At 42.6% G+C, this 72,089-nt stretch overlaps 1 protein-coding gene and 1 pseudogene across 1 annotated transcript; both read right to left on the bottom strand.

Moving 5' to 3' along the window:
* Window positions 1–783: 783 nt before the first annotated feature.
* LOC132421885 (inner centromere protein pseudogene) lies at window positions 784–3,462 on the bottom strand (annotated as a pseudogene).
* Window positions 3,463–38,724: 35,262 nt separating this feature from the next.
* Window positions 38,725–58,619, bottom strand: SLC1A6 (solute carrier family 1 member 6). The gene is made up of 10 exons (XM_060006723.1): window positions 58,333–58,619; window positions 53,511–53,722; window positions 52,573–52,710; window positions 50,852–51,056; window positions 50,055–50,097; window positions 49,290–49,633; window positions 45,663–45,896; window positions 44,145–44,339; window positions 40,140–40,274; window positions 38,725–39,281 (listed from the first exon to the last, which is right to left on the bottom strand). The coding sequence occupies exons 2-10, from the start codon at window positions 53,713–53,715 to the stop codon at window positions 39,086–39,088; spliced, it is 1,695 nt and encodes a 564-aa protein (XP_059862706.1). The 5' UTR covers window positions 53,716–53,722; window positions 58,333–58,619; the 3' UTR covers window positions 38,725–39,085.
* Between the last annotated feature and the right edge of the window lie 13,470 nt (window positions 58,620–72,089).

The raw sequence follows: 72,089 nt of genomic DNA, 5'->3' as shown, positions 1-72,089 counted from the left end.
CCTGGATTTGTTGGAGAAACATCTCAACTACTTGCACGTACTGGTCCTGAGGGAGTTTCAAGAGATGTTCCCTTCCTAACCCAGATCTCCTGCTTCAGCAGCACGTCCACGTTCTTAAGTCCTTTCACCATCCGTGCAGCAAGGGTGGGTGGAGCCTGAGGCGTGGAGGGGCTGAGGGCCTCTCTTAAGTGGCAGAGCTGTGTCAAGAGCCCAATTCTCCTGACCTCAACTCCAGGTCTTACCACTGGAATGAGGCCCCCTTTACAGGCAGGGCGCTCCCCAGAAAAACAGGAAGTATCGTCACCTGCCCCAACATGAAAGTAACTGAAGTGTTTCTCAGGGTTGTCCAGGGCTGGCATCAGAATCACCCACTCCATCGGCATCTCTGGGGGTGGGACCCAGGAGACCTTGACGCACACCCCAGGAGTATAAGCAGTTCCTATTCCTCTAGCCCATCCAGCGGCCCGAGACGGGGCCAGGGTCCAGGGCTTTCTGAAGAGAAGCCCAGTCTTCATGATACTCACAGCAGGCTTGAAGGAATAGACTTTATTACTCTAGCTCTCAAACACTAGAGGCTAAAATTCAGCTGAACTCTAACAACCTATTTACAGAGTGCTGTCAGCAGACCAGGCAAGGCTGGGCCTGGGTCTTCCCCGAACACCCAACAAGCTCAGCCTCCCAGCAGGCCCGAGCCGCCTTCCCCCTGTAGCACACAGAGGACGTTTATATACACTTGACCGAACCCTCAGCGACAGGATACCAGGCAGGATGGCACCAGAGACACAGACGTATAGACACAGATGAAGGCTGAGGCTGCCGAGCAGGCCCGAGGACCTGGCTCAGTGCTTCTTCAGGCTGTAGGCCAGGCTGCCAGGGACCCTGGTGCCCTGCAGGGGCGGCGAGTTCCACACGGCAGAGCTGGTGCGCTTATGGTAGCGGGGCTTGCTCTTCTTGAAGATGTCCTCCAAGTCCAGTGGGAGAATGGTTCCGAAGAGCTGCAGGAGGTTCCGGGGGTGGTAGTACTGCCGGATGGTGGCCTGGCTAAGCTGGGTGCCTCTGGCCCAGCTGGGGATGGGCTTCCGGGGATGGGCCTCGTCATCAGGGGAGTCATCGCTGTTCAGATCCATCCCGTAGTTATCTGGGTTGATCTTGGGGGGGGGCGGTGCCCTGTGGAGTCATTTGATGCGAGGTACAAGCTGGAGACTGCACGTCCACGGTCACGTTCAGGCTTTTGCTGGCCACCGCGGCCTCCTTGGCTTTTCTCCTGCTCCTCCTGCAGCCGCTGCTCAGCCAGGCGCTGCTGTTCTTCCTTCTTCTTCTCCTCCAGCTCCCTCTGCAGCCGCTCCTTCTGTAGCCGCAGGGCCTTCTCCCTCTCCTGCAGCTCCCTCTGGGCCTGGAGCCTCTCCCGCTCCGCCGCCGCTCCCGCTCCCGCTCGCGCCGCCGCTCCCGCCGCCGCTCCCGCTCCCGCCGCCGCTCCCGCCTCCGCTCCCGCTCCCGCCGCCGCTCCCGCTCCTCCTCCTTCCTCTTCGGCAGCAGCTCCTGGGGGCGCCTCTCCTCCTCCTCCTCCTCCTGCTGTAGCCACCTGAGCCTCCGCGCCTCCTCCTCCTGCTGCCTCTTGAACGCCTCCACCCCCTCCATCTTCTTGGCCTTCTCCTCGGCTAGACGCTCCTCTTTGGCCTTCTCCGTCTTCTCGTCGATTTGAGCAAACTGCCGCTCGATCTGTTCCTTCTCCTGCTTCATCCTTTTCACCCGTTCCCGGGCCTGCAGCGCCTTAGGGAGGCGCTCCTCACGCTTCAGCTTCACCTCCTCCAGCCGCCGCCGCTTGTCCTCCACCTTCTGCCCGCGGAGCTGCTCGGCCTCCTCCTAACGCCGCAGGTTCTCCAGCCGCTGCAGCTCCTCCTTGGGGTCCACGCGCAGGGGAGCGTTGCGCTTCAATGAAGGATTTCATGATGCTGCTGTTGGGGGTCGAGGTCGGGGTCATGAGCAGCTCGTTCCTCTGCACGGTCTACAGGAGGGGCCGGAGGGGCCGCACCACCTTGCTGGCGGGACAGGGCGGGGAAGGGGTCTTGCTGCTGGGGGGCTGCAGCTCCTCACCCCCCAGCTGCTGCTCCTCGTCCAGCTCACTCACTGCCTGCTTGTAGCTGCGCTTCCTCCTGACACTCGGAGGCGGCTCCTTGGGGGCCATCTGCTTGGTCAGTCTCGGCCTCCCGCCACCCTTTAGAGGGCGTTCCCTGGCCGCCGGCTGCAGGCTGCGAGCCGGGCATGCTAATGGCGATCTTGGTGGCACTGCGGAGCCGCAAGGCACTGCCATTGCTTTGGGGACCTCCGGCTCGGCCGTCCTCTCCGGCTCAGCTTCCTTGCTGGGCTCCTCCGCCTTGGGGCTCGCTTTCTGGGGCACCTCGACATGCAGGAGCCTCTCCAGGTAACTGTGGCAGATGAGGCGGCCGGCTCTTTGGTGGCCTTCCTGGCAATCCTTCTGCTTGATCTTCGGACGGTGCTCTCCTCTTTGGAAACCAGGGAGTAATTCTGGGCCAGCGAGACCTGGGGCCCCGGGGAGGACGGGGCGATCAGGCTGCGCCGCACCGATCCGCGGCCCACATGGGAGCGCGTGGGCGTGGAGAAGTTATCTGTCAGGATGGGAGCCAGCACCCGCTCCCGCCACGGGGAGGCCAGAGAGCTGGGTGAGTCCTGCGGGCCTGGGGAGGTCGCGGCAATTCTGAGCTTGGAGGCGGACCTTTCTGCCCCGCCCCCTCGGCTCTTGGGGTCCTGGGGTGTAGTTATCAGGGAGCTCACGGGGACAGACTCCAGTCTCTCAGCCTCTGACTTCTGGGGTGTTGAGTCGTCCTCCGAGGTCAAGGTGATATGGGAGGCCGAAGCCGTGGCCGGAGCCGGGGTGGGGGACGGAGCCTGGGCAGACTGGAGCTGGCTGAGGTGCTGCTCAGCGCTCCGGCGCTCGCTGATGCCAGTCTCCACCACGGGTACCAGCTGGCACAGGGCCAGGCTGTCCTTGGGCTTCTTGGTCAGCACCGTGGGAGATTCAGGGGTGGGCGAAGGAGCGGCTGCCGCGGAGGTCGCTGCAGCTGCGGCCGCCGCACGGGTCACCCGCCGCAGGACGGAGCCGTTCTCCCCCACCACTGTGGCCAGCTTGTCCTTGTTACGGAGGCGCCGGGAGCTCTGACGGCTGCTCCGCGTCTTTCTGTGGGACAGCGTTCTCCGGATGGGGTCTCTCTTTTCATCCTGAACATAAGAAATCCGTCTCTTTTTCCGTCGGTTCTTCTGAGAAGGTGTTTTGGGCATCAGCTCGGGCTCTTTGCTGAATTCTCTGGTGAACGTGCGCTCGGCCTCCTCCTCGATCTCCTCCAGCCACACTATGTCCTTATTGTCCACGTTGTAGACAAGCCCCATGAGCTTCTGGTCACAGAGCTCCAGCAAGTGAATGGGCCCTAGGGCTGTCGTCCTCATGATGGCTCTGTTCAACTGCACCGTGTCTCCTAAGTGCTGCTCCGATACAAGTCCGGCGCCCTTCCCAGCACAGATCTCAGCCCGCCCGAGTTCCACCGCTCCTGGCCTCCAAAGCTCACGGCTGCAAGGAAGCAACCTACCATATCTTCTTTATCCATTCATCTGTCGATGGCCATTTAGGTTGCTTCCTTGGCCGGGCTATTGTAAATAGTGCTACAATGAACGTTGGGGTGCATGTCTTTTTGAATTATGGTTTCTCCAGATATATGCCCAGGAGTGGGATTGCTGGATCATAAGGTAGCTCTATTTTTAGTTTTTTAAAGGAACCTCCATACTGTTCTCCATAGTGGCTGTACAAATTTACATTTCCACCAACATTGTAGGAGGATTCCTTTTCCTCCACACACTCTCCAGCATTTATTATTTGTAGACTTTTTTTTTTTTTTTTTTTTTTTTTTTGCGGTACGCGGGCCTCTCACTGCTGTGCTCTCTCCCGTTGCGGAGCACAGGCTCCGGACACGCAGGCTCAGCGGTCATGGCTCACGGACCCAGCTGCTCCGCGGCATGTGGGATCTTCCCGGACCGGGACACGAACCCGTGTCCCCTGCATCGGCAGGCGGACTCTCAACCACTGCGCCACGAGGGAAGCCCTGCCCATTTCTTGATTGCGTTGTTTGTTTCTTTGATACAGAGTTGTATGAGCTTTTTGTGTATTTTGGATACCAACCCCTTATTGGACATATCATTTGCAAATATTATCTCCCATTCAGTAGGTTGTCTTTTTGTTTTGTCTATGGTTTCCTTCACTGTACAAAAGTTTTTAAGTTTAATTTGGTCCCATTTGTTTATTTTTGCTTTTGTTTCCCTTGCCTGAGAAGACAGATCCCCCAAAATATTGCTAAGACTTATGTCATAGAGTGTACTGCGTATGTTTTCTTCTAGGAGTTTTATGGTTTCTGGTCTTACATTTTCAGGTCTTTAATCCATTTTGAGTTTGTTTTTTTTATACAGTTTGAAAAAATGTTCTAATTTTATTCTTTTACATGTAGCTGTCCAGTTTCCCCAACACCACATATGGAAGAGACTCTCTTTTCCCCATTGTATATTTTTGTCTCCTTTGTCGTAGATTAATTGACCATAGGTGCATGGGTTAATTTCTGAGCTTTCTATTCTGTTCCATTAATCTATGTGTCTCTCTTTGTGCCAGTACTCTTTTGACTACTATAGCTTTATGGTATAGTATAAAGTCAGGGAGCATGATACCTCTAACTGTGTTCATTTTTCTCAAGATTGCTTTGGCTATTTGGGGTCTTTTGTAATTCCGTATAAATTTTAGGATTATTTGTTATAGTGGAAAATGTTATGGGTATTTTGATAGGGATTGCCCTCAATTCTTAGATTGCTTTGAGGAGTATGGACATTTTAACAATATTAATTCTTTCAATTCATGAACAAGGGATATCTTTCCATCTCTTTGTATTGTCTCCAGTTTCCTTCATCAGCATTTTATAGTTTTCAGAGTATACATCCTTCACCTCCTTGGTTAAGTTTATTCTTTGGTATTTCATTCTTTTTGCGAATGGGATTGTTTCCTTGCTTCCTTTTTCTGATAGTTTATTATTAGTGTATAGAAAAGCAATAGATTTATGTATATTAATCTTGTCTCCTGCAACTGTACGGAATTCATTTATTAGTTCTAATAATGTTTTGATGCAGACTTTAGGGTTTTCCATATAAAATATCATGTAATCTATAAATAGTGACAGTTATACATCTTTCCTTCCAATTTGTATGCCTTTTATTTCTTTCTTTCTTTTTTTTTTTTTTTGGTCTGATTGCAACATTAAATAGAAATGGTAAGAATGGGCATCCTTGTCTTGTTCCTGATTTTAGAGGAAAAGCTTTAGCTTTTCACCATTGAATATGATATTATCTATAGGTTTGTCAAAAATGGCCTTTATTATGTTGAGATATGTTCCCTCTATAGCAACTTTGTTGAGAGTTTTTATCATGAATGGATGTTGAATTTTGTCAGATACTTTTCCTACATCTATTGAGGCAATCATGTGATTCTTATCCTTTCTATTGTTAATGTGGTGTACTGCATTGATTGATTTGGGAATATTTAATAAATCCCATTTGATTATAGCATATGATTGAATTTACTTTGCTAATGTGTTGTTGAGGAATTTTGCATCTATAAACATCAGATATATTGACCTGTAATATTACTTTTTTTCATGTCTTTGTCTGGTTTTGGTATCAGGGTAATGATGACCTCACAGAATGAAGTTGGTATTTCATGGAAACAGAAATGACAAGAAAGCAGCGTTAGCAATACTCATATAAGACAAAATAGACTTTAAAACAAAGTCAATAATGAAAGACAAAGAAGGGCATTATGTAATGATAATAGGATCAATACAAGAAGAGTATATTACACTTGTTAACATATAAACACCCAGTACAGGAGCACCTAAATATGTAAAGCAAATACTAAGAGACATAAAGGGAGAAATTGATGATAATATAATAATTGTAGGGGACTTTAACACCCCCACTGACATCAACAGACAGATCATCCAGACAGAAAAGCAATAAGGCTACAGTGGTCTTAAATGACACAATAGATCAGTTGGACTTAATTAATAGCTACAGGACTTTACATCAAAAACCAGCAGAATACACATTCTCTCCAAGTGTACATGGAAGCTTCTTCAGGATAGATCTCATGCTTAGTCACAAAAGAGGCCTCAACAAATTTAAGAGGATAGAAATTATATCAAGCATTTTTTGTGACCCAAATGGTATGAAACTAGAAATCAACTAGGGAAAGAAAAATGGGGAAAGAACAAGCATGTAGAGACTAAACAACATGCTACTAAAAAAATCGATGAGTCAATGAAGAAATCAGAAAATACCTTGAGATGAATGAAAATGAAAACACAACTTTCCAAAATCTATGAGAGTTCTAAGAGGGAAGTTCATAGTGATACAGGCCACCCTCAAGAAAGAAGAAAAATCTAAAATAAACAACCTAATCTACCACCTAAAATAATTAGAAAAAGAAGGACAAACAAAACCCAAAGTCAGCAGAAGGAAGGAAATTATAAAGATCAGAGCAGAAATAAATAAAATAGAGATAAAAAACAATAGAAAAGATATATGAAACCAAGAGTTTTTTTTTTTTAAAGGCAGACAAAAATTGATAAACCTTTAGCCAGGCTCACCAAGAGAAAAAGAGAGAGGACCCAAATAAAATAAAAAATCATACAGGAGAAATAACAACTGATACCACAGAAATACAAAAAATCGTAAGAGAATACTATGAACAGCTATATGCCAACAAATTGGACAACCTAGAAGAGATGGACAAATTTCTAGAAACATAAAGTTCTGCCAAGACCGATTCAAGAAGAAACAGACAATTTGAACAGACTGATCACTAGAAGTGAAATTGAATTTGAAATTTAAAAAACTCTTAGAAAACAAAAGTCCAGGATCAGACAGATAACAGGGGAATTCTACCAAACATATAAAGAAGAACTAATACCTAATCCTTCTCAAACTTTTCAAAAAATCAAAGATGACGGAACACTCCCAAATTAATTTTATGAGGCCACCATTACCCTGATACCAAAACCAGACAAAGACACTACAAAAAAAAGGAAAATTACAGGCCAATATCTGATGAATATAGATGCAAAAAACCCCAACAAAATATTAGCAAAACAAATACAACAATACATAAAAAGGATCATACAGCATGATCAAGTTGGATTTATTCCAGGGATACAAGCGTGGTTCAGCATTCACAAATCAATCAATGTGATATACCACATTAACAAAAGCAAGGATGAAAATCACACAATCATCTCAATAGACACAGAAAAAGCATCTGACAAAATTCAACATCCATTCATGATAAAAACTTTCATCAAAGTGGGTACAGAGAAACATATCTCAACATAATAAAGGCCATTTACAACAAACTCACAGCCAATATAATGCTTAATGATGAAAAGTTGAAAGTTTTCTCACTAAACTCAGGAACAAGGCAAGGATGCTCACTCTAACCACTTCTACTTAACATAGATTTGGAAGTTCTAGCCACAGCAATCAGACAAGATAAGAAGTAAAAGGCACCCAAATAAGAAGGGAAGAGGTTAAACTGCTGCTATTTGCAGATGACATTATATTTTATATAGACAATCTTAAAGTCTCCACCCCAAAACTATTAGAAATAATAAATTAATTCAGCAACGTTGCAGGACACAAGATCAATATACATAAATCTATTGCTTTTCTATACACTAATAATGAGCTATCAGGAAAAGGAAGCAGAAAAAAATCCCATTTAAAGTCACATCAGGGGCTTCCCTGGTGGCGCAGTGGTTGAGAGTCCGCCTGCCGTTGCAGGGGAAACAGGTTCGTGCCCCAGTCCGGGAAGATCTCACATGCCACGGAGCGGCTAGGCCCGTGAGCCATGGCCACTGAGCCCGTGTGTCCGGAGCCTGTGCTCCACAACTGGAGAGGCCACAACAGTGAGAGGCCCACATACCGCAAAAAAAAAAAAAAAAGTCACATCAAAAAGAATGAAATACCTAGTAATAAACTTAACCAAGGAGGTGAAAGATCTGTATGCTGAAAACTATAAAATGTTGATGAAGGAAAGTGAAGATGGTACAAAGAAATGGAAATGTGTTCATGAATTGGAGGAATTAATACTGTTAAAATGTCCATACTCCCCAAAGCAATCTAAGGATTAAGTGCAATCCTTATCAAAATACCCATGACTTTTTCACAGAACTATAACTAATAATCCTAAAATTCTTTTTTTTTTTTTTTTTTTGCGGTACGCGGGCCTCTGGGAAACTGGGAAAACTGGACAGCCATATGTAAAACAATGAGATTAGAATCTTCCCTCACATCATATACAAAAACAAACTCACAATGCTTTAAAGACTTAAATGTAAGAACAGAACCATAAAAGTCCTAGAAGAGTACATAGGCAGAAAACTTTTTGACATAAATCATAGCAATATTTTCTTGGATCTGTCTACTAAGGCAAATGAAATAAAGACAAAAATAAACAAATGGGACCTAATTAAACTTAAACATTTTTGCACAACAAAGGAAATCATTGACAAAATGAAAAGACAACCTACTGAATGGGAGAATTTATTTGCAAATAATATGGCCAACAAGGGGTTAATATCCAAAATATACAAACAACTCAATATCAAAAAAACCCAAGCAACCCAATGAAAAAATGGGCTGAAGATCTGAATAGACATTTTTCTATAGAAGATATACAGATAGCTAACAAGTACATGAAAAGACACTGAACACTGCTAGTTATTAGAGAAATGCAAATCAAAACCACAATGAAATATCACCTCAGAATTGCTATCATCAAATGTCTACAAACAACAAATGTTGGATAGGATGTGGAGAAAAGGGAATCTTTGTACATTGTTGGTGGGAATGAAATTGTGCAGCCACTATGGAAACAGTATGGAGGGTCCTCAAAAAAATAAAAATAGAACTTTCATATGATCCAGTAATTCCACTCCTGGTTACATATCCAGAGAAAATGAAAACACTAATTTGAAAAGATACATACACCTCAATGATCATAGCAGCACTATTTACAATTGCCAAGACATGGAATCAACCCAAGTGCCCATCAAGAGATGACTGGCTTAAGAAGATGTGGTATATATCAGCAGTCCCCAACCTTTTTGGCACCAGGGACTGGTTTCATGAAAGACAAGTTTTCCACAGACTGTGGGGCAGCGGATGGTGCAGGTGATAATGAGAGCGATGGAGAGCAATGGGGAGCAGCAGATGAAGCTTTGGTCGCTCACCTGCTGTGCACCTCACTCACCTCCTGCTGTGTAGTCTGGTTCCTAACAGGTAGCTGTCTGTGGCCCCGGGGGTTGGGGACCCCTGACATATATAAACAATGGAATTTTACTCAGCTGTAGAAAAGAATTAAATGTTGCCACTTATGGCAACATGGATTTCCTACTAGTTATCTATTTTACATTTGGTAGTGTATATATGTCAATGCCACTATCTCACTTCGTCTCAGCTTACCCTTCCCCCTCCCCATGTCCTCAAGTTCATTCTCTATGTCTGTGTCTTTATTCATGTCCTGCCTCTAGGTTCTTCATAACCTTTTTTTTTTAAAGATTTTTAAACTTAGATTCATATGTGTTAGCATATGATATTTGTTTTTCTCTTTCTGACTTACTTCACTCTGTATGACAGACTCTAGGTCCATCCACCTCACTACAAATAACTCAATTTCGTTTCTTTTTATGGCTGAGTAATATTCCATTGTATATATGTGCCACATCTTTTTTACCCATTCATCTGTATCTGTCAATGGACACTTAGGTTGCTTCCATGTCCTGGCTGTTGTAAATAGTGCTGCAGTGAACATTGTGGTACATGACTCTTTTTGAATTATGGTTTTCTCAGGGTGTGTGCCCAGTAGTGGGATTGCTGGGTCATATGGTAGTTCTATTTTTAGTTTTTTAAGGAACTTCCATACTGTTCTCCATGGTGGCTGTATCAATTTACATTACCACCAACAGTGCAAGAGGGTTCCTTTTCTCCACACCCTCTCCGGTATTTATTGTTTGTAGATTTTTTGATGATGGCCATTCTGACTGGTGTGAGGTGATACCTCATTGTAGTTTTGATTTGTATTTCTCTAATGATTAATGATATTGAGCAGTCTTTCATGTGCTTGTTGGCCATCTGTATGTCTTCTTTGGAGAAATGTCTATTTAGGTCTTCTGCCCATTTTTGGATTGGGTTGTTTGTTTTTTGGATATTGAGCTGCATGAGCAGCTACATGTAAAAGAATGAAATTAGAACAGTCCTTAACACCATACACAAAAATAGACTCAAAATGATTAAAGACCTAAATGTAAGGCCAGACACTATCAAACTCTTAGAGGAAAACATAGGCAGAACACTCTATGACATAAATCACAGCAAGATCCTTTTTGACCCACCTCCCAGAGAAATGTAAATAAAAACAAAAATAAACAAATGGGACCTAATGAAACTTAAAAGCTTTTGCTTTTAAGCAAAGGAAACCATAAACAAGACGAGAAGACAACCCTCAGAATAGGAGAAAATATTTGCAAATGAAGCAACTGGCAAAGAATTAATCTCTGAAATTTACAAGCAGCTCATGCAGTTCAATATCAAAAAAACAAACAACCCAATCCAAAAATGGGCAGAAGACCGAAATAGACATTTCTCCAAAGGAGACACACAGATGGCCAAGAGGCACTTGAAAACATGCTCAACATCACAAATTATTAGAGAAATGCAGATCTAAACTACAATGAGGTATCACCTCACACCAGTCAGAATGGCCATCATCAAAAAATCTACAAACAATAAATACTGGAGAGGAAGTGGAGAAAAGCGAACTCTCTTACACTGTTGGTGGGAATGTAAATTGATACAGCCACTATGGAGAACAGTATGGAGGTTCCTGGAAAAACTAAAAATAGAACTACCATATGACCCATCAATCTCAATTCTGAATGTATACCCAGGGAAAACCATAATTCCAAAAGATACATGCACCACAATGTTCATTGCAGCACTATTTACAGTAGTCAGAACATGGAAGCAACCTAAATGTCCATCAACAGAGGAATGAATAAAGAAGATGTGGTACATATATACAATGGAATATACGCAGCCATAAGAACGAATGAAATTGTGCCATTTGCAGAAATGTGGATGGACCTAGAGACTGTTATACATAGTGATGTAAGAAAGAGAAAAACAAATATCGTATATTAATGCATATATGTTGACTCTAGAAAAATGGTACAGATGAACCTATTTGCAAGGCAGAAATAGAGACAGATGTAGAGAACAAATGTATTGACACAAAGGGGGAGGGGGGTGGGATGAACTGGGAGATTGAGATTGACATGTATATGCTAGTATGTATAAAAGAGAAAACTAATGAGAAAAAAATAGCGTTCAAGTTAGATACCAAAATAATTCTCTCTTTCAGGACTATTTTTGTCCACTGAGGTGTTTTAGTTTAATGGAGAACTTTAAGTATAAGACTGCTGTACTTCTCTCTGCAGGGAGTGTTGCCTGGCTTGTACAGTATGGACTGAATGACTTTTGAAGGTCTCTGAAATCCCTTGATGATGAAAGTAGAATATGCGGTTGAAAACACCTAGATGAGAGACTGGGGAGGACCAAAGTTACCCTTATTTCATCATTTGTTGATTTCTTACTCCAAGCCAGAGTAAGAACAGGTGATGAGAATGTACCCCCACTATTTCTGTTTTGGAGATTTTGCTGATGTCCTTGCTGGCAGTGGAAGGCACCTTGTACTTGCTTGCTGAATAGGCAACAGGCTGGTTGGACATCAGTGGTGTGATAAGCAGGTAAGAGGGTTGCTACATAATGCCACCTGCAGATGGGTAAATGCAACTTTGGAATAAAAAGTAGTCAATGTAGAGTAATCCACCAAAGGAAAAAGAAAAAAAAAAAAAGAAAAAGAAATGAGGGCAGTTTAAGATACCTCTGGGACAACATCAAGTATACTAAAATTCACATTACAGTAAGTCTCCTACATACGAAGTTTCAAGGTGTGAAATTTCAAGGATGTGAATGTGTGTTCCATCAACGTCAGGCATGAGTGAAATTGCAGCTTGCCCTCCATCTCCTATTGCTGATGATCCTTCAGCTCTACCATCTCCCACCTCCTCTCTCTCCTGCAGTCAGTAACTCTTCTTACCTCTTCACTTGATGCCAGCCCCTGTATGCCAGCTGTTTTACTGTACTAATGTACTTTTCAAGGTACTATACTGCGAGATTAAAAATTTTCTTTTTATTTTTTGGTTTATTTGCTTTTTATGTATTATTTGTGTGAAAATTATTATAAACCTATTACAGTACAGCACTATATAGCTGATTGTGTTAATTGGGTACCTAGGTTAACTCTGTTGGACTTATGAAAAAATAGGACTTATGAACACACTCTTGGAACAAAACTTGTTCATATGTAGGGTCCCAGAAGGAGAACAGAGAAATAGAAAAGGCAGAGAACATATTTGAAGATATAGTAGCTGAAAACTTCTCTAACCTGGGAAAAGAAAAGAATCCAGGTCCAAGAATCACAGAGAGTCCCAAACAGGATCAACCCAAAACAGACCACACCAAGACACATTGTAACTAAAATGGGATAAATTAAAGATAAAGAGAGAATATTAAAAGCAACAAAGAAAAAAGGATGAGCTATGTACAAGGGAACTCCCATAAGGCTGTGAGCTGAATTTTCAGCAGAAACCTTGCAGGCCTGAATAGAGTGGCATGATATATTTAAAGTGATGAAAGGGAAAAGCCTACAACCAAGAATACTTTACCTAAGGCTTTCATTCAGATTTGATGGAGAGATTGAAAGTTTTACAGGCAAGCAAAAAATGAAGAATTCAGCACCACCAAACAAGCTTTACAAGAAATGATAAATGGACTTCTATTAAGTGGAAAAAGAAAAGACCACAACTAGAAACATGAAATCTCTGAAAGGAAAAATCTCATCAGAAAAGGTAAATATAGAGTAAAGGTAGTAAATCAACCACTTATAAAGCTAGTAGGAATGTTAAAAGAGAAAAGTAATAAAGTCATCTATATCCACAATAAGTAGTTATGGGATACACAAAACAAAAAAGATGTAAAATATCATGTCAAAACAGTAAACATGGCAGTATGGGGGTTCCTTAAAAAACTACAAATAGAACTACCATATAACCCAGCAACCTCACTACTGGGCATATACCCTGAGAAAACCATAATTCAAAAAAGTCATGTACCAAAATGTTCATTGCAACTCTATTTACAATAGTCAGGACATGAAAGCCACCTAAGTGTCCATGGACAGATGAATGGATAAGGATGTGGCACATATATACAATGGAATATTACTCAGCCATAAAAAGAAACGAAATTGAGCTATTTGTAATGAGGTGGTTGGACCTAGAGTCTGTCATACAGAGTGAAGTAAGTCAGAAAGAGAAAGACAAATACCGTATGCTAACACATATATATGGAATTTAAGGAAAAAAATGTCATGAAGAACCTAGGGGTAAGACAGGAATAAAAACACAGACCTACTAGAGAATGGACTTGAGGATATGGGGAGGGGGAAGGGTAAGCTGTGACAAAGTGAGAGAGTGGCATGGACGTATATACACTACCAAACGTAAAATAGATAGCTAGTTGGAAGCAGCTGCATAGCACAGGGAGATCAGCTCAGTGCTTTGTGACCACCTAGAGGGGTGGGATATGCAGGGTGGGAGGGAGGGAGATGCAAGAGGGAAGAGATATGGGAACATATGTATATGTATAACTGATTCACTTTGTTATAAAGCAGAAATTAACACACCAGTATAAACAGTTATACTCCAATAAAGATGTAAAAAAAAAAAATCTGAAAACTAAAAAAAAAAAAAGAAAGAAAGAAAACCCAGTAAACATGGAGAAGAAGAGTAAACATGCAGGGTTATTAAAGTGCACTTGAACTGAATAGATCAGCAACTTAAAATAATTACTTATTTAAATAGATTGCTGTGTATAAACCTCATGGTAACCACAAAACAAGAATCTATAATAGACGCACACACAAAAAAGAGAAAGTAATCCAAACATAACATAACACTGAAGATCGTCACCAAATCACAAGGGAAGAGAGCAAAAGAAGAAGAAAGGAACAAAAAGGAAGTACAAAAAAAAAAAAAAAACCACATCCAAAGCAATTAAAATGTCAATAAGTACATGCCTATCAATAATTACTTTAAATGTATATGGACTAAATGCTCCAATCAAAAGACAAAGATTGGCTGAATAGATGTAAAAACAAGACCAATATGTGTGCTGCTTACAAGAAATTCACTTCAGATCTAAAGACACACATAGACTGAAAGTGAGGTGATGTAAAAAGGCATTCCATGTAAATGGAAATTAAAAGAAAGCTGGGTGGCAATACTTATATCAGGCAAAATAGACTTTAAAACAAAGACTGTAACAAGAAAAAAAGGACATTACAGAATGATCAAGGGATCAATCCAAGAAGATACAACAATTGTAGAGATATATGCACCCAACATGGGATCAGCTAAATACATAAACCAAATATTAACAAACATAATGGAAGAAATTTAGAGTAACACAATAATAGTAGAGAACTTTAACACCCTACTTACTTCAATGAACAGATCATTCACATGGAGGAAACACGGGCCTTAAAACAACACATTAGACCAAATGGGCTTAATAGATAGATATAGAACATTCCATCCCAAAGAAACAGAATACACATTCTTTTAAATTTGACATGGAACATTCTCCAGAATAAATCTCATGCTAGGCCATGAAACAAGTCACAGTAAATTTAGAAAATTGAAATCATATCAAGCCTCTTTTCTGACCACATGCTATGAGACTAGAAATCAACTACAAGAAAAAAACTGCAGAAAACACAAACACGTGGAGGCTAAACAATATACTACTAAACAAACAATGGATCACTGAAGAAATCAAGGAGGAAATAAAAAATACCTAAAGGAACTAAAAAAGAAGAACAAACAAAACCCAAAGTTAGTAGAAGAAAATAAATTATGAGGTTCAGAGCAGAGATAAATGAAACAGAGACTGAAAGAAATAGAAAAGATCAATGAAACTAAGAGCTGATTCTTTCAAAAGATAAACAAAATTGATAATTCTTTAACCAGATTCATCAAGAAAAAAAGGAAGAGGGCCCAAATCAATAAAATTAGAAATGAAAAAGGAGAAGTTACAATGGATACCACAGTAATACATAGGATCATAAGAGATTACTATGAACAATTATATGGCAATAAAATGGACAACCTAGTAGAAGTGGAAAAATTCGTAGATACATACAGTCTTCCATGACTGAACCAGGAAGAAATAGACAATATGAACAGACCAATTACCAATTATGAAATTGAATCAGTAACAAAAATACTCCCAACAAACAAAAGTCCAGGACCAGATGGTTTCACAGGGGATTTCTACCAAACATTTAAGGAAGAGTTAACATCTATTTTCCTTAAAATATTCCAAAAACTGCCAAAAAAAGGAATGCTTCTAAACTCGTTTTATGAGGCCAGAATCACCCTGATACCAAAACTAGACAAATATATTTTAAAAAAGGAAAATTACAGGCCAATATCACTGATAAACACAAATGAAAATATCCTCAACAAAATACTAACAAACTGAATTCAACAATACATTAAAAGGATCATACACCATGATTAAGTGGGATTTATCCCAGGCATACCAGGATGTTTGAATATCCTCAAATCAATCAATGTGGTACACCACATTAACAAATAGAAGTATAAAAATCATAAGATCACCTTAACAAATGAAGAAAAAGCTTTTGACAAAATTCAACACCTATTTATGATAAAAACTCTCCAGAAAGTGAGAATAGAGGGAAATTACCTCAACATAATAAAGGCCATAAATGACAAACCCACACAGCTAACATCATTCTCAATGGTGAAAAGCTGAAAGCATTCCCTGTAAGATCAGGAACAAGACAAGGATGTCCATTGTCACCACGTTTATTCAACATAGTTTTGGCAGTCCTAGCCACAGCAATCAGAGAAGAAAAAGAAATAAAAGAATTCCAATTCAGAAAGGAAAAACTAAAACTGTCACTTTTCAGGTGACATGACACTATACATAGAAAATCCTAAAGATGCTACGAGAAAACTACTATAGCTCATCAATGAATTCAATAAATTTACAGGATACAAAATTAATACAAAGAAATCTCTTGCATTTCTATACAATAACAATGAAAGATCAGAAAGAGAAATCAAGGAGACAATCCTATTTACCATCACATCAAAAAGAATAAAATAGCTAGGAATAAACCTACCTAAGGAGGCGAAAGACCTTCACTTGGAAAAGTGTAAGACATTAATGAAAGAAAGTTGATGATGATACAAACAGATGGAAAGGTACACTATGTTCATGGATTAGAAAATTTAATTGTCTTAAAATACCATATCACCCTAGGCAAACTACAGATTCAATGCAATCCCTATCAAAATACCAAAGACCTTTTTCACAGAACTATAACAAAGGATTCTAAAATTTTTGTGGAACCACAGAAGAACGCAAATAACCAAAGCAATCTTGAGTAAAAAGAACAAGGCTGGAGGTATCATGCTCCCAGACTTCAGATTATATTACAGAGCTACAATAATCAAAACAGCATGGTACTGGCACAAAAACAGACACAGAAATCAATAGAAAAGAATAGAAAACCCAGAAGTAAACCTACACTTATATAGACAATTCATATGCAACAAAGGAGGCAAGAATATACAATGGAGAAAAGACAGTTTTTCAACAAGTGGTACTGGGAAAACTGAACAACTCCATGCAAAAGAATCAAGCTGGACTTCTCTCTCACACCATGTAGAAAAATAAATTCAAAATGGCTTAAAGACCTAAATGTAAGACCAGAAACCATAAAACTTGTAGAAGACAACCTAGGCAGTAAGCTCTTTGATGTTGGTCTTAGTAATATTTTTCTGGATAGATCTCCTCAGGGAAGGGAAATAAATTAAAAATAAACAACTGGGACTACAGGGACTACAAATCATTGGCACAGTGAAGGAACCAATCAACAAAACAAAAATGCAACATACTGAACGGAGGAAAATATTTGTAAATGTTATATCTGATAAAGAGTAATATCCAAAATGTGCAAAGAATTCATAAACTCAATATCAACAAAACAAGAAACCTGATTTAAAAATAGGCAGAGGATCTGAATAGACATTTTTCCAAAGAAGACACAAAGATGACCAGCAGGCACGTAAAAAGATACTCAACATCAATAATCATCAGGGAATTTGTCCATTTCTTTCAGGCTGTCCATTTTATTGACAAATAGAAAATATGAACAGACCAATCACAAGCACTGAAATTGAGACTGTGATTAAAAATCTTCCAACAAACAAAAGCCCAGGACCAGATGGCTTCACAGCAAATTCTATCAAACATTTAGAGAAACACCTATCCTTCTCAAACTATTCCAAAATATAGCATAGGGAGGAACACTCCCAATCTCATTCTATGAGGCCATCATCACCCTGATACAAAAACCAGACAAAGATGTCACAAAGGAAGAAAACTACAGGCCAATATCACTGATGAACATAGATGCAAAAATCCTCAACAAAATACTAGCAAACAGAATCCAACAGCACATTAAAAGGATCATACACCATGATCAGCTGGGGTTTATTCCAGGAATGCAAGGATTCTTCAATATACACAAATCAATGTGATAAACCATATTAACAAACTGAAGGAGAAAAACCATATGATCATCTCAATAGATGCAGAAAAAGCTTTCAACAAAATTCAATACCCATTTATGATAAAAACCCTCCAGAAAGTAGGCATAGAGGACACTTACCTCAACATGATAAAAGCCATATATGACAAACCCACAGCCAACATCGTTCTCAATGGTGAAAAACTGAAACCATTTCCTCTAAAATCAGGAACAAGACAAGGATGTCCATGATCACCAGTATTATTCAACATAGTTTTGGAAGTTTTAGTCACAGCAATCAGAGAACAAAAAGGGATAAAAGGAATCCAAATCAGAAAAGAAGAAGTAAAGCTGTCACTGTTTGCAGATAACATGACACTATACATAGAGAATCCTAAAGATTCTACCAGAACACTAGTAGAACTAATCAATGAATTTGGTAAAGTAGCAGGATATAAAATTAATGCACAGAAATCTCTTGCATTCCTATACACTAACAATGAAAAATCTGAAAGAGAAATTAAGGAAACACTCCCATTTACCACTGCAACAAAAAGAATAAAATACCTAGGAATAAACCTACCTAAGGAGACAAAAGACCTGCATGCAGAAAACTATAAGACACTGAGGAAAGAAATTTAAGATGATACAAACAGATGGAGAGATATGCCATGTTCTTGAATTGGAAGAATCAACATTGTGAAAATGACTATACTACCCAAAGCAATCTACAGATTCAATGCAATCCTTATCAAAATACCAGTGGAATTTTTCAGAGAACTAGAACAAAAAATTTCACACTTCTTATGGAAACCCAAAGACCCCAAATAGCCAAAGCAATCTTGAGAAAGAAAAACGGAGCTGGAGGAATCAGGCTCCCTGACTTCAGACTACACTACAGATCTATAGTAATCAAGACAATATGTTTTTTAAGGACTCTCCATACTGCTCTCCATAGTGGCTGTATCAATTCACATTCCCACCAACAGTACAAGAGAGTTCCCTTTTCTCCTCACGTTCTCCAGCATTTACTGTTTGTAGATTTTTCGATGATGGCCATTATGAGTGGTGTGAGGTGATACCTCATTGTAATTTTGATTTGCATTTCTCTAATGATTAGTGATGTTGAGCAGTCTTTCATGTGTTTGTTGGCAACCTGTATATCTTCTTTGGAGAAATGTCTATTTAGGTCTTTTGCCCATTTTTGGATTGGGTTGTTTGTTTTTTTGATATTGAGTGGCATGAGCTGCTTGTAAATTTTGGAGATTAATCCTTTGACAGTTGTTTCATTTGTAAATATTTTCTCCCATTCTGAGTGTTGTCTTTTCATCTTGTTTACTACCATACGACCCAGCAATCCCACTACTGGGCATATACCCTGAGAATACCGTAATTCAAAGAGAAGCATGTACCACAATGTTCATTGTAACTCTATTTACAATAGCCAGGACATGGAATCAACCTAAGTGTCCATAACAGATGAATGGATAAAGAAGATGTGGCACATATATACAATAGAATATTACTTGGCCATAAAAGGAAACAAAATTGAGTTATTTGTAGTGAGGTGGATGGACCTACGGTCTGTCATACAGGGTGAAGTAAGTCAGAAACAGAAAAACAAATACTGTATGCTAACAAATATATATGGAATCTAAAAAAAAAAGATTATGAAGAACCTAGGGGTAGGACACGAATAAAGACACAGATGTAGAAAATGGACTTGAGGACACGGAGAGAGGGAAGGGTAAGCTGGGACGAAGTGAGAGAGTGGCATGGACTAATATATACTACCAAATGTAAAATAGATAGCTAGTGGGAATCAACTGCATAGCACAGGGAGATCAGCTCGGTGCTTTGTGACCACCTAGAGGGGTGAGATAGGGAGAGTGGGAGGACACAAGAGGGAGAAGATATGGGGATATATGTATATGTATAGCTGATTCACTTTGTTATACAGCAGAAACTAACACACCGTTGTAAGGCAATTAGACTCCAATAAAAACGTTTAAGACAAAAAAAAGACAGTATGGTACTGACACAAAAACAGAAATATAGACCAATGGAACAGGATAGAAAGCCCAGAGATAAACCCACGCACATATGATCACCTTATTTTTTATAAAGGAGGCAAGAATATACAATGGAGAAAAGACAACCTCTTCAGTAAGTGGTGCTGGGAAAACTGGACAGCTACATGTAAAAGAATGAAATTAGAACACTCCCTCACACCATACACAAAAATAAACTCAAAATCGATTAAAGACCTAAATGTAAAGCCAGACACTATAAAACTCTTAGAGGAAAACATAGGCAGAACACTCCATGACATAAATCACAGCAAGATTCTTTTTGACTCACCTCCCAGAGAAATGGAAATAAAAACAAAAATAAACAAATGGTAACTAATGAAACTTAAAAGCTTTTGCACAGCAAAGGAAACCATAAGCAAGACGAAAAGACAACCCTCAGAATGGGAGAAAATATTTTCAAACGAAGCAACTCGCAGAGGATTAATCTCCACAATATACAAGCAGCTCATGCAGTTCAATATCAAAAAAACAAACAACCCAATCCAAAAATGGGCAGAAGACCTAAGTAGACATTTCTCCAAAGAAGATATACAGACTGCCAACAAACACATGAAAGAGTGCTCAACATCACTAATCATTAGAGAAATGCAAATCAAAACTACAATGAGGTATCACTTCATACCAGTCAGAATGACGGTCATCAAAGTCTACAAACAATAGATGTTGGAGAGGTGTGAATGTAAATTGATACAGCCACTATGGAGAACAGTATGGAAGTTCCTTAGAAAACTAAAAATAGAACTACCATATGACCCAGCAATCCCACCACTGGGCATATACGCTGAGAAAATCATAATTCAAAAAGTCATGTACCACAGTGTTCATTGCAGCTCTATTTACAATAGCCAGGACATGGAAGTAACCTAAGTGTCGATGATAGATGATTGGGTAAAGAAGATGTGTCACCTATATTCAATGGAATATTACTCAGCCACAAAAAGAAATGAAATTGAGTTATTTGTAGTGAGGTGGATGGACCTAGAGTCTGTCATACAGAGTGAAGTAAGTCAGAAAGAGAAAAACAAACACTATACGCTAACACACATATATGGAATCTAAAAAAAAAGGGTTCTGAAAAACCTAGGTGCAGGACAGGAATAAAGACGCAGACATAGATAATGGACTTGAGGGTGCGGGGAAGGGGAAGGGGAAGCTAGGACGAAGTGAGAGAGTGGCATGGACATATATACACTCCCAAATGTAAAATAGATAGCTAGTGGGAAGCAGCCGCATAACACAGGGAGATCAGCTCGGTGTTTTGTGACCACCTAGAGGGGTGGGATAGGGAGGGTGGGAAGGAAGGAGACGCAAGAGGGAAGAGATATGGGGATATATGTATATGTATGGCTGATTCACTTTGTTATACAGCAGAAACTAACACACCATTGTAAAGCAACTATACTCCAATAAAGATGTTAAAAAAATCATCAGGTTAATACAAATCAAAACCACAATAAGATCTTACCCCACAGAAATGTTATTATTAAAAAGACAAAAAATGACAAGTGTTGGTAAGGATGTGGAGAAAAGGAACCATCGTACACTGTTGTGGGAATGTAAATTGGTGCAGCCAGTATAGAAAAGAGTATGGAGGTTCCTCAAAAAATTAAAAATAGAACTACCATATTATCCAGCATTTATACTCCTGGGTATTTATCTAAGGAAAATGAAAACACTAGTTTGAAAAGTTCTATGCACCCTTATATTCATTGCAGCCTTATTTACAATCGCCAAGATATGGAAGCACCCAAATCCCCAAGGTCCATCAGTGGATGAATGGATAATGAGAATTTCACACACACACACACACACACACACACAATGGAATATTACTCAGCCATAAAAAGAATAAAATCTGCCATTTGTGTCAACATGGACCTAGAGGATAGTATGCTAAGTGAAATATGTCAGAGAAAGACACGCAATATATGATTTAACTTCTATGTCTAAGAAACAAAAGTCTAAGAAACAAAACAAATGAACAAACATAACAAAACAGAAACAGAGTTATAGATACAGAGAACAAACAGGTGATTGCCAGAGAGGAAGGGAGTCAGGGGTGAGGGAGATTAAGAGGCACAAACTTCTAATGTAAATGAATCATGGATATGAAATGTACAGAGTGGGGAATATAGTCAATAACTATGTAATATCTTTGTATGGTGACATACTGTAACTAGATTTATCATGGTGATCATTTTGAAATGTATAGCAACACTGAATCACTACGTTGGGTAACAAGAACTAACATAGTGATGTAGGCCAATTATAGTTTAAAAAACAAACAAAAAAACCAAACAAACAAATTCATAGAAAAAGAGATCTTCATTGTGGTTACCAGAGATGGAGGTGTGGTGGGAAGGAGAACTGGATGAAAATAGTCCAAATGTAGAGTTCTCATCATAAGGAAATATATATATTCTATTTCTTTAATCTTGTATCTATATGAGATGATGGATGTTCATTACATTTATTGTGATAATTATTTCATAATATCTGTAAGTCAAATCAGTATGCTGTCCACCTTAAACTTATACAGTGCTGTATGTCAATTATATCTCAATAGAACTGGAAGGAAAAACCAACTATTTACCAAATTGAAAAAAGAAATGTGATACACACACACACACACACACACACACACACACACACACACACACACACAAACACAGGAATACTATTCAGCCATAAAACGAAAGTCCTGCCGCTTACAACAACATGGAGGAGTAATTCTCTTTAACTAGGACATGAGGAAAGAGGGAAATATCTTTAAAATGTTGAAAACAGTGGAATGCACATTATAAGAAAAGGTTCATGGATGATTTGATTGTATTCTCGACATACAAATATTATTAAGGGTGTAGGGAGATCAGTGGTTTTCCTTGCCATCTGGCTGCTGGGAGAGATAACCTCAAGTTAAAGCAGGTAGTACAGGACTACCTGGGTACTGGACATAGGAAATGACTTAGCTATTGGAGTGCAGTGACCTGGAAATAACTATAACATGCGCCTGTGGAATCTTCTAAGATTGACCACAGTTTGCTCTGCCCAGGAAAACTCCTCTCCCTTCTGTAGGATTTCTCCCTTGAGCACTTGTCAGAAGGAGTCATGGGCTCTCCATTACAGGTAAGGGCAGAGCAGGCTGCTGTCTAAGGGGTAGAGAATGTACAGAATTATATGTAAAAATGTCAGAGCTACCGTCTGATGTGACTTGTGGGCATGAAACCACGTTCCCAAGGAAACTGAATACACAGTGGCCTTGGTACTGATAGATGAAAAATAAAGAACTAACAAAACCACTATTTTGACATCAACACCAACATCATTTTGTAGAAGTCACCCAATATTACCTGGCAATTGCATTCAATAAACCCTTATTGAGTAACTACCACATACCAGGAACTCTTGTGGGAGTTTGGGACCTTTTTCATGGGGCTCACTATTTGACTTTCTAGCCATACAGTTTGCAGCCAGTCTCTCTTGAATTTCCAAAAGGAAATTATATTGCTCAAGATTAAACATTCCATGGACACTCCCTTGATACATTTTCATGATCCTGGGGAGTATTTCATCATATTTGGTTAAAACAATGTCCAGGCTTACATTATTGTTGCCGTGGCTCATCACATAAAACTTTGTCATCATTGAGTTCTGTGGGAATCATTACAGAAATGGGCTATTCTTGTCCTCATTGCCCTGGCTGGTCACCACCCTCTATTTTCAGCATTCGTGGTTGTTGTTCTTGGGATTCTAAGCATCCTGAAAAAGATGTCAAGATATTTTCCACTTTAGGTGCCTATAAAATCCCTCAAATATGACGTTAAGTGCAAGCAGAAGGACCTTCTGGTGTAACTGTATAACTCTGAGAGCATCGGCACTCCATAAATCTTCAGTGAGGGAAACCCAATTTTTGGAGGCTTTCCTGAAGAATTCCCTTTTGTCCCCAAGTGTCTGTTACCTAATCTCTGATGACAGCTTCATCCAGTCCTTGCTGAATCGCTTTTATCAAGTTGAGTTGTGTTCAGACAGCGTGTCATCAATACATATTAAAAAATATTGTAAAATTCAAGGCTGTGTTTGCTGTAAGAACTTTGAGACACTTTTAGGAAGACCTAGGGAAACTTTTGCCTCTGGTGTTATTACCAAGAATATTTATGAATCTTTAAAGTCTTTAAACTCATGGACACTGTAGCTTATGTAGCTAATATTGTTTTCTTCCACATTGGAGTCTTGGAATTCAAGAGCTGAATTCAGATCCCATGTCTACAATAATATTTGTGGACATGTCTTCACTCCTGGGTTTACATCATCCTTTAATCCTGATTCCTAATAGACCAGTTTCCCTTACTGTGAAATAATAATAATAATATCTGCCCCATGTTCCTGGCACAGAGCTCCTAGAACCCTTGTAATTTCATAAGTGATAAGAGCATTAGAAACACCTTTTGTTCTAATGTTTGCTCTTTGAACTTGGTTCCTGACATCAAGCACCTAAATCTCTTGGAATTTCCTGGGTATTAGGAATGTCTTTGGTTCAACGAGGTGATTCTTGGTGGGCTCTAGATGGGGCTGGTCAACAAAAAGCCTAGCCAAGAATAGAAGCTTGAAACTTTCAACTCCAACTCCCATTCTTTGGGGGAGGGGTTGGAAATTGAGTTCATGATTGATCATGCCTAGTTCAAACTTCCATAAAAATCCCAAAACTATGGGGTTCAGAGAGATTCTGAGTTGGTGAACATGTAGAGGTTCTAGGAGAGCAGTGAGCTCTGGAGAACATGCAAGGTCCACGCCCCTTCCTCCATACCATGCCCTATGTATCAGTTCCATCTAGATGTTCATCTATATCCTTTATCATAACCTTTTATAATAAACCAGTAAACATAAATAAATGTTTCTCTGAATTCTGTGAGCCATTCTAGCAAATTATCAAACCCTAGGAGACGGTCATAGAAACCCCAATTTATAGCCTGTGGGTCAGAAATGTAGGTGACAACCTGAGACTTGTAATTGGCATCTGAAGTGGCAATCTGAAGTACTGTAGGACTGAGCCCTTAACCTGTGGGATCTGATGTTGTCTCCAGGTATAGAGTGTCAGAATGATTTAAACAGTAGGACACCCAGCTGATGTCACAGAAAATTTTTTGGTGCAGGGGAAAACCCCACACATCTGTTTTGAGAATTGCTGACTGTGATAGTAGAGTGAAAGTAAAGGAGAAACTTATAGTAAAAGAAGTGAGTTGTTTTTACTTACTTAGTAAAAATTTTATTTTATTTTATTTTATGTGTTATTGAAACCATCTAACTTCTTCAAAAGACATTGAGGATATAAAGAAAGTGGAATGGTTTATTCATTCTCTAACTGAAGGTGGGACTAGATATACTGATTCCTTAATTTTTTTTTTTTTTTACTTTTCCAATTCTTAATCTGGAAAGCTACTGCTTAATTGCAAGATTTATCATCAGAGGAATATTTGAACACAAATAATACATCAAAAAAATCTTTTACATGAGTCTATGTTGGCTGTCTCCAGCTTGAGTGTTTTAAATTCTGAAGAGTTTCTGCCCTTGTACTCCCTGTTGTAGGGGTCACTGTGCTGTTCTATCATTGTTGTCCTAGGCCACAAGGAGGGCACTCAGTTACTGACCCAATAGCAGTGAGAACCTCATTGGAGCAGGTGGCATTTAAAGGCGTGCTCAGGGAGTGGGGAGAGTCAAGTGCACAGAAAACAGATCCAGTTAATGCTGAAGTAAATAGTTTGGTAAGGAGAGGATGTAAGAAACTCACCTTCAGATTAAAGAATGGGGAGGAAACAGCAGTTTCAATTATGCTATTTGAAAAAAATCATGTCTATCCTCTTTTCTATCTTTTTACTTTAAAAAATATATAATTCATTTACATTTACACCAAAGGGTATACTGGGAAGTACAATTGACCCTTGAACAACTGGGGAGTCAGCGGTGCTGGTCCTCTGCACAGTGGAAATACACATATAACACGGTAGACCCTCTTTATAGGTGATTCCTCTGTATCTGGGGTTCCAGGACTTGTGGATAAAACAAACCAGGCATCATGTAGTTTTGTAGTATTTACTACTGGAAAAAACCTGTGTATAAGTAGACGACAGCAATTCAAACCTATGTTGTTCAAGGGTCAACTGTATATCCTTTCCTTGTCTGTCTCCCTGGTCTTTTCCTCTGAGAGCAGTTAATGTTGGTAGCTTCTTTGGTATATTTCCAGAGATACACACACACACACACACACACACACACATATACATATACAAAACAATACTTCCAGCCAAATTTTTTATATTTTTAATGTTATCTCCTTTTTAAAAACATTATTTAAATTTATTTTTTGGCTGTGTTTGGTCTTTGTTGCTGCGTGCTGACTTTCTCTAGCTGCAGCGAGCAGGGGCTACTCTTCGCTGTGGTGCACGGGCTTCTCACAGCAGTGGCTTCTCTTGTTACAGAGCACCAGCTCTAGGTCCGCGGGCTTCAGTAGTTGTGGCTCGCGTGCTCAGTAGTTGTGGCTCGCAGGCTCAGTTGCTCTTTGCAAACTTTTTTCTTTTAAATAACATATATGGTAGCAAATTCTACCATTCGGCAAGTTGTTTGGTCACTTAGATATATTGAAAATATTACATATAAGTTAAAAATATTCTCTTTTTTTTATGGCTGTTTATACTCCAAGTATGGGTGTGCCATAATTTATTTAGCCAATCATTTGGGATGATGAGCATCTAAGTTGTGTCCTGGCTTTGCTATCACAAACAATGTTGCAATAAATCGCTTTGTATATGCATCATTTGTGCACTTGTGAGCATGTCTATCTGTAGGCTGAATTTCTAGAGGTGAAATTACTAATTAAAAGATTTGTCATTCATAATTTTGATAGATATCACAAATTGCTCTCAATAGAGTTTGTTGCAAACTTTATGATCAAACTTTATTTTACAAAACAGTGAAGATGGTGCTACAGAGAGGATTAAATTTTTATTTATTTTATCATGGGTAAGATTGAGATCTTTTCTTAGTTTTAGAGTTAGTTATATTTCCTTTACTGGCAGCTCACTCTTGGCAACTCAGGTTATGTATAGCTTGTAATTCTCATTTATAGAAGCCTTTTTTTTTGACATCTTCGTTAGAGTATAATTGCTTTACAAGGGTGTGTCAGTTTCTGCTTTATAACAAAGTGAATCAGTTATACATATACATATGTCTCCATATCTCTTCCCTCTTGCATCTCTCTCCCTCCCACCCTCCCCATCCCACCCCTCTAAGTGGTCACAAAGCACTGAGCTGACCTCCCTGTGCTATGCGGCTGCTTCCCACTAGCTATCTATTTTACGTTTGGTAGTGTGTATATGTCCATGCCACTCTCTCACTTTGTGAGAGGAACTAGAGAAAGAAGAACAAACAAAAGACAAAGTTAGGAGAAGGAAAGAAATCATAAAGATCAGAACAGAAATAAATGAAATAGAGTCAAAGAAAACAATAGGAAAGACTAATGAAACTAAATGCTGGTTCTTGGAAAAGGTAACCAAAATTGATAAACCTTTAGCCAGACTCATCAAGAGAAAAAGGGAGAGGGCCCACTTCAATAAAATCAGACATGAAAAACGAGCCATCCCAAAATCAGTCTAATTTTCAGCAGAACATTAAGTACTTCTGAACCCCATTCCTGAAATAGAGGATGGAGTTATAATAGTATTACCTCACAGAAGGAACTTCTTTAAAATTAAATCAGATCATCCCTATAATGTGTTAAGGTAGGTTATGGTGCTTTAAAATACCTAAATATATCTCATAACTTCAAATATTTTATAATGAGGGGCAAAATGACAGATATAAATATGAAATTCCTAATGGTTTTAGCAAAAGTGTCAGGAAGCCAAAGAGTGCACTGCCCGATGTTTTATATTAGAGGAACAAAGCTGTCCCTCTCAAAAAGTGGGAAATAATAATTTTCTAAGGGTTTTATGGGCTGTGTAGCCATCACAAGTCAATGCTTTAATGATCCAAGGGACCTAGTTAAGACAGTTGCCTTAGTCTCATATGTTGGAGAGAACTTAAATTCAGGGTTAGGATAAGGTTAGGATAAGGTGCTAGGAGTTTAGACCTCTGGAAAGCAAGAGAGTTAATGGAGAAGGATTAATAAACACTGAACTCTCCTGGCTTATAATTGGTATCCTGGGAACAGAGAATCAGAAGAAAAAGTCCTTTTTGTCCAACCAGGGTCTTGTTATGTAGTAACAAGAGTGGGTGTACCTAATGAACAGACATAAAGAGCTGTAAACATCTCCTCTGCTGCAGTCCCTGAGCTTGTATAACCTTGACATGGACAAGACCCAGTTGTTGCTTTTGGAGTCCTAAGTCTGACTAAAGGACCAATGCTTGACCCCTTTCTGATGTCGTCTGGGGACAGAGCTTCAGTCTCCATTATCAACCATCCAGGAATGGATTCAGACTTCCACACGGAGACCTTCCTCTCAGAGTTCCCATGCAGGAGATTCCAAGAGCCCAAAAGACGTTGCAGGAAAAGGTCAGAGAGAATATTTACCAGAGGTCACCTGAGAACCATTTCAGCCTAGCCCAGAGCCCAGAGACCACTATGGTTGTTCGCTTGCTTGATTAAGTATCAATGTATTTTTATGATACTAAAAAGAGAAGTGAACACTGAAGTCAGGAAGGCAATGTTCAGTGATACCAATTAAATGACAGGAATGGAAGCCCAATTAGAAGAGGGATGAAAGGCATAAACTGCTTCCAGTAAAAGTGAAACAGTGTCCTATATCTTGTTAATTAACTGGAGTATAAAAATGGGGCATTAGCGATGGAGGCATATAAAACAGAGTGAGACCATTTCTTTTTAATTTTTATGACAGGGTATATATATATATATATATATATATATTTTAAATAAGATGTTTATTTTGATTTTCATTCACTTATTTTAACAAATTCATTGTTCCCCATCCAAACACATTTAATTAAAGTCTCTTACACAAAATAATTTAAAAATATTCAATGTAAGTGGAAGCTCCAGAATTTCTTTCTTTTTTTTTTTTAACATCTTTATTGGAGTATAATTGCTTTACAATGATGTGTTAGTTTCTGCTCTACAACAAAATGAATCAGTTATATATATACATATGTTCCCATATCTCTTCCCTCTTGCATCTCCCTCCCTCCCACCCTCCCTATCGCACCCCTCCAGGCGGTCACAAAGCCCTGAGCTGATCTTCCTGTGCTATGCGGCTGCTTCCCACTAGCTATCTACCTTAAGTTTGGTAGTGTATATATGTCCATGCCTCTCTCTCGCTTTGTCACAGTTTACCCTTTCCCCTCCCCATATCCTCAAGTCCATTCTCTAGTAGGTCTGTATGACAGGGTATATTTGACAATGTTTCCATATTGATGAGAAAGGTACACACCAAAAAATTATTGTGAATGCATCCTTGAAACAGCAGTTGCAAAAGGCATACCCTTCACATTATCATCTGTGAAAAAAATTGAAAAAAAAATTAGGATATGAAGAATGGCGTACTAATGACCTTACTTTGCAATTGTTTCATTACCTCTGAGGCTGAATATGTATGTGGATTTCTTAGTCATTTACTTTCTCTATCTCCTAATATCTGTGTGAATTCTCTTTTGTATAGTAGGATCTGTGAACTTTTATTCCTCTTTTTAAGTGCAATCTCTCAAACAGAGAATTCAAGTTTTTCAAAAATTGGCTGTTTAATTTTAGATTTTTTAAATGTAAGTATAGACGTATTTAGAAGAATTGTGAGTGTATGTAAATTTTGTATAATCACATCTACCAATATCGAACTGTGTTCTCTTCATTGCTTTTCTTTCTTTCTTTTTTTTTAACATCTTTATTGGAGTATAATTGCTTTACAATGGTGTGTTAATTTCTGCTTTATAACAAAGTGAATCAGTTATACATATACATATATCCCCATATCCCCTCCCTCTTGTGTCTCCCTCCCACCCTCCTTATCCCACCCCTCTAGGTGGTCACAAAGCACCGAGCTGATCTCCCTGTGCTATGTGGCTGCTTCCCACTAGCTATCTATTTTACATTTGGTAGTGTATATATGTCCATGCCACACTCTCACTTTTTCCCAGTTTACCCTTCCCCCTCCCCATATCCTCAAGTCCATTCTCTAGTAGGTCTGCATCTTTATTCCCATCTTGCCCCTAGGTTCTTCATGACCAATTTTTTTGTTTGATTTTTAGATTCCATATATATGTGTTAGCATATGGTATTTGTTTTTCTCTTTCTGACTTACTTCACTCTGTATGACAGACTCTAGGTCCATCCACCTCACTACAAATAACTCAATTTCCTTTCTTTTTATGGCTGAGTAGTATTCCATTGTATATATGAGCCACATCTTCTTTATCCATTCACCTGTTGATGGACACTTACGTTGCTTCCATGTCCGGGCTATTGTAAATAGAGCTGCGATGAACATTGTGGTACATGACTCTTTTTGACTTATGGTTTTCTCAGGGTATATGCCCAGTAGTGGGATTGCTGGGTCATATGGTAGTTCTATTTTTAGTTTTTTAAGGAACCTCCATACTGTTCTCCATAGTGGCTGTATCAATTTACATTACCACCAACAGTGCAAGAGGGTTCCCTTTTCTCCACACCCTCTCCAGTATTTACTGTTTGTAGATTTTTTTTTTAACATCTTTATTGGAGTATAATTGCTTTACAATGGTATGTTAGTTTCAGCTTCACAACAAAATGAATCAGTTATATATATACATATATTCCCATATCTCTTCCCGCTTGCGTCTCCCTCCCTCCCACCCTCCCTATCCCACCCCTCCAGGCGGTCACAAAGCACCGAGCTGATCTCCCTGTGCTATGCGGCTGCTTCCCACTAGCTAACTACCTTACGTTTGGTAGTGTATATATGTCCATGCCTCTTTATCGCTTTGTCGCCGTTTACCCTTCCCCCTCCCCATAGCCTCAAGTCCATTCTCTAGTAAGTCTGTGTCTTTATTCCTGTTTCACCCCTAGGTTTTTCATGACATCTTTTTTTTAAATTCCATATATATGTGTTAGCATACGGTATTTGTCTCTCTCTTTCTGACTTACTTCACTCTGTATGACAGACTCTAGGTCTATCCACCTCATTACAAATAGCTCAATTTCGTCTCTTTTTATGGCTGAGTAATATTCCATTGTATATATGTGCCACATCTTCTTTATCCATTCATCCGATGATGGACACTTAGGTTGTTTCCATCTCTGGGCTATTGTAAATAGAGCTGCGATGAACATTTTGGTACATGACTCTTTTTGAATTATGGTTTTCTCAGGGTATATGCCCAGTAGTGGGATTGCTGGGTCATATGGTAGTTCTATTTTTAGTTTTTTAAGGAACCTCCATACTGTTCTCCATAGTGGCTGTATCAATTTACATTACCACCAACAGTGCAAGAGGGTTCCCTTTTCTCCACACCCTCTCCAGCATTTACTGTTTGTAGATTTTTTTGATGGTGGCCAATCTGACTGGTGTGAGATGATATCTCATTGTAGTTTTGATTTGCATTTCTCTAACGATTAATGATGTTGAGCATTCTTTCATGAGTTTGTTGGCAATCTGTATATCTTCTTTGGAGAAATGTCTATTTAGGTCTTCTGTCCATTTTTGGATTGGGTTGTTTGTTTTTTTGATATTGAGCCACATGAGCTGCTTGTAAATTTTGGAGATTAATCCTTTGTCAGTTGCTTCATTTGCAAATATTTTCTCCCATTCTGAGGGTTGTCTTTTCGTCTTATTTATGGTTTCTTTGCTGTGCAAAAGCTTTTAAGTTTCATTAAGTCCCATTTGTTTATTTTCGTTTTTATTTCCATTTCTCTAGGAGGTGGGTCAAAAAGGATCTTGCTGTGATTTATGCCATAGAGTGTTCTGCCTCTGTTTTCCTCTAAGAGTTTGATAGTGTCTGGCCTTACATTTAGGTCTTTAATCCATTATGAGTCTATTTTTGTGTATGGTGTTAGGGAGTGTTCTAATTTCATTCCTTTACATGTAGCTGTCCAGTTTTCCCAGCACCACTTATTGAAGAGGCTGTCTTTTCTCCACTGTATATACTTGCCTCCTTTATCAAACATAAGGTGACCATATGTGCGTGGGTTTACCTCTGGGCTTTCTATCCTATTCCATTGATCTATATTTCTGTTTTTGTGCCAGTACCATACTGTCTTAATTATTGTAGCTTTGTAGTATAGTCTGAAGTCAGGGAGTCTGATACCTCCAGCTCCATTTTTCTTTCTCAAGATTGCTTTGGCTATTCGGGGTCTTTTGTGTTTCCATACAAATTGTGAAATTTTTTGTTCTAGTTCTGTGAAAAATGCCAGTGGTAGTTTGATAGGGATGGCATTGAATCTGTAGATTGCTTTGGGTAGTAGAGTCATTTTCACAATGTTGATTCTTCCAATCCAAGAACATGGTATATCTCTCCATCTGTTTGTATCATCTTTAATTTCTTTCATCAGTGTCATAATTTTCTGCATACAGGTCTTTTGTCTCCTTAGGTAGGTTTATTCCTAGGTATTTTATTCTTTTTGTTGCAGTGGTAAATGGGAGTGTTTCCTTAATTTCTCTTTCAGGTTTTTCATTGTTAGTGTATAGGGATGCAAGAGATTTCTGTGCATTAATTTTGTATCCTGTTACTTTACCAAAATTCATTGATTAGCTCTAGTAGTTTTCTGGTAGCATCTTTAGGATTCTCTCATGTCATCGGCAAATAGTGACAGCTTTACTTCTTCTTTTCTGATTTGTATTCCTTTTATCCCTTTTTGTTCTCTGATTGTTGTGGCTAAAACTTCCAAAACTATGCTGAATAATAGTGGTGAGAGTGGGCAACCTTGTCTTGTTCCTGATCTTAGTGGGAATGGTTTCAGTTTTTCACCATTGAGGACGATGTTGGTTGTGGGTTTGTCATATATGGCCTTTATTATGTTGAGGTAAGTTCCCTCTATGCCTACTTTCTGGAGGGTTTTTATCATAAATGGGTGTTGAATTTTGTTGAAAGCTCTTTCTGAATCTATTGAGATGATCATATGGTTTTTCTCCTTCAGTTTGTTAATATGGTGTATCACATTGATTGATTTGCGTATATTGAAGAATCCTTGCATTCCTGGAATAAACCCCACTTGATCATGGTGTGAGGATCTTGCTCAAGGTCATACATGTGATGAAGGGAGGCTCAAACCCAGGGCTGTCTAAATCAGACCACTCTCAGGAAACTCTACTCAATACTCTGTAATGGGAAAAGAATCTAAAATAATGGATATCTGTATATAACAGATTCACTTTTCTGTACAGCAGAAACTAACACAACATTGTAAATCAACTTACTCCAATAAAAATTAATTTTAAAAAAAGAGAAAAAAATCAGACCACTCTCTTAAGCACAGTATTATGTTGTCTCTAGTCAAACCTTATTTTAATAATAGCTCAATTTCCAAGGAAACAGGAACCCTCTAATATAAAAACTCTTATTTCTGGAAGTCAGCTCCCCCACCAGGAAATATTCTGTCTCTGAGGCTGTAGGCTTGGAAATAACTCAAACCCTAGAATAAGATTTATTAAGATTCCCCTAGTATTTTAATCTGACTTCCTTTCATTGTGATCAGGGTGAGCATAGTATCATATATATATATTTACTTGTATCTATTCCTTTTAAATTTTTATTTACATACTTTGATCTTTTATCATCTTAAGGTTTTCTATTCTTATTGGTTTTTTCTGGTTTTTTTTTTAGTTGAAGTATAGTTGACTTACAATATTATATTAGTTTCAGGTGTACAGCATAGTGATTCAGTATTTTTGCAGATTATACTCCATTATAGATTATTATAAGATAATGGATATAATTCCCTGTGCTATACAGTATATCTTCATTGCTTATCTATGTTATACATAGTGCTTTGTATCTGTTAATCCCATACCCCTAATTTGTCCCTCCCCCCTTCCCTCTCCTCCTTGGTAACCACAGTTTCTCTTCTGTATCTGTGAGTCTTTTTCTATTTTGTGTACACATTCTTTTTTTTTCAGATTCCACATATAAGTGATATCATACAGAATATGGCTTTCTCTGACTTATTTCACTAAGCATAATACTCTGTAGGTCCATCCATCTTGCTGTAAATAGCAGAATTGCATTCTTTTTATGGCTAAGTAATATTCCATTGCATGTGTGTATACACACACACCAGTTTACATATATAAACTCCAGCGGCACCAGTTTACATTCCCACCAAGAGTGTACTAGAGTTCCCTTTTCTCTACATCCCTGCCAACATTTGTTATTTGTGGTCTTTCCATGACAGCCATTCTGACAGGTGTGAGGTGATATCTCATTGTGGTTTTGATTTCCCTTATCTCCAAGACAAGAAGCTCCTTTCCTCAGTCATTTATAAATCGGGGCTTGAGCTTTGTCACTTCAAGGTCTCAGCTGCTCTAAGCGGAATGTGACTCCTCAAGAGGTCATCGAGGTACAGCAGCTTTGGAGTCTCAGCCAGAAATACTCATCATTAGAAGGAACCCTCAGTTTCAGTTTAGTCATAGATATGAGGTCAAATAAAGAAACTTGAACCCTACACTCTAGGACAGGTATCAGAGCTTTGTCCTTCCCTCTCCTAATGCTACTAAAATAGCTCCATTACCCCAAAGACAATATTCCTTAAAACTGTGCTGTCCAATACAATATGGTAGCTATTGGCCACATATGGCTGTCTAAGTCTAAAATAATGAAAAATAAATAAAAACTTTAGAAATTTAGTGCCTCAGTCATACTAGCTACATATCAAGTGCTCAATAAGCTATGCATGGCTAGTCCACCATAGTGGACAATATAGATAGAGAACATTTCACAGAGTTCTGTCCGAGAGTATGACTGTAGAAGGATGCTGCCTTTTCTTTATAACACTCTACAGGGATGCCCCGTCAAGGCGATCAGGTATGTTGCTAGCAAATTTCTCCTATTCCTGTTTTAAAATGCAATTGGCTACATATGGTAGAAACCAGACTACATGGCCTAACCAAAGAAGCTTTTTTCCTCCTGAAACATGAATTCTAGAGCTAAGCAGTTCTAGGCTGGCCCTCAAGTACTCAGGATCCTTCTACTTTTCTGCTCTACCACCTTTAGCATGGGGTTTTCACCCTCATGATCACAAAATAGCTTCTGCCCTTCCAGCCATTGCAACTGCATTCCCGGAAGGTAGGATGGAGAAGCATAATATACAAGATATCCCATCATCATTTTCCATTTTAGTGCATTATGTCTGGCTTCAAAATTTCACATCTGCATCTTTTGCCTGAAGAATTTCCCTAGTCTTCCCTATCCACATGCACAGAGAATTAATGCCCCAGGAATCATTCCTTAACCAGACTGACAGGAGCTGGTGTATAACTCACTTGCTTATTGGGTGAGATAAGTCTGAAGCACATATATTACACTGGCTCCAGTCGTTCCCCAGCAGGAATACCAGTTGACCATGTTGGTAACTGGCTTGATAAACATATCCTTTACGGCTGTTTTCCCTTGCCTGACTCACAACTCCACTGCCTGGGACCACTAAAATCTTTGTCTTAAATAGACTGAGCTACATTTCTTGAGCCATACCGTGGTTTGATTGGCAGCGCCACAAAAGATATGCCTACCCAGAACCTGTGAATGTGACCTTATTTAGAAAAAGTGTCTTCACCAATTTCAATTAGTTAAGGATCTTGAGATGACATAATTATGGATTACTTAGGTGTGCCCTAAATCCAATGACAATTGTCCTTATAAGATACAGAAGAGGAGAAGACACAAAGAAGAGAAAGCCCTATGATGTAAAGGCAGAAATTGGAGTGATGTGGCCACAAGCCAAGGAACTCCTGGAGCCACCAGAAGCTGGAAGAGGCAAAGAATTATCCTCCCCTAAAGCCTTTACAGGGCGTGCACCCCTACTGATACCTTGACTTTGGATTTTTGGCCTCCTGAACGGTAAGAAAATTAATTTCTGTTCTTATAAGCCACCCACATTGTGGTAATGTGTAACAGCAGCCACAGGAAACTAATACAGACGATAAGGAAGATTCTTGGAATATTTGGAGGGTTACAGGAAGCAGCTGCCATTTGTGGAAATACACACACTCACACACACACACACACACACATACACTACTGAAGATCTATTGATTTGCCTCACTGACATGAAGCAACAGATGGAGCTGCAACTGTTCTACATTCTGCTAGATCCTCTTTGAATCTCTCTGCCTCTTGGGCCAAGTGCGTGTGTTTATCTCCATAACAAAGGGCTCTGGGTTCTGCAGAAAACCCTCATCACTGAGGTCAGAAGCAACACAGTTGGTCACAGGCTTTATTCCATCCTCATGAGTTTCCATCTCTTGCTTGCAGCTTCCAGCCTGCCTTTGATCACACCCCACATTACATCCATCTTCTCTTTTCAGGATAAACCCAGAAAGCAGGTCACATATTTTACAACAGAAAACTTCTGTGGTCAGAGATAAATTTATCTTGTTCTGGCTGGCATGAAGGATTGAAAGAATGAAAAGATTATCTAATCCAATCCACAATTCCCCTCAAAAAATGATCTATATTTCTCTTGTCCCAGGGGATAAAATCAAATCCAAGCCACAATCCCCCCCAACAAAAAAGTGATCTATGTTTCCCTTGCTCCTTTATTCTTTAAAACCCAGACTTATAAAGAAAATAGAGCTGGAGCAGGTTCCAAGGATTGGAGGAGATAAGTCATGCATCCCTTGATGGTATGTCACACCTTGTGTGACAGCCTGAGTTGTGTCCCCCCAAAATTCATATGTTGAAGTCCTAACTCCCCATACCTTGGAATGTGACTGTATTTGGAGAGAGGGTCTTTAAAGAGGTAGTTAAGTTAAAATGAGTTCATTCAGGTGGGCCCTACTCCAATTTGACTGGTGTCCTGATAAGAAGAGGAGATTAGGACACAGACACACACATGGAGAAGACCATGTGAAGACACAGTGAGAAGACGGCCATCTATAAGCCAAGGAGAGGGGCCTCAGAAGAAACTAACCCGCCTGGCACCTTGATCTCAGACTTCCAACCTCCAAAACAAAAATAAATTTCTGTTGTTTGAGCCACCCAGTCTGTGGTACTTTGTCATGTTAACCCTAGAAAACTAATATACCCTGCTTCCAGAGGAGCCCTCTGGGGACACAGAACACTGACCATGGGGTGGGTGGGGCTAGAAGCTGAAATTCTGGTTTGAGACTGGGATCTCAAAAAAAGTTACCCATGGTCAAATGTAGAGTAGGATGTTTTATAAGTGCAGGAGCCTTTTGCCTTTTCATGGACTATTTCCAAACTTTGACCATAATTGTCTCCATGGTGACTGAAAATACATTAAAGATTCCTGGAGCTCTTCTCCCAAGTTCTCTCAATTGCTTATGCTCAAGGGTTCTCTTAGGATCCTAAGGAATGGAGGATGGAGCATCTCAAAACATACCCATGCTTTAATTTCCCTCCCCTCTTTGGGAGAGGTAGGTGCTCAAACGAAGCTTAATTTGATTCAGAAAAAATTAATGTCATGTTTCTTGGACAAAAGGATCATGGAGTTGAGTTATATCTATAGCAGCTAGAATCATGTTACCTTCTGTTTACTTGTGTTTTCCCCACATCTTTAGTAAGGTCTCATGTAACGTCCCACTTGGTTCATTAGGCTGTAAGAAAATAACGTTAAAAGTCCAACGTCCACCCTTGTGGAGTAAGGAGACACAGAGCCCCCTGAGACCAGCATGGGGATGTCCAGGCCAATTAGTCCCAGAAGTAAAGAGTCAGGGCTACAAGTCCCAATTACTCATCCCCATGGGAGCTGCTTCCCCTATTCCCAATCATGGGGTGTATGAAGTAAAGGGTTAACTCAGAGGTTAAAGGGTGCTCAAAGCCTGCACATCCCAAATAAAGGACTGGCCCTAGACTGCCTCCTGAAAGATGACCTCTAAGCCCCTGGAATATCCTGCCTGATAAAAGTGTCTTTGTTTACCTGAGGCCTTAATCCATGCCAGGTAGTCTGTGTTGACAGTGTAGCTGATGATGAATGCCTGTTTTTGTTTACCTGGGACCCTAGCAATGCTGTATTAGTTTGACCTCTGGGGGGACTAAAGAGTGAGTTGTGGGGCTTCCCTGGTGGCGCAGTGGTTGAGAGTCTGCCTGCCGATGCAGGGGACACGGGTTCGTGCCCTGGTCTGGGAAGATCCCACATGCCACGGAGTGGCTGGGCCCGTGAGCCATGGCCGCTGAGCCTGTGCGTCTGGAGCCTGTGCTCCACAACAGGAGAGGCCACAACAGTAAGAGGCCTGTGTACCGCAAAAAAAAAAAAAAAAAAAAAAGAGTGAGTTGTGAAGGTCAGCAGGAACTCCATGCCTACATGACAGACCCTGATAAAATCTCTGGACACCAAGGCTCAGGTGGGCTTCCATGGTTGGCAGTATTTCATATGTGTTGTCACACATAATTGCTGGGAGAAATAAGTGCTGTCCATGCAATTCCACTGGGACACAACAACTGGAAGCTCGCACCTGGTCTCTCCTGGCCCCTGCCCCCTGCACCTTTTGCCTTTGCTGATTTTAACCTCTGTCCTTTCACTGCAATAAACCATAAATGTGAGCATCAGAGCTTTTTCGAGTTCTGTGAGTCCTTCCGGCAAATCATCAAACCCGAAGGTGGTCATAGGGACTCCCGACACAGAGGCCATGGATATTGTTTTATTAGGAGAAATAGTAGTTTTCCTTTACCTTCTCGAGTTCCACCAGTCCTTGAGAAAACGAGGAACATGAGCTGATCGCTCACCTTGTGGAACCTGAAGCTCCCCTTAGCCCCAATCCCAGGGAAAACATCTCCTCCCCTGCCTTGCCCATCACCCTCCCACAAATTCTCAGCATATGCCCAGAGAGAAACAGAGCCCTTAGACATCTTTCATCCCTGCTCTTTTATCTCAGTTTCCCCCAGACGCGCTGGAAAGAACATGTGTGTTCAGTGCACAGTCACTCATGCAGCGGTCTTCCCCAGGAACCCCCTCCCCAGCCCCCTTCCCTCCTCTAGGCGGCAGAGCTGGGGGCTCTCACATGGCACTCTCGTTGCCTCCCCGTCCCCTGGACGCCCCCTTCTCTTGTGCCATGAGAGACTTGTAGGGCTTCCCCAGGCTGGGGAGGGTGAGTTCAGCTTCCTGCAGCTCCAGCTCCCGCTGAGACAAATGCTCAATGACTGCTGCTCCAATAGAGTCCCCCAGCACATTGGTCACGGTGCGAAGTCGATCACTGGAGGGGGCGGGGCGGGGGGGAGGGAGAGACAAGCCACCATTAATCAAGGTTTGAAGAGCTCCACAGAGAAGAGGGTGCAGCAGCCAGGAGCTCCTTGTGCCTAAAAGTTGGGGTTCACATTCCAGTCTAACACAGGGTGGACCGAGCTCTGATACGCTCACATTTGTTATTAGCAAGGCAAGTCTTTTTTTTAATAAAACGTAAACGTCTGATATAGAAAATTAGGGGTTACGAGCTGAACAGCATACAGGATGAGGAAGGTAACCATTGTGAGTAAACAAGGCCAGACTGAAGACCAACTAAATGAGACTCAGATCCAGGGGACAGCTCCCAAGTGGGGACAAAAGTCCAGATTTTTATATGTAAACCTCCTAGTTTTAAAAGTTGAGGGAATTCCCTGGCGGTCCAGTGGTTAGGACTCGGCGCTTTTACTGCCAAAGGTGCAGGTTCAATCCCTGGTCAGGGAACTATGATCCCTTGAGCCACACAGCGTGGCCAAAAACAAATAAATAATTAATTAAAAAATTAAAGTTGAGGAATTTGTTTTTAAATTTGCAAGTCAGCTCTGCCCCCAGGGATCACCTTTTTGGTGACTTCTACATAAAGCAGGTACAGCAGGGCTTTTCTGGATAATGGGTAAAGACCCCATTGCTTACCTCCTCCCTGCCTTACTTCCCAAGGTTAACTCTATAGAATTTGGGATCCACATGGCTTGGGATATTCCCCCAGGCCACCTTTTCATTCTAAAATTCTAGAACTCTGTCCTTGCTGGAATAAGAGCCCATGTGTTGGGAGTGCTGCAGGGAGAGTGGTGGGTTCGAGGACAGATAGTACCAGAGTCTGAAGAGCACTTACAGGAACCAGTCCACAGCTATGATGAGCGTGATATCTTCAGTGGGCAGGCCGACCGAGGTGAGCACAATGACCATGGTGACCAGACCTGCCTGGGGGATGCCAGCAGCCCCAATGCTGGCTGCTGTAGCCGTGATACTGCACGTGGAGAGCGAACACAGCGAGGCAGGAGGAGGGAAGGGAGAGATGAGGCAGTGTCAGAAGAGACACGAAAGAAGGGAAGGGGTCAGTTTCCCAGGGCATCTTAAATCAAATTCCCAAAAATAAAGAGCAAATCCAAAGCAACTTTCATTGAATGCCAATGCAGTTATGTTCCCTCGTCCTTTGTTGGGATCTGGTTAGACGTCCACCCAATGACAGAGGTTTTAAACAATTCATATTGCAGATGCAAGAGTAAGGATTTAACCAGTTGCTTCTGGGGACTGGAACAGGGCAGAAGAATCAACCTGGGCAGCAGCCGTAAAGCAGGAGCTTGAGTTCCCCATGTGCACATATGCTAGAAGTAGGTAGGTCAGTATAGACAGGTCCAGCTGCCAGGAACAGAACTCCGGAAGGCGGGCCAAATTTAGAGTCAAAAGAAGAAATTGTCTATGGTGCTGCGTGAATTTTAAAAATTAGACATTTACCCATATAAGGTTTTGGAAAACTAAAAGGTAAAACACATAGAAAATGAAGAGACGGTGATCCACCATCAAGTAGAGGGTCAGACTGGATCGCAAGTAGGCTAGATTTTAGCTCCTGCATCAATTCGGATGTCTAGCATGGTGTGCTAAGAAGAATTATAAAACCACTGGGCTTGCCGGGACAGGTGTTAGGGCCCTGAGGTTGACGCCCCCCACCCCCGGCCTGGTGGCTTCTGAAGTCCTTTCCCAAATTCTATAGTCGTGAACATAGAGCTACTCAAGATGCTTAACACAGACGATATCTCTTACAGAACAGTGACTGAAAAAACATTTGGGCTCACAAACAGGGAATGGACTTCGGGGTCCAGCAGATTTTATTTGTCAGCTGTACACCCTTGGACATAAACTCAGAGCCTATATTCCCTCATCTATAGAATGGCAGACATATACCTACCTTGAGGGGTTATTATGATCAGTAAAATAGAACAGTGCTTTGGGAATAGGGCCCCAAGAAGGGTCATTATTACTATTATCCTAAGTGAGAGAGAATATCTCTTCTGAGTGCTGGCCCTGGCATAAACAGTGATCTGTGCATGCCCTTGGGAGGCAGGCATCATGCTCTCAATGGAATGGTAAGATCCAGCTAATTCCACCTGGATCCAATAATCCAACTCAAACTTTGTTTAGATTCAGTCCAAACTAGGAATCCCTAACCATCCAATCACAATCTTCCACTAAATTCTGAAGCAATTACCTGATGGGTCTCAAGCTGGCCATTGCCACCAAGCTCTTTGCATAGATTAGAAGCTAGAAGTGATGCTCAGTTCCCTGATCCATTTAAGAACACCCCTCAAAAGTCCTTACCCTTTTTGATGACTTCTCTACTCCCCAGAATGTGAAAGTTCCCGTGAAAAGTGCTCACTGCAATGTTTGGGAACCTAAGCTAGACAAACAAACAAACCAAAACGTGTTCCTTTGAAATTATCTTCATGTCATCTTCACTGCATCCTTGGTTTCCCCTAGAAAAGGATTCTCATACCACAGCCTTCTGTTGTAAAGGCAAGGAAGATTGTTTGAAGAAAGACTCAGAGGCCTCAGAGGTATAAGACTCAAAGATCTCTGGGTTGTGTGGTAACAAGGTAGCTGGGACTTCCTCTACCCATAGTAGAAGGGACTTCACATGGGCTCAACATCTCACAGGACCTCAAGATGCTATGAGCCATAGCGCCCAGATTTAAGCTGTATCCCTGAATGTCCCTAAGCCATTGGGACCCAAGTTCAGCCTGTTTTCCTTGTCTGCAAAGTGGTCTCTCAGAACCCCTATAAAAAGAGAGAGCACTCCATCCTGCTGCTGACCCCAGTTACCAGTGTTTCCATCCAAGCCAGCTTTGTACTGTACTGCATGACATTGTGGTACCTGCCTTGATTCACAATCCCTATGTAGCCAAGAGGGGCAGAGAGCTGTTAGGGAGGGTAGGATGCTCCAATAAAGAGCATGGGCACTGGAGTCCAGTTTCCCTGAGGTCATTAGCATTCTAGGTCTAAGGTCTAGGTCTAAGAGACATCAGAATGCCTTCATATGCTATAGAGAAAGGTCAAGTAGAGGCAGTGGAGTTGAAAATGCAAGTAAGCAATGGAATCGCTGACAGAGCGAGAAGATAGGAGGGATGAGATTTGGGGAACTGTAGAGGAATGAGTTTTGAATAGAGCGACAGATCCATGTTTAAACTGAGATCAGGGGAGAGAAAGCATGGATGGATGCATACCACAATAAATCCGAGTTGTGGGGGCAGAAAGTTGGGTCCATTCACATCCAGTAACCTCAGTGACACCCCTGAGGTATAAGGCAATATGATCTTTTACGCAGAAGAAAATTGGAGAATGGAGCTGGAAGATAAATAGAGTGAAGGTTTGGAGTGAGGGATGGATAATGGTGCCACCATGTACCTGGGTAGTTATCTACCCTGGATGCACAGCAGTATCACCTGGGCAGTTTTCACAAACATACCAATGCCTATACCCTACCCCCACCATAGCAAAGTCAGAGCCTCAGGGAGTAGGCGGTCTTGGGCAATGCTAACGTGTAGCCAAGACTTTGAATCACTGATATAAAGGGATTTCTGAGTGGAAATACACTTAGCTGATAAGGTAATGCGTCGTCTTGTAGTGGTCACTGCAGTAATCACCGCAGTGGGTAGATTTTTCTCTAGCTGGGTTCAGACACCTTGACATAGGAACGGATAAAGTGGTTGATTGAATCCCCAATGTTGAGGATTTGGAAAGACTAAGGGATAAGGATGTCAAAGACGCTCTCAAGAAAATGAAAGAATGAAGAGCCATACTCTCTGGTCTGGAAGCTCAAGTGTGGTCCCTAGACCAGCAGCATCAGCATCACCTCTGAACTTGTTAGAAATGCAGAACCTCAAGCCCCAACCCGGACCCACTGAATCAGAATCTGCTTTTGAACAAGACTCCCAAGTGATTAGTATGCACAGAAAAGTTTGAGAGGCACTGAACTAAAACACATAAAGGGAAAGTGAAACCATAACGGAGGGAATGAGAGGAGTTGAAGAAGCAAAAATGTTCATGGAATTAAAGAAAATATGTAGGGGAAGTAAAGTAAGAGGGTGGAGAGATTGGAGACTGTGGCCATGATGCACATACTCGAGATGTCAGAGCAGGCTAAGCAGAGGCAAAGTCCAGGACATGGCCCCATGGGTAAGTGGCTGGAATTCCAAAGGTCAGCGAACTTTGAAAAGAAGATGATGGAAGAGTCACCTGTTTGGATGTTGAAATTATTTAGGGAGAGGCTAAGAAAATGGAACGAAAAAGAAAGCTATACAGCATCAGCTGAGCTAGATAACCCTTCTCTGGATTCCCAAAACTCTTACGTTACCCATAATAAGCAGATAATCTTTTTCTTTTAATTTGGCAAGGGCAGTAATGGAACTATGCATAGGACATCATGAGATGTCATTCAAAGAGCCCACGCCTGTAAAATATTTAACGCTGTGTATGACACATAGCAAGTGTTTTATAAATGTTGGCCATCATCGTCGTCTCCACTATCACCATCACCACCCTTATCACCCCCATCACTATCATCACCACTATCACCTCCGTAATCTACATCACCATCACCAACACCGTCATCATCATCATCATCATCCTCATCAGGGTGTCTTTTTCCTTCATTAGACTGGATCCTCCCTGAGTTCAGGAACCATGTCTTATTTTTTCCTGCGTCCCTTAACACATCCCCCTTCTAACACCCAAAGGCTCCCTTTACTTCTTGCTGTGACTCCCCTCCCCTCCAACACCCCCAGCCAAGCTAATGACTTCTTAGGTCTCAGCTGTTGGCAGGTCCCACCCAAGGCCAACTCACCTGATAGTTGTGATCTGACCCAGGTTGAGTTCGTAGTTGTTGACTTGAGCGATGAAGATGGCGGCCAGGGCCTCATAGAGGGCAGTGCCATCCATGTTGACGGTGGCCCCCACAGGCAGCACAAACCTGGTGATGCGGCGGTCCACACCCAGGCCCTCCTCCAGACAGCGGAAGGTGATGGGCAGTGTCGCAGAGCTGGGAGAGAGAACCCCAACGGCTGAGAATAAGTGGTGGCAATGGGCCAAGGGAGGGCTCCCCCTGAGAACACTGGAAGGCAAAGTGGGAGCTAGAGCAAGGGGAAGATGGCAGGTGTCTAACATTTCAGAGGCTGATGACTGTGCGTGGGGGAGGGGAACTCCTCATGACACAGAGAGCACACAGCAATGAGGTCCCCCAGGCTGAAGGTCTCTTGACCCACCTAAAGCCAATAGCTGAGGGCTACTTACTAGACACTAGTTCATGTCACCAATTCACTCTAATTATCCACTCCCAGAAAGGAGGCAAAGGGCCTTCTGAGCTCCCACACCTCAGGGCTAAGAGAGGGGTATTACAGAAGACTCCTATTCCCCACATCCCATGTTTATTCACGGAGTGACCTCAGCTACACTAACCTTCTAGGTCTCTCTCTCCCCATTTGGGATCAGCTGGTCCATAAAACATGTGCTCTGCCTGGTCAGCTCTGTATCATGCATCTGTATCCTGGACCCACAAAGGGGATCTTTGGGTGTCCATGCCTGTGGCAACCCGGTGAGTTTAATTCTGGGGTACTATATCACCAAACCTCCTTGGCCACAGATCAAAAGGCACATTCTCCAATAGGTGTTACAAGCAATAAAAATGATACTTTTCTTCCATCTGGTTGGCTCTAGTGATACATCTCAGATTGTTTTGAATTTGATTGATGGTGGAGAGGGGAGCTCTTTATGAAAACCCTGAAACCATAAAAAAGAAGGAAGCCAAGGGAGCTCCCAGAGGCCATCTCAAGGGGGGATGAGACCCTATGAGGTAGAAGATGACTGAGATCATGAGGCATGTTGGACCCTTTGCAGCTGGTTCTCCCTCCATATTAAATAGAGAAACACATAGCCCTGGTGGTCCAGTGGCTAGGATTCCATGCTCCCGATGCAGGGGGCCTGGGTTCGATCCCTAGCCAGGGAATTGAATCCCACATGCCGCAACTAAAAAGATCCCGCATGCTACAATGACGATCCCACATGCAGCAACGAAGATCCTACATGCTGCAACTAAGATCCAGTGCAGCCAAATAAATAAATATTTTAAAAATAAAGAAATAAATAGAGAAACAGAAAAGGAGGGAAAGGGGTTAGGAGAGCCAGCCCAGGACAAAGATCAGTGCCCAGGTGTTGAGCCACCTGGAGACCTTCAAGAGCACCTGACATTACTATACAACCCAGATGAGGTTCTGTAGTGGCAGAGAGGGCAGGACTCCTAAGAGAGCCTGTGAAAGGCAAAGAGTGAACCTAGGAAGGGTACCAGTGGTGAGGAGCAAGGCCATACCTGGAAGACGTGCCCATGGCAGTGATGAGGGCCTGCAGTATTCCCCCAATGAAGGGGAAAGGATTCCGATGGGTGATGAGGAAGTAGATGAGAGGCAGGATGCCACCGGCATGAAGGAACAAACCCACGATGACGGTCAGGGTGTACATGCCCAGCTGACCCCCAAGGACGGCCATGTCTTCCATCTCTAGGATCTTGCCAGCAATCAGGAACAGGATGCCCACAGGTGCATACCTGGGCCAAGCCAGACACCTGTCAGGCCTCCCTCATGACCTCCCCTACAAGCCTGGAGCTAGCATCTCCCAGGCTTTGCCAACATAGACCCTGGAGCCAGGCAACACACACCATACAGCACCCTACTCCACTCCAACCTTCCCCACACAATAACAAATGGGGCTGGGTCCCACACATAAATCCCACCTTTTCTTCCTGATTACCCACAGCTCGCCCAAAGAGAGCAGAAGAGTTCCTACAGCTCCAACATATACATTCTTCTAAGGTCTCTCCTTCACCCACCCCCCAATTCAAGTCCCCCCAGATAATCACAGTCCTCAGGGCTTTTTCCCTAGACATTGCCCAGACACTCCCTATCTCTGGCCTTCTAACTTCCCTTATTCACTTCCCCCAACTCTTTGCTCTACATTCGTAACCTGTATGCCCCTATTCTCTTTCCTGTAAGTACATATTCTCACTCATTCACCAGCCCTAAGTTATTTCACCTGGATTTCCCACAGACCTCTTAAACAACCTGTCTTAAATATTATACAATATTGCTTATCTGTGGAATGTAAAAAACAGTTGTACAGATGAACCTATTTACAAAACAGAAATTGAGTCACAGCTGTAGAAAACAAACTTATGGATACCAAGGGGGAAAGGTGGGGGAGGGATAAACTGGGAGATTGAGATTAACATATACACACTACTATATATAAAATAGATAACTAAGAAGAACCTACTGTATAGCACAGGGAACTCTATTCAATCTTCTATAATGACTTATATGGAATAAAATCTGAAAAGGAGTGGATATATGTATGTATATATAACTGACTCACTTTGCTGTAGAGCAGAAGCTAACACAACATTGTAAATCAACTACACTCCAATAAAAAATTAATTATAAACGGCCTGTCTTATTAAATTACCTGTTCGTTCACTCAACAAATATCCATTGAGCACCTACTATGTTCCAGTCACATGGTCCCTGCCCTCATGGTGCTTACATCCTAATGGGGGAACTATGCAATACACAGAGAAATATGTCATTAAAAACTTCAGGTAGGGCTTCTCTGGTGGCGCAGTGGTTGAGAGTCCGCCTGCCAAGGCAGGGGACACGGGTTTGTGCCCTGGTCTGGGAAGATCCCACATGCCGCATAGCGGCTGGGCCCGTGAGCCATGGCCGCTGAGCCTGCGCGTCTGGAGCCTGTGCTCCGCAACAGGAGAGGCCAAAACAGTGAGAGGCCCGCGTACCGCAAAAAAAAAAAAAAAAAAAAAAAACTTCAGGTGGTGATAACTACAAAAGAGAATCAGTGAGTGGGGCTGTAAGAATGAGTGGTCAGGGAGGGCTTCTCTGAAGAGGTGACATTTATGCTGATACCTGAATGATGAAAAGGAAACATGCATATTTGAGGGGAAAGCATTGCAGGCACAGTTCAAAGACTAGAAGTACTGGAGGAGCAGAAAGAAGACCAGTATAGCTGGAGCAGTGAGTGAAAAGAAGAGTAGAGAAGACAGATGAAGCAAGTTCATAGGGGGCTCACCTGTTTTCCACTCAAAACAGCCCATTGCTTAGTTTTGTGAGTTTCTGCCAGTGATGCCATAATTCACCCATCACCAGACTTCCTTTGTTATTTCTGTCTCTTTAGAAATTGAAGTCTACACTTGGTCATTGTCATGGGGGATGTACTGGAGGAGGTGAGGACCGCTTGGGGAGGCGGTGCAATAGCTTAGGTCAGAAATGATGAGACGCAAGCTGAGGTTGTGGGAATGAGGAGACAGGGGACTCCTCCAGCCACATCGTATTCCCCAAGCTGGGCTCGAGGTTAGCCCTGGTGGGTGGTTGCTGACTTGTCTCCAACTCCAGACCTACCTCTGTGAATAACCTCTTAACTCCTTTCTCAAATCCCTCACCTCCATCCTTACTTTCTCACACTCTGCAAAATTCCTCAACTCTGGATCAACTGTACATGACTTCTTTCCTCCTATACTCGGCTACCTGGCAATATGGATATTTTCCCAGACGTGCCAAGGACATCACTATAGACTCATGGTGCCCAATTCAGTTGAGCTTTCAATATTCCTTTTCAATCTTCTTGCTCGTCCTTGATAAGCTTTCCCTCCCAATCCCCTCAGCTGCTTTTCCAAGCTCTCAACTTAGCCTCTAGCCCCCCACCCAACTTTCAAATTATTTGGGATGATGTACAAAGTCTTCCCCAATTTGGGAAGACAGCCTCGTTAACATCTTCCACCAGCACTCCCTAGGTAGGCTCCCACCTTCTTGAACTCCTTACCATTCTCCAAACAACTCAGGTTCTTTCGAGCTTTGCATGTTCTATTCCCTCTGCTTGAAGTGCCTCTCCTTTCTTCCTGTCCTGTTGGATTCCCACTCACCTTTCAAGACCCAACTAAAAGGTGGACGTCTCCATGACTTCCTCCTCACCTTCCCAGACAGAGTTCACTTCATATCCCTCATTGGCTGCTTACTTATCTATACTTTTGTAATGTCTCTTGACTCTAGAACCTTCCATCTTGTATTATATTTATCTAATATGTGCCTGTCTCCTCCAAGACTTTGAAAGCTCTTTGAGGACAAGGACTGAATTCAATGTATCTCTGTATTCTAGAGTTCAAAATAAAGTCAGCCTGGGAAAATGTCTGCTGAAAGAATGAAGGGATTTAAAGAATGAATGAATGAATGTGTCAATTAAGGAATAATCAGTGAGTGGATAAATGAGTGAGAAAATGAGAAAATGAGACATGATGGGTGAGTGAATGAATGAGTGGATTAAGCAAATGGATGAATGAATGCAAGGAATATTTGATTGAGTGAATGAGAGAATAACAAATGTAGAGATGAACGAGTCAAAGAATGAGTCCAAATGAATAGATGACTTGGTGAGTAAATCAATCAATCAATCAATCAAAGAATTAACTAATGCGTGGATGAGTTTGTGAATGAATTTATGAGTGAATGAATGAGTGACTTAACCAATGCAAAGAAAAATGAATAAATGAATGGGAAAATGAATGAACCAATTCATGGAAGAATGCAGATAAATAAATAAATGAATGGATAATTTGGCCAATCCATAGAAGAATGAGAAGATAGATAAATGATGGAGTGAATGAACAATGCACAGACGCTTGAGTACAAATGAATAAATGAGTGAATAAATAGAGGAACAAGGGAGTGCATGAGTGAATAAATCATTGCACAAAGGTATGAATGAATGAGTAAGTGAATGAGTGAGGGTGTGAATTAACCAATGCATATATAAATGACTTTGGCCAAGTGGTCCCAACAACCGCTTCAGGAGCTGCCCCACAGCCTGACTTCCCAGCCCTGACAACACCCTTCTGTGTGCCACCACCACCACCCCGCCCTTGTCACAGCCCAGCACTCACCAGATAATGATGCCCACCAGCCTCATAATAGCCTCATTGAGGCTGTCGAAGAAATCCCGCAGGACTCGGCCCTTGTGTTTCATGCCACCGATGACCAGCCCAAAGGCCACTGAGAAGACCACAAGGCCCAGGGCGTTGATGCCATTGGCTGAGCCAGGCACAGGCACAGTCTCCTCAAAGCTCAGCACCTCCTGCAAGGTGCCTATGGCCCGTGTGACATTTTCCAAGAGGCTGCTTCCGTTCTCCATTGAGGATAAAGGAGGCATGGAGGTGCCCAGCTCAGATCCATTATCTGTCCTCACAATGGTCCTGGTTACCAACCTCGTGCTGTACTGCGTCTTAAACTGAAATAAGGAGATATTGGGCCATAGACCAATGCATAGTAAATTGAGTGCATAAACAGGTTAATGAGGGAGTGAACAACCAATGAATGGAAGAATGAGTATAGATTCTGCATTTTTCACAAGCTCCCTGGGCAATGCTCAGACAGGTTTTGGGGTCTGTCTCCTCAACTGTCTATGATCAGAAGCCTTGGTTCCTCCTCCATTACCATCCCCAGGCAGCCTTTGACCTAAGTCCTTCTCTCTAACCTTGCCTTGATCACCACACCGATAGAAAGCACATTCTTTCAGACTCTTCCAAAAGCCCCTGGGCAATGCTCTGTCAGGTCCTTCTTCCCATCCCTCACTCCTGGACCATTCACTCAGCAGCGAGCTCCCCCACCCCTCCAAACCTCCTTGATCAGACTATGTACTTCCCCCTGACCTGTTTGAAGCAGGCCTCCACAAGGTTGGGCGGAAACATATTTCTGCAGAAAAACATCAGATGAATGAACGTGGTTAGACCTTAGAAGAGAATCTAGACTGATAACAGTAATAATAATTGCAATGGCAACGATAATAATAGAAGCCAACATCTGAAAACCGATCGAAGTGCCTTACCTATGGGATCTGATTTAAACACCACAATAATCCTAAAAGTGAGTGTTATTGATGTCCCCGTTTTACATACAAAGAAACCAAAGCACAAAGAACTTATGTAAGTTACCCAAAGCCACACAGCTCCTAAGGGGTACAGATGGACCTCAAATTCAGGCCTGTCTGAGCCCTTTGGTACGACCCTATGCCACCTCAGGGACTTCAATTCACACACAGTGATGTCTCCAAAAAAAAAAACACGGAAAGCTCCCCCCAAGTCAGTGACTAGGGTAGAACTATGACCAGCCTTGATTCTGACAGGCAAAATCTTGCTACTTTAAGAGAATCATTCACCTTCCAATGGATCTTGGGAACACCAGACAAATACCATTTGTCCTGAGCCCATCTCAAGATGCTGCAACTATAGCCTCCCTAGCCTACGGGTCAAAAGATCATACCCTAGGAATAAGCTGCTCTCAGAGGATTTATGCAAGGCTCCAGGACAGAAAATAGGTACCAAAAAAACTAGGCCCAACTTGGGTGTTGCATTTCCAGGCTGGATTAGCCCGTCCCCTTTGTCTCCCCTTGAGTATAGGTTGTTACATGTAGGGCTGGAATTCCCATCAAAATTAGAAAGGACGTCACCTGACCAGGTCCATGAAGGCATCAGCCGTGGGAACGGTCTCGATCCGGCCCTCTCGGTGCAGCCCCTCCTTGGAGCCCTTCCCAGGATGGATGATGGTGACCATGAGGATGCCGATGAAGACCGCGATGACAGTGGTCACCATGTAGTATACAGCTGCCCGCATCCCCATCCGCCCTGTTGCCTTGTTATCCAAGGACGCCATACCTGGAGGACAGGTGGTGCAGCCCGAGCAGCCCCATCCACACCCCACCACCCACTCTCCCATCCATTTGCTCCACACTCCCCACACTGCTACAACCATTCCACCAAGTATCCCTCCTCCTTTGCCCAACCCCACATCGCCATCCTCCAACCCCCATTCTATGTTCCAAATACACCTTCCACTCCATCCTTTATCCCAAGCACCACTTCACTAACCTTCCCTCTATTCCAAGCCAGCATTTTCAACCCCCATTCCGTCCTCTATTCACCCCTATTTTGCACCATAAGCTCATCTGCATTGCTCTCTTCATCCTCCTATCCACCCCAAAATCACACCTCCCTCCAACCCAGCTCACTATACACTATCTGTGGTAGATACTTTTGGTCCCCTATCAAGACACCCTTTATCATGCTGATACACCCATCCTTCCACGGCTGAGCCTGTTGGCTGCTAACAACTCGTGCTGCCCCCTTCTCTTGAGGGCTGCCCTCAGCAGAACAGGAGCTTACTCACCCACAAAGTCTCCATGGGAGACCTACAGCCAATGACTGATTGGTACAGGGATTCAAAAGGCCAGCTCCTTTGATTTAGACGGTGGCAGAGTTGTGGAGAATAATTCTGTAGTGTTGCACATTCTCCAGACCTCCCCGTGGGATCAGGCTGAGAGGCCAACCTTCTTCTGAACCCACATTTCTACTTAGCTTCTTTCCCCATCCCATCCTGCTCACCTCACTTCCTCATAGGTTTCTCTTGAGAGCTACCCCTCAATAAATCACTTGTGCAAATAGCCCCTTCTCAGTCTCTGCTTCTAAGGAAACCCAACCCAAGAAATCATTCTCCCTTCCCTTTATCTTCGTACTCATCCCCAAATCTGGAGATGGGCAATCAACCACCCATGGGCCAAATCTGGCCCGCTGCCTGTTTTTGTAAATAAAGTTTTATTGGAACACTGCCATGCCCATTTGTTTACAAACTAATCTGCTCGCTGCTTTTGCACTACAACAGAATTGAAGGGTTGCAACAGAGACCACATGGTCCTTGAAGCTGAAAATGTTTTCTACCTGTCCCTTTACAGAAAAAGTTTGCCAACCCCTGCATAGGCCATCCATACTTCCACCCCCCCTCCACCCACCATCCTGTCACCTGTATCTCAAACACCTTCATCCACGTCCCACCCCATTACCTTCCATGCCACATCCCAGCTACCTTCCCTGGTTGCCCCACAACAGCCTTTCTTTCATCTCTGGATGATACTAAGCCCCTCTCAGGCTGGTATTTTACCTCCAAGGAAAAGTACAGGAAAGCTACTGAGATAAGTATTGCAGGTCATCTGGGTTCTGGAACCCAGGTCTGATTGGGATCAGGGCTTTGGCCAAAGACTCAGAGCTACGTGCATGCTCCATGTTTGAGTTCCTGAGTTGGGGAGGTGGTCCCATGCTTGGAACAGCCGTGGCTCCAGGTTTGAGCTTGGACTCTGGGATGGGTCTTGGAGGCCAACACTGGCCTGGGCTCTCTCACCTGTGACCAGACTGGAGACAATGAGTGGCAGCACCAGCATCTGCAGCATCCTCATGAGAAGCTCTCCAGGGAAAGAGAAGTACTTGACCTGGCGATAGCTGAGCTGGTACGGGCGCAGGGCAAAGGCCAGGCTGACCCCTAGGGCCAAAATGAGGGGTCTGTAGGGTTGAATTTGGTCACTGAATCCCAAGCAGGGGCCATCCATCCATCCCAAGAAGGGCGTGTGTGTGGGTAGAGGTGAAAGAAAGAGAGAAACATTCTATGAGTGTGCGTGTTTGTGTGTACATTGTGGAATGTATGAATTTATGTGTTACTATGTTGATATGTGTGTAAATGCCTGTGCACATTCATGTATACATATGCACACATATGTGATAGTGCACTCACTTGTGCACATGTATCTGTGACTGTATATGAGGGTCCATGTATATGAGATGCACATGTTTTTCCTATGTGTGTATACAGGTGTGACTTGTGTGTGTATGTTACTGTTTTCAAGCATGGGGGTACACATGTATTCAAGCTCTTAAGTGTGCCATTGTGTGTGCAGAGGAATGCATGTGTATGTGAACGTGTTTATAAGTTCTAGTATATGTGTGCAAGTGTGTGTTTACTTTTTTGCACCTGTATGTTTTGTGCATGCATAAAAACGTGTTCATGTTTGCGTGTGTTCGTAGGCAGAAAGTGTGCGTTTGTATGGTGTACACTTATGCCCGTATATACACATGCCTATAGATGAGACGTTGTGTGTACCCACAGATGTGTTTGCAAGAGTGTATACCTATTTGTGTGAGCGCGTCCTGGGGAGGGGGAATGGTGGACGTGTGCACCTGTGCAGGTGAGAAGAAGTAAGTGGAGGGAAGAAATATGCTGTGCGGGGAACTTCCCTCAAGTCCTCGCCCTCCAGGGGCAGAGCCCGCCCCTCCCAGACGACTCACCAATGACCACGGCGCTGACGGTCAGCAAGATGAAGGCATTCCGGCGCAGGAAGCGCAGCACGTGCTCGCGCGTCATGGTCTGCAGGCGCAAGCGCGTTCTCAGCGCTCTCTGCTGCAGGCTGTCCAGCAGCCGCTGCAGCAAGCCCACCCGGCCCAGCCGCTGGCCACTCTCCCGCAGAAACAAGCTGTTGCCATGGCTGCTCATCGTCTACCTGCGGGGTACAAAGGGGCCCGGGCCTGGTGAGGGGCCGGACAGAAGGTGGATGTGGGAAGAGGGGAAAGGTGGAAGAAGCTGGTGATGAACTCAGAGAGAGTCCAAAGAGCAGGGGAGGGGCGGCGTCGGTCTGTCGGGATGTGCCTGCGCTGGGCCACCTGAGAACACTGCCAGGAGTTCAAGGGTCATGTCCTGGCAGAAAAAGATCAGGGTCTCCAGAATCACTCCCAGGCATGGCTGGGAAGAGACAGAGGAGTAGGTCACAATATAATGGACGTTTTTGCCATTCTCTAACTCCAGACCCCTCCTTATCTCACGAGATCATCACAAGTAATTGAGAGCTGACGCAGCTCACAAACCAGACTAACAAACCTTCGCTGAGCATCAGCTTCACTCAGAGCCTTAAACAAGGCCCTCTGTGGTTAGCCCCCCAAGTTAATACAGCTTGGCGTCTAGCCTGGAGATGCCACCAAATGGGCTTTCCACAACGACAGAATCAGCAGGTGTCCGGCAAACAGTGCGTGCCCAATAAATGCAGCTGCTCTGTGTGAATGCCCAAGTGAGCAACAGGGAGAGGGAGAGTCCCATGGGATGGAAATGGGGATCATTCTTGATCCCAGCACCTCCTCAGGATCCTTTTTTTTTTTTTTTTTTTTTTTGCGGCACGCGGGCCTCTCACTGCTGTGGCCTCTCCCGTTGCCGAGCACAGGCTCCGGACGCGCAGGCTCAGCGGCCATGGCTCACGGGCCCAGCCGCTCCGCGGCATGTGGGATCTTCCCGGACCAGGACACGAACCCATGTCCTCTGCATTGGCAGGCGGACTCTCAACCACTGCGCCACCAGGGAAGCCCCTCAGGATCCATTTTTGAAGAAAAATGTGATGTTCAGAGTCACTCTGGGGTGCCAGGCCCTGTTTCCCAAACTTCAGACTCTTTACATTCAGCCATATCCGTGTCATCTTATTTACCTAAATAATTGTAATCCAAACTGGGAACTTTAGATCATTACTTGAAATGCTTATTATATCTTAATACACGTTAAATAAAATGCATATAAGAAATAAAACTTGCCTATCCTTTTACCAACTAAACACCTTCCATGTATAGGGCAGCTTGGAAATTGTGAGGAACATTTGCCTTCATGAGTCTGAGGAAAATTTGCCTTCATGGCCCTTTCCTCCATTAAGATATATATTAAAATTATATTTGGTATAATGTGGTATGCCAAATTGGTATAAAAAGGAATGTATTATTTTGGAACTAGATCAAGGGGATTGTTGTACAATGTTGCAAATGAACTGAATGCCACTGAATGCCACTTGAAAATGGTTGGTTTTCTGTTGTGTAAATTTCACCCCCATTTTTTAGATGAGAACAGTAATATTACATATTAAAACGTTTTCTTTGACTTGAAAGTTAAATTCTTTATTCTGATTTCAAAAGAAGCGAAAACGTTTGCATGGGTGTCCCTAAAAGTCTCGTGGGCCCTGGGCACCTCCTATTGCAGAAAGATAAGCAGGCTTACCTATACTGATCTCACAGCAAAAAGTGGCAGCACCCCTCTTGTAGGCATACTGGCAATTCTGTTATCCCTATAGATTCATCCCCAGGCAAAAGGCTGACCACTACAGTTGGCATTGCCCGGGCTCCCTTGCGCTTTCAGTCTGGCCAGTGGAAAACAGCAGGAGAATGGAAGGTGGGAGGAGATGTAGGTGGAGCATTCTCTCAGCTCCCCCTGCCAGGCCCCTGTTTGGCATTGACTGTATTCCTCTACCTAAGGCCACAGCTCCCACTGAACAATCCTCTGCAGCTCTTGGCCACGTGGACAACTTCTTTGGAAAAATGACTATTTAGTTCCTCTGCCCATTTTTCAATCAGATTGTTGATGATTTTTGTTATTGAGTTGTATGAGATCTTTATATATTTTGGATATTAACCCCTTATCCAATATATGGTCTGCAAAATTGTTCTCCCATTCTGTAGGTTGCCTTTTCATTTTGTTGTTTCTTTTGCTGTGCAGAAGTTTTTAAGTTTGATGTAGTCACACTTGATTTTTGCTTCTGTTGTTTGTGCTTTTGGTGTCATATCAAAAAAAAGAAAAAGAAAAATCAGTGCTATGACCAAAGTTGAGCAGCTTCTACCTTACATTTTCCTCTAGCAGTTTTACAATGTCAGGCCTTACGTTTATGACTTGTATCCACTTCAAGTTAATTTTTGTGAGTGGTGTAAGATAGGGGTCTGATTTCAATATTCTTCGTCTGTGTATCCAGCTGAGATCCAAACTAGTCACAAAAAACTCCAGAGCTAGTTTTGTCTATTTCCTATCTCTCCCTTACAAAACATGGTACAGAGCAGAGATGTACAAGCCATAGTCCAAGGACCAATTCTGGCCCGCTGCTTGTTTTTGTAAGTAAAGTTTTATAGGCACATAGCCATACTCATTCTTTATGTACCGTCTACAGCTACTTTTGTGCTACAAGTGCTGAGCTGAGCTGTCGGAACAGAGATTTTATGGGTCTCCATACAATCTCTCTGGCCCTTTACTGAAAAATTTTGGAGATCCCTGGCCTAGAGGAAGAGCGTACATGAGCTCTTTGTTTCAAATCCCACTCCACCTTTCAGGAACTGGTCACTTTCTGTGTGGCTTTGATGGCCCAATTCACGCGACACTTAGAACAGCACCTAGTGAGCATGAAGTAGATGACAACCAAGGTTAAGAAAAAGCAGAAATCCAACAGACACATGACTGAGGACTGAGAAAAATGCTGACAAGGGAGAGGGTCTTCCCATCAACATTGCTCAGTCCTGACTGCATTACTTGCTAAGCAATGCTTAACTTGAACTTGTTTTCCCAGGACCTTGGCCTCCACTTGGCCCCTTCTCAGTCTCTCTTGGACCCCAGGGGGCCTTCTCCCCTCACCCTGGGTTCTCTCTTTTCTAGTCTCTCCTGGTCCTAGGCCTTCTCTTGGCCCTGTTTCTTAGACTTCCTACTCAGGAAACGGCCCTTCTAGTGTTCCAGGACCTTCAGGGATTCAAGGACGGGTCCCCCACCCGGTTCTCACAACCTCCAGACTCTTAGATGTGACGAGAGGGGCATCTCTCAGAGCCAGGGGCAAAAAGGAAGGAACTCCTACATTCTAAAGCAGAAGCAACCTACAGTGGGCAAACAAGGATGCTTTCCATACGTTTTATCTCAATACTCTGCTAGCCTGAGGAGTGAGTGAAGGGAGGGAAAGACAAGGAGGAAACCACATACATCACACACCACATACACACACTTGAACACACAACCTCACACACCTGTTGTGTACAACGGACATATACACAACTGCACAGACACACAGTTTCACACACACAGAACTGTTCAACATACAACCCACACACTTTCAGAAAGGCAACTCCAAGTATTATGCTAAGTGAAATAAGTCAGACAGAGAAAGACAAACAATGTATGATATCACTTATACGTAGGATCTAGAAAATACAACAAACTAGTGAATATAACAAAAAAGAAACAAACTCACAGGTATAGAGGACAAACTAGTGGCTGCCAGTGGGGAGAGGGAAGGGGGGAGGGGCAACTTAGGGGTAGGGGGTTAAGAGGTACAAACTGTTATGTATAAAATAAGCTATATTGCTATAATATATAAGCTATAAGAATATATTGTACAACACAGGGGATACAGCCAATATTTTATAATAACCATAAATGGAGTACAACCCTTAAAAACTGTGAATCACTATGTTGCACACCTGTAACTTATATAATATTGTACATCAACTATACTTCAATTTTAAAAAAAAAAGAAATGCAACTCCATTCATGCAGCATCAGTCATACAATTCCTACACACACAAACACACACACACCTGACACATTCATGAATGCCGTCAGACACAAAACCCCACACCCCTCCTCAGACACACAACCCCATACATACACACCTTCACGTCCTTGCACAACACCCCTTGTAAATGAAACTCCATATGGCATTTGCAGAAATGCCATTCCTACACACACGCACAACTTGGGACACAAAACTTCAGACACCCAAATTCCTTCCTACATTTAAACATTCAGGCCCACCCACCTCTTTGGGAAGGCAACCCTACTCATAAATTCAGTCTCTCACACACACACAAACACACACACCATCACCACCCCACACACAACTTCGGACCCAGCCCCCCGCCCCCCGCAGCGATGGCCAAAGTCTGTCACAACCAGGTCCCTCCGGAGTTGGAGGAATTAGCCCCAGATAGGGAAGGGAACCAAGCCCTGGAAAGGGACCAGGCATCAGGCGGAGATGGAAACCTGACCACCAGTAGAGGCCAGGGATAGAGGGACAGGATGAGAAGGGAGACGAGCAGGGAGAATCTGGGGTAACTAAGGCGATAGGAAACTGATCAGGGCTACGGGGAGATGAGCGGAGGCTACGACTCTAAGAGTCAGGGAGCAGCTGAGACAAAGAGCAGCCGAGAGATGGGAACGTGGGCGCAGGGGGCGCCCCACCCGCCCGACCCCAGGGTAGGCCAAGCCGGCCTCGGATCCCGCCTGCCCCGAACCTCAGAGCCCCCGCCCTCGAGGAGCCGTGGTGTTCCCACTCACCAGGGCCAGGAGCTGCGGGGGCGGCCTGCCCGCGTGTCCGCCTACGCGCTGCGCCGGGAGGCAGAAGCCGGAGCCCAGAGAAGCGCCCGGCCAGGGCAGGGGGGAACCGCCAGAGACCGCGCAGCGCCGGCTCCAGGACCAAAAGGCCGAGGTACCCGCGCTGAGCCGCGACGCGCTGTGCAGCGAGTGGGATCGGCGCCAGCCCTGCGTTCACGTGGGTGTGGGGGCCCCGGGTCGCTGGAGGTGGGGGGCGGGGGCGGGATCCCCTCCGGGATGCCCCCAGCCTCCCCCGCGCCCAGCCCTGGCTCAGCTGCAGCTTGGGAGAAAGGGCGCTGCCTGTTTGGGGAGGGAGGGGATCCTGGGGTAGGCGGGGTGGTTGGCCTCTCTCTCGTCTAGCCCCCGCCCCCCAGCTCAGAGCCGCGCCTCCGAGCCCCAGCCTCCCGCCGCCTCCTGAGCCCTCCCGAGGCCAGAACATCCCTGGAGAGCGCGGGGACCAGGCCCTGGCACCACTGGGCCCAAGCCCGCATCCTCAGCGGAGGTCTGGGGATGGCGCGGGCGTAAGCGTCCGAGTGAGCGCAGCCTCTGCGTGGGCTCGGCTGCCCCTCTTCTCCCTCGGGGCGCACATTCCATCCTTGGCCACTTGGCCGCTGTGTGAGCTTGAGCCAGCCCCTCTCCCTCTCTGTGCCTGGTCTCCTCGTTTAAACAACGGAGATGACTCAGCCGACCCCACAGAAAATTAAAGCTGAGAAAATTGAAGTGCGTGAGCATGGAAATCCTCCCTGCAGCGTGAAGCACTGTGCAAGTGGGAGGCAAATCACTGCTGTTAGTATTGTAATTAATATTATTCTTTGCACTCTTTAGGATACACCGGGCAATGTTGATTTTGCTTTTCTTCCCAAATGGCACTGACTTGGCTGTTTCCAATATCTCCTACCTCTCCTGAAAAGTAATTGCTATGTTTAAGAGCTGAGCACAGAGCACGGCATGTGATAAAAACCCAATACATGTTTGCTACTATTATTGTTATTGAGCAGTTGTTGACGGCAACTTCCTAGTCTAGGCAGGCTCTTTTACTCATATTTAATCTACCCACCCCTATGCAGTAGATATCATTACCCTCATTTGCAGATGATGACACAGGCTCTCAGAGAGGTTCAGTAACTTGACCAAGGTCACACAGCCGGGGAGCAGTCACCCCAATTCCAATTCTTTGTGCGTACAGCCCCCACTCTCCTTCTTGACACAATACCTTCTAGATAAGCAGTTCTCAAACTTAGCTGTACCTTAGAATCACCAGGGGAGCCTTTAAAAATTCTGATACTCAGGTGGCATCCCAGACCAATCTCGTCAGCTTCCCTGGGCGAGGGGCTCAGGCATATTTTAATGCTCCTCAAATGATTTCAATGTCTGGCTGAAGTCGAACCCCTGCCCTAGATGTCAGGTTCTCCTGGGCCACACCTGCAACTCCTCCCTGAAACCTTCACACTCCCTCTCTTTCAGTCACCAGCTGTGCACAGATGATTCTGCATCCTTTTCTGAGCCTTGAGCTGCCCCTGAGGTCCTGGTTCATACAGTTATTCACTCCACACATATTTATCGTTCATCCACCCACTATGCTTCAAGCTGTGCTAGAGGCTGGAAGACAGAGCACCCCTTGCTCTTTCACACAAAATAAGAAGAAGAAACATCAGTGGTTCTCAAACTATTGGGTCTTGAAACCACTTTACACTCTTAGAATTAAGGAGGATCCCCCAAAACTCACAACCCCAGTCTAATCATGATTTTTTTTTAAGTCACGCAAATTCCAATAAGGGGCATCCTGCAATATGTCTAACCAGTACTCCTCAAAACTGTCAAGTCATAAAAACAAGGAAAGTCTAAAACAAGTAAAGAAGAGCCTAAGGAGACATGATGTCTAGGGTAATATGGGGTCCTGCATGTGTTCCTGGAACAGAAAAAGGATATTAGGAGAAAACTGAGGGAATCTGAATAGGGTTTAATACTAATGTATCTTTACTTTAATAAAAATTTATTAGAATTTAATACTATTAAAGACTTTAATACTAATGTATCAATATTGGCTCATTAATTGTAACAAGTGTGTCTACTAATGGAAGATATTAATAATAGGGGAATAATAATAGGGGAAATTTTGGGGAGAGGTGAAGGGATATGGGGACTCTGCACTATCTTTTCAATCTTTCTGTAAATCTAAAACTATTCTAAGAAACTGTGTCTGTTGGTTAAAAAAAATCACGGAGGGGAAAAAAATGATGATGGAGGACTCGAAAGAGTTTTTGTCTGTATAAGTTATACCTATTAATCTTTATTGGAAATAAATCTGAGAAAGTATTTCAATATTTGTTTATTCATTTTAGCATAATAATAAATTCATTACATGTTAACATAAATAGATTTTTATGAAAATAGCTATATTTTCCAAAACAAGAAAAAAATTATTAGAAGAGTGGCAATGTTTTACACTTTTACAAATTGTTTAATGACTAGCTTAATAAAAAGAAAGCAAGATTCTCATACAGTTGATCCTCCTTATGTGAGAATTCCATATTTGCAAATTCACCTACTTGCTAAAATTTATCTGTGACCCCAAAATAGATACCCATGGCACTTTTGGGGCCATTAGCAGACATGCTCAGCATGGTAAAAAATTTGAACTGGTTGATATGCTAAGGTCAAGTTTCCAGCTAAGGTCAAACAAGGCAACCCTCTACCTTCTTGTTTCAGGTGTCATTCTGTAAAAAATGTCCTTTCCACGGTCTGTTTAATGCTGCATTTTCCCCATTTTTGTGCTTTTTGTTGATTCTGCTGTTTGAAGTGACCCCAGACACAGTGCTGAAGTGCTGTCTGATGTTCTTTAGCACAGGAAGACTGTGCTGTGCCTCATGGAAAAAATCCATGTGTTAGATAAGCTTCATTCAGGCATGAGTTACAGTGCTGTTGGCTGTGAATTCAACGTCAATGACTCAACAATATATATTAAATAAGGAGTCTCTAAACAAAACACCCAGACAGGTGGTTGGAAAAGACAGGAATATTTTAATCAGCTTTTTCAGTTATCGTGGCTATTCTCTGAGACTACACCAAAACTTGACACGTTTTAAAGATAGTTGCACAGTGGAATCTGAAACTGTCAGTGAACCTTTAGTATTCTATTAACATTAAAATCTATTGAGTGCATCTTTTTAAACATCATTCACTAGTCATCTGAAAAAGATTAGTTCCTGAATTACACAGATCATCCAAATATTAACACATTTCATTATTCAATATCCAAAAGTAATATTTGTTAATATGACCACTGATCTCATCAGAAAAGTCTTTAAGTGTTGGCAAGCCGTCAAGATTACAGTAGTAAATATATGTTTTTCAAAATTCTAATTTTCACTTAAAAGTCCAAATTTTATCATTGACAACAAATACCATCAGCTGTTTTCCTTGAAGTGACAGACCCATTTCTTTCATTTTTGTGAAAATGTCTGTCAAATACCCATGTTGGAATAACTGAGGTTTGTCTAAAAATGGTATTCCATGAAAAAAGTGGCTTGTTCAGCTTGCAGTTCAAATAATCACACAAGTGTTTTTTTCCTGGGAACAGCTACCACGGTACTTCAACATGAAACAAAAATGCTTTATGCATACTTTTCATTTCATCGTACTGGTTATTAAAAAGACATGAACTGGTACAGCCACTTTGGAAGACGTTTTCACAATTTCTTACAAAACTAAACATACTTTTCCTGTATGGTCCAGTAATCTCACTCCATGCTATTTGCCCAAAGGAGTAGAAAACTTATGTCCACGCAAAACCTACACATGGATGTTTATAGCAGTTTTATTCATAATTACCAAAACCTGAAAGCAACCAAGACGTCCTTGAGTAGGTGAATAGATAAATAAACTGTGGAACATCCAGGCAACGGAATAGTGTTCAAAGTTACAAAGAAATGAGCTTTCAAGCTATGAAAAGACATGGAGGAATCTTAAATGCATATTACTAAGTAAAAGAAGCCGATCTGAAAAGGCTACATACTATAGGATTCCAATTATATGACACTGGGGAAAAGGCAAAACTACGGAGTCAGTAAAAAGCTCAGTGGTTGGCAAGGATTAGGGGAAAGGAAGGGATGAATAGATGGAACACAGAGGAGTTCTAGGGCAGTGAAACTACTCTGTATGATAGTATAGATGGATACAGGCCATTATACATTTTTCCAAACCCTTAGAACATACAACACTAAGAGCGAACTCTAATGTAAACAGTGGACTTTGGGTGATAATGAGCTGTCAATGTAGGCTCATCAGTTGTAACAAACGCACTACTTTGGTGGGGACTTTGAGAACTAGGAAGGCTGTGCACGAGTAGGGGCAGGATGTGTATGGGAAATCTCTGTACCTTCTGCTTAATTTTGCTATGAACTTAAACTGCTCTAAAAAATTGTCTCTAAAAGAAAAGAATACTCCAGTTAAAATCGGAGCAAAATAAAGACATGCACTCAAGAGTTGTGATTTAATCAAATGAAATTTTTATATAAATTTATTTATTTTTGGCTGCATTGGGTCTTCGTCGCTGTGCACAAGCTTTCTCTAGTTGCAGCGAGCGGGGGGACTACTCTTCGTTGCGGTGCATGGGCTTCTCATTGCGATGGCTTCTCTTGTTGCGGAGCACAGGCTCTAGGCATGTGGGCTTCAGTAGTTGTGGCACATGGGCTCAGTAGCTGTGGCTCACAAGTTCTAGAGCGCAGGCTCAGTAGTTGTGGCGCACGGGCTTAGTTGCTCTGCGGCATGTGGAATCTTCCCGGACCAGGGCTCAAACCTGTGTCCCCTGCATTGGCAGGTGGATTCTTAACCACTGCGCCACCAAGGATTGCTTCATCAAGGTCACGATAAAGCAAAACTGGCTTTCGTTGGGTTTTTTAACCATTAGTGTGCAACGACAATATAACAATTCCTAGCACAGGTTGGTGTTGCTGCCTGGATGCATGCTAAGATGTTACCATCAAGATCCATGCTAAAATGTTACAATTGTTACCATTGCTTTTGTACCATCAGTGCATAGATTAGCACAGTGAAGAAAACAAATAATAACCTAGTAAATTAGGGTATCCTAATATCCTAAAAATTAGTATGAAAATAGTTTTGACCACAACGACCCCCTGAAAGAATCTCAGGGATACCACACCTTAGGGTTCTGCAAGACTACACTTTGCAAACTGTTGTCAGATGGTGATAAGCGCTATGGAAAAAAATCATCAGGAAAAGAATGTATGAAGGGTAGGGAAGGAGTAACATTCTTTATTGGGTAAAGGTCTGGGTGTGAAGGTGATATCTGAGCAAAGGCACAAGGGAGATAAGGGAGAGAGCCATGAGGATATCTGGAGGGAGAGCAATCCAGGCAGAGGGAACAGCAAATGCAAAGGCTATGAGCAGGACGTGCCTGGGGAGTTTGACACACAGAAAGGATGGTAGCATGTGCATCTCTCCCCAACATATTCCAACAGGCTATTCAAAATCTACCTGTCCCCAGCTAGGAAGCCTTTGGGAAGCAAATCAGGGAGCTTAGTCTGGGCCCAGGCAGAGCCTTTCCTTTTTGGATCCACATGACCTGAGCTATTCTGCATGTACAAAGAACCCACTCTATGCCAGGCACTGCCCGTGTACTCTCCCTACGTAGTATTAAGGGTACTGCACCTGGAATCAGGCTACCATCCATTCCCCCAATAATTAGCTCCGTAGGCTTACAACAGGTTGCTTTACTTCTCCAAGCTTCAGTTTTCCTATCTGTAAAATGGGAATGCTCACAGCCTTTGCATCTGTAGAGTTGTAGTGAGGGTTACATGAACCAGAAGATGAATAAGATCTGGAGATCTAAGGCACAGCATAGTGATTATCATCAACAATTCTGTATTATAAACTTCAGAGTTGCTAAGAGAGTAGATCCTAAATGTTCTCACTACAAAAAAAGAAATGATAATTAGGTGATGTGAGACAGGGGTGAGCCCATGCTATGGTGACACTCATATCGCAATATATACATGTATCAAATCAACATGTTGTACACCTTCATCTTACGAAATGTTGTATGTCAATTATATCTCAGTTTTTAAAATGAAGCGTACATGAAGGGATCAATAAAAATTAGCTGCTATTAGAGACTGAAGGAAACATGGAGGCAGGAGGGATGAGAGTGGACAGTAGGACACAAAGAGGAGCAGAGGGAAAAGGAAGGGACACAGAGTGATGGCAGGAGAAGCTAGAAATGGGCTGATGGGGTTGATGTGCATCAATGAAAAGCAGGTGGTTAGGAGAGAGTAAAGGATGTGTGAGAATGAGTTTAGATGATGAGGGATGGGAGCATCAGGAAGGGGCGGCACGCAGGACTCAGGGTGGGCGTGGAGGAGTGGGTCCTCGGAGGTCGAGCCAAGGAAAGATGAGTTTAGAAAAGAGGATCTGCGTCCAGAAAGATAAAATAGAAAGAAAAGGACACAATGAAAACAGAAGGTCCTGGGCTTCCCTGGGGGCGCAGTGGTTGAGAGTCCGCCTGCCGATGCAGGGGACACGGCTTCGTGCCCCGGTCCGCGAAGATCCCACATGCCGCGGAGCGGCTGGGCCCGTGAGCCATGGCCGCTGAGCCTGCGCGTCCGGAGCCTGTGCTCCGCAACGGGAGAGGCCACAGCAGTGAGAGGCCCGCGTACCGCAAAAAACAAAAAAAGAAGGTCCTCTCCTTGGGTACTCAAAATACCATCATGCCCCGTGGTCCTCTGCTAGTACGCAAGAAAAACATCATTTTAATAAAGAGCATGGTATCAGCATCATAATACAGACAGGAGAGCGTTTGCTATTAAAATAAAAAAGATTGGAATCCAAAAACAAAATTAGCTGCTATAATTCTTCAGGGCTCGGATGAGGTTGAGGCAAGTGAAGCACTCACCATAGATACAAAATGTATGAGGCAGCACTGATGCATGTTATAACGTAGATAAACCTCGAAACCATTATGCACAATGATAAAATCCAGACACAAAAGTTCACATATTGTATGGTTCTATTTATATGAATTGTCCAGAACAGGCAGATCCAGTGGTTTCCCGGGGCTGGGGGTGGGTCTCCTTTAGAGATGATGAAAATGTTCAGTACTAGATAGAGATGATGGTTGAACAATATTGTGACTGTACCAAGTGCCACTGAATTGTACTTATTTTTTCGTTTTAATATTTTTATTGAAGTATAGTTGATTTACAATGTTAATTTCTGCTGTACAGCAAAGTAATTCAGTTGTATCTATAATATACATATTATAGATATAATATTTATATATATATATATTTTATATTCTTTTCCATTATGGTTTATCATGGCATATTGAATATACTGGGTTGGCCCAAAAGTTCTTTCGGGTTTTTGTAACATCTTACTGTGATATACAGTAGGACCTTGTTGTTTATCCATTCTATATATAAAAGCTTACATCTCCCACTCCATCCCTCCCCCAACGCCTTCCCCCTTGGCAACCACCAGTCTGTTCTCTACGTCCGTGATTCTGTTTCTGTTCCATAGATAGGTTCATTTGTGTCATATTTCAGATTCCACATATAAGTGATTTCATATGGCATTTATCTTTCTTTCTAACTTATTTCATTTAATATGATAATTTCTAGTTACATCCTGGTGCTACAAATGGCATTATTTCATTCTTTTTTACGGCTGAGTAGTTGAATTGTCCTATTTGAAATGGTTAATTTCATGTTGTTTGAATTTCACCTCAATTTAAGGAAAAGTAAAGGAGTGCCCCCAAAACTCGATATTTAATATACATAATATTTCAATGCAATATTTTTAAAAATCAAAATTAATACAAAAAATCCACAATGAACAAAATATCAACGTTTCAAATAAAGACAGGATCAGAATTCCTGGTTTCTCCTTGTGCTTCAGACTTCCATATGGTTCAGCTCAACACTCATACTGATTTCTGTCTTTAACATTTCGATATTTTGCTTACCACGGATTTTTGCATTAATTTTGTGTGACTTTGTAATTATTCACATTGGAATATTATTTATCTTTTTTCTAGGAGACTATCTTTATTATCTCTGAATGGGGAAAAGATAACAGAACTATATCCCCAAAGAATAATTTATAAAGAAAAAAAACCTGACTTATTTCATTATTTCAAAATTACAGTTACACACAGACTCACTGTGTATCTCACTGCCCTATTCTTTTCTTTTCTTTTTTTTTAACCATTTTACTGAGGTAAAATGACCTGTAAAAATCTGAACGTATTTCATGTATACAACCTGATGAGTTTGGGAACAAGTATACACCCATGAAACCATCACCACCCTCAAGGCCATAAACATATCCATCACTTCTCAAAGTTAATATTCCAATAATAATATTCTAATATTATTTATCTTAATTACAGAGTTTCTTTCGGCTCTCCTAAACATTTTGCAGCCCAGGTGAGTTCTTCATTCTCCTCACCCTCAGCCTGGCCCTGTGTCTCTCTCTCATTCTTTCAATAAGGGAAAGGCTACTGGCTCCCTTTTATAGGTGTAAAGGGGGCTCAAAGAAGTTAAGTTACAGCCCACATTGTTAATAAATGGTGTGGCCAGAGTGTGAGCCCACCCCAGGTCCACTCTGATCAGAGGCTCCAGCTCTGGCCCTAGCATTAGGAGGGCAGGCCAGCCCTCATAGAGCATCCCCAGATTGTCCCAGATGATTGCTCCAGCTGTGGGGTGGGGCCTGAGCCACGGCTGAGCCAACAGGAGCCTGAGATGGAGGAATCGAGGCTAATTCCTCTGTGGGAAGCACTCCCTATTACTTAATTAGGGCAGAGCTAGCCTGCGGCATCCCCGCAGCCTCCAGAGTCATTAAGGGAGAAAGGGGTCTCATTATCCGCTGGCAGCTTCCCCCTCATCCCCTGGGCTCCAGAGGGAGCAAGGGAGGGGGAAGAGGAAGGCTAGGCCCCCGTACTCCGACCCCACCCTCATTACCAGAGTGGCCTGATAAGCAAAGTGTGTGAAACTACAAGCAGAATTTCAGGGGGGAGGGGAGAAGGAAGTCAGAGATGAAGGTGCAAGTTACCTACCTCCAAAATTCAGCCTGCAGTTATGTTTATATGAGATATTCAGAATAGGTAAATCTATAGAAACAAAAAGCAGATTCGTTGCTACCAGGAGCTAGAGGGAGGAGGGTATGGGGAGTGACTGCTTTATTGGTACAGCATTTCCTTTTGGGGTGATTAAACATTTCTGGAGCTAGGTAGTGGTGATGGCTACACAACATCTTGAATGTACTTAACATCACTAACTTATGACTTTAGGGACTTCCCTGGCGGTCCAGTGGTTAAGACTCCATACTTCCAAGGCAGGGGGTGCGGGTTCGATCCCTGGTTGGGGAATTACGATCCTGCATGCTGCGTGGCAAAGCCAAAAAATAATAAAAAAAATAAAAAGAATAAAACTAACTTATGACTTTAAAATAGTTACAATGGCTATGGTGGTAATCATTTTGCAACATATAAATATATCAAATCAACACATTGTAGGGCTTCCCTGGTGGCGCAGTGGTTGAGAGTCCGCCTGCCGATGCAGGCGACACGGGTTCGTGCCCCGGTCCGGGAAGATCCCACATGCCGCGGAGCGGCTGGGCCCGTGAGCCATAGCCGCTGAGCCTGCGCGTCCGGAGCCTGTGCTCAGCAACGGGAGAGGCCACAACAGTGAGAGGCCCGCGTACCGCAAAAAAAACCCACATTGTAGACCTCAAACTTATACAATCTTATGTGTCAATTATATCTCAATAAAGCTGGAAAAAATGGCTACAGTAGTAAACCTTAACTGTGTTTTACAATTTAAAAATCTCTCTCCTTCTAGTTCATGATTATTTATTCAACATTAATGAACACCTGTTTTGTGCCCAGCATTGTACTGGGTGGGGAAGCCCAGCACTGCGCTCAGAGCTCTATCTCAATGAGAAATGGCCCTGGAGAACTTCCATAACGCCGCCTAAGACACTCTCCGTCCTCCCTTCTTTCTGTGTCCTAGGACATTGACCCTCACGGATCATACCAACAGGCTCCCTTCGCTCTCTGACTTCTGGTTGGATTCTGGCAAGGGAGACCCTTTCAGGAGGGCAGAGGGATGGAGGAGAGTGAGGCCAGGGTATTTTTTCCCTCAAGTTCCTCCCTACACACTCACTGCAGATGTCTGTGCCCCTAGACTGTAGACCGGAGTCCCCAACCCCCGGGCCACTTACTGGGTCCGCGGCCTGTTAGCAACCGGGCCGCCCAGCAGGAGGTGGGTGGCGGGCTAGGGAGCAAAGCTTCACCTGCCGCTGCCCATCACTCACATTATCGCCTGTACCACCACCCGCTACCCCCCCACCCCCCCCCACCCCCCCGCCCCGTCCATGGAAAAATTGGTCTTCCACGAAACCGGTCCCTGGCACCAAAAAGGTTGGGGACCCCTACTGTAGACCACAAGTCCTGGCAGGTGGCTCTCTCCAAATTCTAGAAGTAACTGCTCCCTCCTCTCTCTCTGCTTTTGCTTCCCACCTTTCCAGAATGTTCTTCCAGGGATAGACAACTGTTAACCAGGTGCCCCTAGCTCTGTTACTGTACCATCCCATGTGGTTTCCTTGCTGTCTGACCACACCTTCACCAAACTCTCCTCAACTTATCCAAACTCTCCTCAAACAGTTTGAGGGTATATCTGCTTCCTGCTGAGACTTCCTGTCTAGAGAGGTATTTAGAAGAGGCAATAAAAAAATAACCAGGCAATGAGTAGACTGTAGTAGTAGAAGTGTCTTCCGTGGCACATCCAGGAGCTGGGGAGCCCTAGCGCATTGCTGACAGGGAAGAGAGAGAGATAAACAGAGGGCAAATTTTTTAAAGACTTTTTTTATGATCGAGGTAATGCATATTCATTGTAGAAAATTTGGGAAATGCAGAAAGTGTAGAAGGAAACAAAAAAGTCACTGAAATCCTATTCATAATCATCATTAAAATGTTGATGGGAGAAAAAAGCAACAGAAAAAAAATGTTGGTGGGTTACTTTCCAAGTGGGGATATGTTTCCCAGTTCAAAATTAGAACCATGCCTATATGTTACGATGTGGATGAGCCTTGAGGACATTATGCTAGGTGAAATAAGCCAGAGACAAAAGGACGACTACTTTATGATTCCACTTATATGAAGTCCCTAGAGCAGTCAGATTCATAAAGACAGAGAGTAGCATGGTGGGTGCCAGGGGCTCCGGGGAGGGGGAATAGGGAGTTAGTGCTTAATGGGGACAGAGTTCCAGTTTGGGAAGATGAACAAGTTCTGCAGATGGATGGTTATGATAGTTGCATGACAATGTGAATGTACTTATGCCGCTGAACTGTTCACTAAAAATGGTGAAGACGGTAACTCTTACGCTGTGTATGTTTTACCACAATAAAAAAAATAAGAATCATGTCATTTTGGCAGTTTGTTGTTCTGCCTGTCATTATTATGATTTGTCACTGCAACTTAAGCAATTACCTCTATCTGACATGACCTTGGTGGTTTATTTTAGCTTTTCATTTTCTGCCTCCCCCACTGGATGGGAAGGTCCATGAGAGAAGGGGCTTTGTCTTGTCACTCTCTTCTCCTGGTTCTTAGCCCAGTGCCTGACACAGAGCAGGTGCTCAGTAAATATTTGTCAAATAACTCAATCAATCAATCAATCCATTAGGAAAGACAGATTTTTCAGGTGGACCCTCACATCCTCCCTCCATCTACCTCCAACCTGCTCTGAACCCAAGGAGGCAGATCTTTGTGGACCATATCAGTGAGCTCCATGCCTCAGGGGATCTGGTGAGTTTGGTTTAAATGAGGCCCCAGCAGGAGATGAGAGGAAGGTTTAAGATGAAGGTGGGAAACCTAGAAATTAGAAGATGAGCTCAGACAGCCAGGAGAAGAAATGACTGATTCTCTCTGGTTCTGCATTTTGAGCATTGAAGAGGTGCTTCCAGTGTGCACAGGTGATAGGAAGTGTTATGTAGAGACAGGCCAGAAGTAGTCAGGGGACCCCAGACTTAAAGAGACAGACACCATTGTACTAGTTTCCTAGGGCTACCATCACAAATTACCACAAACTGGGTGGCTTAAAGGAATAGGAATTTATTCTCTCACAGTCCTGGAGCCCAGAATTCTGAAACCAAACTGGTTTGACCCTGGGTTGGCAGGGTCATGCTCCCTCCAAAGGCTCTAGGGGAGGATCCTTCTTTGCCTCTTCGAGCTTCTAGTGGTTGCCAGCAATCCTTGGCATTCCTCGACTTGTAGGCATCACTCAAGTCCATGCCTCTTTGCTCACATGGCCATCTTCCATGTCTGTGTTTCTGTCTCTTCACATAGTCTTCTTACAAGGACACTAGTCATTAGATTAAAAGCTCACCCTACTCCAGTATAAACTCATGTTAACTAATTACATCTTCAAAGACCCTATTTCCAAATAAGGTCATATTCATAGGTACAAGGAGTCTGAACTTCAACATATCTTTTGGGGAAGACACACTTCAATCCATGAAAGTGGGCAAGGCCCTTCATCTGTCCTGCCTCCCACCTAATTTGGGCTCCCTCATAAGAGGGAGGCTTGGAGGTTGAGCAACCAGAACAGGAATGTCCATGGCAGAAGCAGCAGAAAGTCTTTGGTTGGTCCACACATGAATTAAGTCCAAGCATGGTAGGGCCATCATCATTCAGTCATTCAACAAGTAAGTATTAAGGACCTGCTTTGTGCCAGAAACTGGGCTAGGCACCAGGGATTCAGTGATGACTAGGACAGGTGAGGTCCCTGTCAAGGAGCTGATATTTAGAGATGGAATTGAGAGAATCACAAACTGATGTAGGAGAGATGCAGTACAACATGGCAGTGTGATACTTCAGATGGTCAAGGAAAGGCCCTTTAGGAGGTAATACCTGGACAGAGACCTAAAAGATGAGAGGGAGTAAACCATATAAAAATGCAGGTGAAAAACATTCCAGAGAGGGAAGAATTATTCCAGAGAGGGGGAAAGCAAGTACAAAGACCATGAGATTAAATAAGTTTGAGGAGTCTGAGCACCAGCATGGATTCATGATCCAAGGACAAAGTGATGGGATAGGGGGAAGAAAAGGTAGACCACATGGTAAAGAACTAGAATTCTGTAGATCATGGTAAGGAATTTGGATGCTATTCTAAACTTGAGGCTCATCTCACTAAACCTACCCATTGGTCTTAAAGCCACAGTCATCCTAACCAAATAAGTGATACCCAAATCCACTAATGTGGATGAGATTTTCCAGGGAGAAGGCGATGGATGAGAAGTGAATGGAGAATGGAAATCTAATGCATTAGCTAGCTATTGCTGCATAACAAATTATCCCAAAACTTAGCAGCATAAAACTTAAAACAACACATTTATTACATGGGTCTCTGTGGGTCAGGAATCTGGGAAGAGTTTAGCTGGGTCTTCTGGCTCAGGGTCTCTCAGCAGGCTGTAGACAAGATGTCAGCCAGGGCATCCATCTAGTCTCAAGGCTAGACAGGGGTAGGATATGCTTCCAAGCTTACTCATGGCGTCGTTGGCAAAATTCAGTTCTTCACGAATATTGGACTGAGAGTCTTACGTCCTCAGTGGCTGATAACCAGAAGTTCCCTCAGTTCCTTGCTATGTGGCCTCTCCTTTTCTGAAAGAGTGGGCAAGACAGAAGCCATGATTCTTTATAACCT

This window comes from Delphinus delphis, chromosome 3 (genome assembly GCF_949987515.2).
Source record: "Delphinus delphis chromosome 3, mDelDel1.2, whole genome shotgun sequence".
NCBI lineage: Eukaryota > Metazoa > Chordata > Mammalia > Artiodactyla > Delphinidae > Delphinus > Delphinus delphis.
The sequence above is the reverse complement of the archived record's forward strand: the minus strand, read 5'-3'. Positions and strand labels throughout refer to the sequence as shown.

Coding starts and splice junctions, on each gene's coding strand:
- SLC1A6 (XM_060006723.1), bottom strand. CDS start 53,715: ATGAGCAGCCATGGCAACAGCTTGTTTCTGCGGGAGAGTGGCCAGCGG. Junction 51,057..52,572: donor TGTCTCCAGTCTGGTCACAG/GTGAGAGAGCCC, acceptor CCTGTCCTCCAG/GTATGGCGTCCTTGGATAAC. Junction 44,340..45,662: donor GCCATGGGCACGTCTTCCAG/GTATGGCCTTGC, acceptor TCTCTCTCCCAG/CTCTGCGACACTGCCCATCA.